The sequence below is a fragment of the Saccostrea echinata genome, unplaced genomic scaffold (assembly GCF_033153115.1).
Source record: "Saccostrea echinata isolate AGI-Se365-2 ecotype Australia unplaced genomic scaffold, CSIRO_AGI_Sech_v1 ptg000047l, whole genome shotgun sequence".
Classification (NCBI taxonomy): Eukaryota; Metazoa; Mollusca; class Bivalvia; order Ostreida; family Ostreidae; genus Saccostrea; species Saccostrea echinata.
This window is the reverse complement of record NW_026889796.1, coordinates 15713037-15785125: the sequence shown is the minus strand read 5'-3', so window position 1 is coordinate 15785125 and position 72089 is coordinate 15713037. Positions and strand designations below refer to the sequence as shown.

The 72089-nt window shown below is 33.1% G+C and overlaps 7 protein-coding genes across 7 annotated transcripts in view; all 7 read left to right on the top strand.

The window, feature by feature from the left end:
* The window catches only part of LOC133202539 (uncharacterized), a 13064-nt gene extending 6287 nt beyond the window's left edge, over positions 1–6777 (top strand). The window contains exons 6-12 of the mRNA XM_061338376.1: positions 77–170; positions 2834–2964; positions 3607–3709; positions 5379–5542; positions 5979–6096; positions 6337–6494; positions 6596–6777. Of these exons, the coding sequence (XP_061194360.1) occupies positions 77–170; positions 2834–2964; positions 3607–3709; positions 5379–5542; positions 5979–6096; positions 6337–6494; positions 6596–6777 (950 nt within the window). The remainder of the gene's footprint in view (positions 1–76; positions 171–2833; positions 2965–3606; positions 3710–5378; positions 5543–5978; positions 6097–6336; positions 6495–6595) is intronic.
* Positions 6778–9685: 2908 nt separating this feature from the next.
* On the top strand, positions 9686–10872 carry LOC133202417 (uncharacterized). The gene is made up of 3 exons (XM_061338234.1): positions 9686–10063; positions 10153–10186; positions 10307–10872. The coding sequence occupies exons 1-3, from the start codon at positions 9701–9703 to the stop codon at positions 10780–10782; spliced, it is 873 nt and encodes a 290-aa protein (XP_061194218.1). The 5' UTR covers positions 9686–9700; the 3' UTR covers positions 10783–10872.
* Positions 10873–11622: 750 nt separating this feature from the next.
* On the top strand, positions 11623–14548 carry LOC133202538 (uncharacterized). Its single transcript, XM_061338375.1, has 3 exons — positions 11623–11988; positions 12408–12513; positions 14029–14548. The coding sequence occupies exons 1-3, from the start codon at positions 11623–11625 to the stop codon at positions 14421–14423; spliced, it is 867 nt and encodes a 288-aa protein (XP_061194359.1). The 3' UTR covers positions 14424–14548.
* Positions 14549–24375: 9827 nt separating this feature from the next.
* LOC133202553 (uncharacterized) lies at positions 24376–27132 on the top strand. The gene is made up of 3 exons (XM_061338390.1): positions 24376–24922; positions 25052–25127; positions 26530–27132. The coding sequence occupies exons 1-3, from the start codon at positions 24551–24553 to the stop codon at positions 26910–26912; spliced, it is 831 nt and encodes a 276-aa protein (XP_061194374.1). The 5' UTR covers positions 24376–24550; the 3' UTR covers positions 26913–27132.
* Positions 27133–38426: 11294 nt separating this feature from the next.
* Positions 38427–39339, top strand: LOC133202386 (peptidoglycan-recognition protein SC2-like). The gene is made up of 3 exons (XM_061338201.1): positions 38427–38564; positions 38659–38847; positions 38961–39339. Exons 1-3 carry the CDS (start codon positions 38483–38485, stop codon positions 39287–39289), a joined length of 600 nt encoding a protein of 199 aa, XP_061194185.1. The 5' UTR covers positions 38427–38482; the 3' UTR covers positions 39290–39339.
* Positions 39340–41243: 1904 nt separating this feature from the next.
* On the top strand, positions 41244–42684 carry LOC133202537 (peptidoglycan-recognition protein SC2-like; the record flags this gene model as incomplete). Its single annotated transcript, XM_061338374.1, has 3 exons — positions 41244–41382; positions 41578–41778; positions 42323–42684. Coding segments are annotated over 3 exons (669 nt in total), but the record flags the coding sequence as incomplete, so codon positions are not given.
* A 1401-nt stretch (positions 42685–44085) lies between these two features.
* LOC133202536 (uncharacterized) lies at positions 44086–57811 on the top strand. The gene is made up of 26 exons (XM_061338373.1): positions 44086–44161; positions 44452–44625; positions 46467–46580; positions 46684–46764; positions 46932–46993; positions 47115–47168; positions 47314–47412; positions 47546–47611; positions 48460–48520; positions 48657–48775; positions 48922–49017; positions 49204–49314; positions 49638–49673; positions 51513–51541; positions 51721–51887; positions 54507–54620; positions 54704–54784; positions 54949–55010; positions 55149–55202; positions 55447–55545; positions 55672–55737; positions 55859–55919; positions 56062–56180; positions 56411–56506; positions 56931–57041; positions 57741–57811. Exons 2-26 carry the CDS (start codon positions 44460–44462, stop codon positions 57792–57794), a joined length of 2178 nt encoding a protein of 725 aa, XP_061194357.1. The 5' UTR covers positions 44086–44161; positions 44452–44459; the 3' UTR covers positions 57795–57811.
* Positions 57812–72089: the final 14278 nt, after the last annotated feature.

Sequence of the window (72089 nt, the reverse complement as noted above, 5' to 3'; positions counted from 1 at the left end):
TTTTTTTCTCTTTAACAGGATGCAATGTGACACTGAGTCAGTCCCGATGTTATATTTTTTTTTTTATCTTTAACAGGATGTAATGTGACACTTTATCAGTCCTGTTGGGATAAAATCGACTTTTCAAAAGTTAACCTTTACGATCCATCGTCCTTTCATGCTTTATGTGGGTGAGTTTAGTTCCTTTATTTTTTAACATGCTTTATAGTTTTATTTTCTTTGTGTATCTTTGCCCTTGGAAGTATTTTTGTGTAAACGGGATAAAGATGTCCATTTTTTGAGAGCCTGCAGCCCTCAACCAGTTGTTTTTCTCACACAATGCGAATTTGAAGCATATCTCCCACCTAAAACATTTTCCATAGGACAAAATCTACAGAATAGAATGGACAGTGCCATGTAATTTCGCATCTTGACTAATTTCTTCAAACCTTAAGATATGCTTTATTTCAAAGATAATTTTGGTTTAAGATCGGAAATTCCAAGACAGTGTTTCTAAAAAAATCATTCATGCAAAAAAAAGTTTCCTTTGTAAAGGAAAGTACATGTACCAAGGGGTATTAATTAGCAAAACTTTTACAAATAATCAGGTGATCTAATCTGCTGAGCAAGAATCAAATCATCGAAAGAAAGAAGTATTTTATCTAATTACTCAAAACTCAAAAATGCTGATTTTCTCCATATACAGTTGCAAAGCAGATGAAAATTCTCCGTGATAACTTATTAATTGAAAGTAATAATTAATTGAAACACGTCTGGCCAATGATAATGAAACATTTATCTAAGTTTGTCAAGATATTTAAACTTTTCGAAATTGATCGATATTATACGATTCTAGAATAATCAAAGATTTTTTTCCAATTTCATCATTTGAAGAAAATAGTTTGAATAATTGAAGTAATTTTTCTTTATAAATTACAATGCTAACTGTGACCTTGAAGACAGACAACATTTACGCGTTCTGTATGTCAATTTAGTAAAATTAAGAATATTTTCTACATAATCTGTAATTGTGCTGCCTTCGCAACCCTTATCAAACACTTTTTATTCTTAATAAAGTTTTCTGTTTTGCCATAGATATATTCTATTCTTTATAAGAATTAACAGCTTTTTACCTCAAGTGAGCTTTTCTAATCACATTTTGATCCGTCTGTCTGTGTGTCCGTCTGTCTATACACTTTTTCACATTTTCGACTTCTTTTCCAGAACCACCTGGCCAATTTCAACCAAACTTGCCGAAAGGTATTCTTGGATAAAGGGAATTCTAGGTTGTTCGAATGAAGAGCCACACCTTCTTTCAAGGGGAGATAATAACGAATAAGTAAACGATTATTGGCATTTAAACAAAAAAAAAAAAAAAAAAACTTCTTCTCAAGAACCTCAGAAAAGATGAAAAATTATGTGAAAACATCTTCAGGTAGTGTAAATTTAAGTTTGTTCAAATCATGACCCCAGGGGCTAGGGTGGGTCCACAATGGCGAAAAAAAGTCTTACATAGAAATATATAGGACAATCTTTCAAAATCTTATTCTCAAGATCAACAAAATCATGGTTGGTCATATCTATTTGGAAGCATCCTCAGGTAGTGAAGATTCAAATTTGTTCAAAACATGACCCCTGGGGACGGGGTGGGGCCACAGTGGGCGATCAAAGCTTTACATAGGAATACATAGGAAATATCTTATTCTCAAGATCAACAAAGGCATAATTAGTGATATTAATATAGATTCATCCTCAGGTAATGTAGATTGATTTTTTCAAATCGTGACTCACGGAAGTAGGGTGGGACCACAACAGGGGATCAAAATTATGAGGTAATATTTATGAAAAATCTTTTAATTTTTTTTTTCTCCCGAACAGCTAAGCCTTGATCAGTCATGACATAGAAGATAAAAGTTTTAGGAAAAGTCTTCTAGAACCATGAGTAGTCAAAGAAATAGGGAAGCATTCTCAATTAGTGAAGATTCAAGTTCGTTCAAATCATGCCTCCCAGGTTGGGACCGCTTATATATTTAATTTTTTCAATACTGATTTTCCTAGCGAAAGTGCTAAGGTGAGCGATGTAGTCCATGGGCCTCTAGTTTAACCCATTAGACAATTTCAGATAACTTATTACATTGTTAATAAATTTGAAACTGCACAATGCTAGAAACACGAAATGTTACATCACAGTCATATTTGAATACAATTTGTTTTGAAGCATTGAATTAGAATTTTTACATTCAGTGTAATTTTCTTTATGAAATCCATTTGAAATCCACGCCGTTTAAATCTCTATAACACGCGCGGAGACTTGTCATCGCGCGGTAGAATACACAGTAGGAACTATATGCATTTTCAATACTCTAAGAACACTAGAATGTATATTGTTTTGACTCAATTTATTAAAAATCAACTACCCTGTTAAATTAACCTAAAATTACAACAACTGTGCGTTTAAAATTAATTTGTCATCTTTTTTCCACACGATGTACATATGCGTTATTTAGCTTTCCAACGTCACAAACGGCTCATACATGTATGTCTATTAAGCACACCAGTTCTGAAAGGCGCTAAATTCTTATTAAAGACAAACAAAATAAATAATTATGAAGAGATAAAATTAGAGAATGTAAATATAAGCATTGATTTCTTATTTTTTAATGTCTTCGGTCCTGTAACACACCTGGCCGTGCCGACAAATTATCATACCGTGCTTACGCTCGGTATTCAATTTGTCAGCACGGCCAGGTGTGTTATAGGACCGAAGACATCCAAAAATAAGAATTCAATGCTTAAATAAAGATATGCATGCTGAGTTTTTTTTTAAATATATAACTTGGATTCTTGAATACAGCGACATTTTGGATAATACATTACCTTGCATCATTGACCAGACGGAACGCTGTCATTATCAGGAGGAGACTTTACTGCACAAAAATAAATGGAACTTCCAGATGATTGTTTACTCCTGTTACGGTTCTCCAGGTAAATACAATTTTTGACAAACAGAAATTGCAGTAACAGCGTAATGGAGCTCCTCTTATTCACCTCTACATTGATTTTTATCTCTAAATCTTAAAATACAGCAGGATCCTTCACGTTCGAAAATTATTGATAAAAGAGCTTTAGCCATAAAATTACCCTACCTATTTAAACATTAACTGATCAAGACCAAATGACCCATTTCAGCAACCAATAAAAGTAGAGACTAAGTGCTTTCGTATCCTATAAAAAGTTTCCTATGAGGGTTCAAATATTAAAAAGCAGGCTTTTCACAAAATTTGAGGATAACGACGCAATTCATGACGTCATAATAGATGGACTAGTGAGAAAATTAAGTCATTTTTAAAAATATATAATATTATGCAGTCACCAAGGGTCCAACTGAAATTAAATGTATTTTTAACTAAAACTGAGACGTTCTAATTTTTTTTTTTTTTTTTAGAAATACACTGCGCCAAAAAGGCTTTAAGTGAACCTGTTTCTTTTTACAACCCTTGGATTTTTTAGAAAAATTATAATACAGAAATTGATCAAAGGAAAAAGATAAAGATGCCCTTTTAATGGTATTTGGATTCTTGACATAGGAATTAAGCATAATATCTTTACTTTTATTTATTTTAATAGAATGCAATCTTGTGAAATTAAACGAATGCGCCCTTGATCACTACTCTGAGAATGTCTGGTTGATGTCTATACCCACACCAAAACAGGCTACAGCAATCTGCAGGTAAGTTTTAAGATTGAGTCAATTTGAATTCAGTGAGTACATTAACATGTAAAAAAAAAACATTAAAAAGAAGCTTTTTTCAACAAGAGTGAAATGCTGTGTCATGTGTAATTTAGCATATTAAATCAACATTTAAAAATGTTAAAAACATATCATTACTACACATTTAGATCGAAAAATGTGTGAATCACGAGATAAAGCAATCGGGCATTCAAAACTATTTTCTGAAGTTGATAATGTTGTCTTTTTATAGCATTGTAGGTATGGCATTCACTTCGTGATCGGGAGGCCCGGGTTTGAATTCTTCGCCGCGCCGCGTCAAACCTATGACGTAAACATACAGCGGTGGATCATAATATTATAAACAAAATGCGTCGTCGCGTTATTAGCAACATATGGATCCGGTATAAAAACAACGATTTCTAGATTATAAATGGATTGGTATAAATTAAACTTACCTAATATTTTGTTGCATACCCCTTTGATCTAATTATCTTGATCATTCGCTGTGGAAGTGATCTGTAAAGGTTCTATATGAAATATGTGGAGATAACGAACAGTATTCGACCTCAAAAGTCCATTAAACATTACAAAATAGGAGCAGAGCAAACACGGACCTCTAAGACATCAGAAGTGGGATCAGGTGCCATGGAGAAGTGAGCATTAATTTTCCAATGCCTTTTCCCCCTGGCCCATTCTACTCGTTTTTTAAGTTCACATATCGGATTCATATTTTTTTTTCTAACAAATCATCTGTGGTATATCGAAACAAGCATTTTTTCAAAGTTACTTCTGAAAAAGTATTTCTTCGAAACTGGTTGAATTTAGCAGTAACTTTCAGAGGTTCGACAGGATGTGCTCTTACTAACCTCAAAATTGATCGTTTGTCTTGCACACTAGTTTTTTTCTTTCTACCTGTTCCAAGCTTATTCTCCACCGAACCCCGTTCCTGATTTACACAGCATACATGTACACTTGTACATCGATTTAGTCCCAGGCTCTTTGCAATTTCTGATTGATTTATTCCACTCTGAAAACTATTTACCATCCTTTGTTTTAAGCTTGGTGATAAACTTTTTGTCTTCCCCATTCTCTGTCTTCATACAGAACAACGTACTTAATCGTGTCACAAAACATGATACGTCATATCTTATTATAATACCCAAAGAATGGTCTCGGCACAAGGAAAATACGTATAATATATGAAAGCCCTAGTACCGAAAGGCAACGTCATATATCAATTATGCACGAAAATCATCTGAAAAGATTGCGCTATTGTCCATAAAAACAGTTTTGCATGTGTGTATGTGTGTACTATCTATTTCATTAAAAAAGTGTTTATTTATAAAAAGGAATTTATTTTACACCGATTAGAGTCCACTTATATGTATGATCTGAATAGTTTTTCTTAATGTAACTCTCGCAATCTTTTCATATGTTTTTCGCGCAATTTTGATGGAGGATTAAATATTTGTAAGTTAAAGATATTGCAATTCGTGCTATCATACTTCGTAAATAGGATACCTACATGTACTAATTAAGTGCATGTACAGCTATAAATGTTAATGGAGACAAAGCGTACAGGATATCTATCTGGAATGTATTTAGTGTCAGTTTCTGAGAAACATTGCTGAAAAATAGTTTTTTATAAGGTATTTGTATGCTTCAGAAAACATAAACCATACATGCGCTGTGTGGCCCCATACCAAGAAGCTTGTCTGAAGCATAAAGCCAAACTTGGGACGATTGGCCATGTATCACTATCCGCCGTTGTCGACCGCATGGAAACACTTTACAATTATCTGTCTTTGACGTGCATTGAGAAATATACCGGTAAGTACACGGCATATAAATTTTCTATTTAAGAATACTCTGAACTGTAATTACGTATGAATAATTTGGAGTAAAGGGTAAGGTAAGGATATGCGAGTTAATGATATAATTATAGGAATCACTGCCGAATCAAACCCTATCCACAATATGCCTGTGCTATGTTGAACGTATGAACAAGCATTCTGAGTATATTACATTTATTAAGCAATACTAGTCACCTACCAGCGAGACTAGTCTGATTCTCCATAAAAATTTAAAAAAAAAGGTCGAAAGGCCGTCATTCTGTCAAAAATCATCGAAGCGGAAACAAATGTAAACTTGATCTGCAACTCATCACTTACCTACCAAAATTAGCTCAATATCTGCAAGCGTTTAGAAATGCTTATCTTGAAATCACTTATTATAATATTGAAAGTATAAATACACTCCTGTTTAGATATTCTGACATATGGCGAAGATTGTTTTGACACACAAGTGACCAGCTTTCAATTGTTTGTATGTGAGAATGATAGGATACCAGTGTTTGATTATGCTCCAGATCAACAGAGATGTCTGTACGTATTGTTTGCACTGAGGAATTTCGAATACCTATAAATGTTTTGTTTTATAGGGGTAAAAGTGTCTTTATTTTTTGTTATTGCAATTTATTCACCCAGAATTCTGTAATTTTATTGATAAGATATTTTAAAGTCTCTAGCTTGGACAGAGACATGGTGCTTATACAAATTTAAAACAAAACAACTGGAATTTAAACATAAAAAAATACACTTTAGCTATGAACTTTTACCTTTCAGATCAATTCAAAATCTAACATCTTGTATCAGAAACGCGCTTTCAGACACCCAGGCTTGTGTTGAGAAATCCATAGAAACAGCTCAAGATGTAGCAGTATCTTGGGATCAGTTCCTGTTGTCGTTACATCACGGGTTTACCTGCGATGGTTCTAAACCAGGTATTTCCGTATTTTTTTCCATAGCTTTGTCTTATATTAGATTTCTTACTTTGATTACATTGAAATATGCTCTTTTTACTTTTGTATTTTACATTCTTTAGTTCGACAAACGACAACAAATCCAACGATACCAGATGAACTTATCACTACGGAATACTTGACAAGGTTGCCAGACCAAGACAGTAGACGCGGTGTCAATCAATCAAATAATGTTTTACAGGGACACTGGATGCTCTGTGTTTTAGCATTGATCATATGTATGTGTAATGTGTTCAAAACCTAAATATTATAAACAGTTCTCAAAGATTAATTCACAAAGTGAAGCTCACTTCTATTCTGTCTATTCAATTGAAACGACTTATTACAAAAAACAAATTGCGACTAACAAAGTTGTAGACACTAACTTGAATATTGAGATTCAAAAATTGTATGTCGATGCTAAGCTTCAACTAACAATACAATAGAATAAAAGAACAATATATGATGGTATTTATTATTATTGCTTGTGTATTTACAGTTATAAATGCAGTATTGTAGGCAAACATTAATTTTTAAAGATATCAAAAGTAAGTTTTATTCGTTTTAAAAAAAAGTGTAAAAAAGCGTGAAAAGATAAAGGAAAGATATTAATTTAAAAACCATTTTCAGAAGTCGACACTTTTTACAGGTCTTATTTTTTAATGAAGAGAGGTACACTGTACTGTTACTGTTAACTTTGCCTAAAACGTTGGCTTTTCATTTCCTTCATGTCGATGCATCACTATATATGCAGTTGAAATTAAAGCCTCTCTTCTAGATAATCAATATTACGAAATAATGATACATGGAAAGCAATGAAATAATAATTCTAATGACCTACATGTAATTTGCCCCAAAGCAACGGCAATGATAATTTGAGTACAATTAAAATTGAATCCCCACTGTAACGGTAACCAGGTTATCTGCAGTAAATGCATATGGTGTTTTTGTCTCCCACTTTATTCGATATGCAAATGCATGCTCTTAGTAAGACCAATAACCCAGACAGGCTACTAACAAACTAGTTGATGTTAAAGGGATTTCAACCTCGTTTAAAGTCAGCCTTTCGAAAATTCTATGGTCGTAATAATGGCCTTGTTTGCAAATACAATCTATTATTGGGCCATATTTTGACTGACATGTTCCAATTTTATCCAAGTTTAGGCCATTATTTTTTATACTAAAGCATACGGATTATTCCGTCAACCTGATCAAAATATAGGGCTCACGGTGGGTGTGACCAGTCAACAGGGGATGTTATTCCTCCTAGGCACCTGATTTCCAAGGGGTATATGTTTTATGCCCTGATCATAAATTTGTACACTCTACTGTTTAAAACATTTTTGAGATCGATCACTTCACCTTTTCAAGTGATAAATACTTCATTTTTTTTTATGTAAACAATTCGTCTATGCATTATGCAAATGTTTCATGTACATAATACTTTATTTCAGTTTATACGCACTTTTTTTTTTTTTACATAATTATGTAACTTTTAACTCCAAATATCTGATTTACGACAATGTGATTGGTAGCTAAGAAAATAATATATACAAGACAAATGTAATAAAATAATACATATGGAAAATTATCGAATACAAGTACAATTTTACACAAAACAATTGTTGCCTGCGTGGCGGAGTGGTTAGAGTGTTCGCTCTAGAGTCGCGAAGTTAGGGGTTAATCCTTACGTCGCGGGTTCGAATCCCACTGTGGGACGTGGAGACCGGTCCTTCGGATGAGACCGTATAAACCGAGGTACAGTGTCGCAGTAGGTGCTGGCACGAAAAAGATCCCTCACTGCTCAATGGTCCCGAGTGCCGAGTATAGGTCAAAATTTGCAGCTCTCCAGCGGCAAGTGGTGGCGTCTCCATATGAGTGAAAAATTCTCGAGAGGGAGTTAAACAATAAAAACAAACAAACACAAAACAATTAGAAAAATATATAATACACATACAAAAAGTGCAATATAAATGAGGGAAAAAATGAAAACTGTACAATATAAATAAAAAAGATTGAATTTTGCAAGGTTTAACATACTTCTCCATTTCTTGTGTTGATATTTTTGATGAGAGAAAGTGCGAAAAGTTAACATAATTCTTTTAAAACAAAATTTGATTTATTAACAAGTTCGAAGGTGTCCTATGTTTTGATTGAAGTCTCTTCTTACGAAAAGCTGGAAATGGTATAATCAGTTAATTTCAGCTTTAAACCCCAATCCTGAAATTTGAATTCTTCTCTTCATTTTCTTTTTTGCTATGAAATATCCTTAATTTTTTCGTTTTTCAAAAGGTACATTTCATTTTGAATACAACTGCCACCAAGTAAAATGATAATTTTATTTTGTTAGACTATGAAGTTAAATAATGTCACATATATAAATTGACATCAGAAGGCGTAAAACATTAATTTAGCTCTTCACTTCAATGAGGGTCTTTAATAGGCTTTTATTTTACCTATTTTCAAATACTTGTTTTCTTACTTTTCCGTGAACAAAATTACAGAAATCCTCGTTTACAAGTTGCTCGTAAACTCTCTTTCACTACATATTCTTTGCAATAATTCTTCCAATTTTTTTACTTATTATTTTTATAATATAATATTTATAACTATGCACTCACCTGGTACTTTCCATTCTTAATAGAAGATTTGTTGCATATTTTGAATGTTTTGGGGGCATTAAAAAAGTTAGACTGGGCAGGACTGTCTTGTAATCAGAAAAGCATGCTTGAAAGATGCAAAGAAGTGAAATCAGTTTAACCTTGCACAAAATGGAAGCTTTTTCCTTTTTCAAATTCATGTATATATATATATATATATATATATATATATATATATATATATATATATATATATATATATATATATATATATATATATATATATGCTTTTTGTTTTGTTTTTTTTTAAAAACTTTTTGTTTTTAGTTTTGTTTTCTTCTTTCTTTCTTTCACTTATTTGTTTATAGAAACACAGTCGATATCAGTATTGATTAGCCGACTAAATATAACATTTATCTGCAAAGATTTAAAATGAAAGTTAAAGGGGAATTTCTTACAGATAGTCTAAAAATAGAACTGCATGGTTTTTTTTTTAAACTTCCCGAACGGATTCAAGGTGAAGGCTGACAGTTTGAGAAATATCAACAAATACAGTTGGATAGCTGAGTGCCTAGTCTCCATAGAAATATGTCGGTTAAATGTGGTGCATTTTTCCAGAAAGGAGATATTTTGAAAAAGGTGTTGGTTATCTCTTTCATTTTTAATTTTATTTTATTGTTTGTTTTTGTAACTCTACTCGCTTTGAGAAGTAACATACACCATAAAAGTCTAAAGGAAGGCAGTGATACTCATGCCGGGAGACTTGTTAACAACTTTTTGGAAATGGACACTGGAATTAAATTAACAGAAGACAGTGTATGTGTTTCATGTGATGAACTTGGAGACAGTGTAGAGGCCAAAGAGACACTTTATCAGTTTATTATGAAAACAAAATGTGGGGCAAGATTTTGCTGTTACAAAGACAAAGATCTGAAAGCGTTTATATCAAAGGTGAGTCCACATTACTCTATCATTGAAAAATTGCATATTTTATAGAAATAATACAAGAGTGTCTAATGTTCTTCAATTCTTTATTGTAGATTTTGGAACTCCCTGGACAACGTTCTACAACAGGTGTGCAACAATTTGCTTCAAATTGCAAAACATTGAATAATAACGTGCTCTTTCATGGTATTAATCAAAATCATAATCGATGTTGTAGCTAAATAACGGAAACATATTTGTGTGTTTCAGGTAACATGGCAAATTTGCAACAAAATTTCCACTGGTGGTCCAATCGTTCAAACGCAGCTCACTTGTTTCTGAATCACACAAGTTCCCCACCTCAGTGGACAGCTAGCAATATTCCAGGTTTCTCCTTTTCAAATTTACCGATCACGGAGAACCGGCTTCAGATTCAGAGAGAGGGCATTTACTATGTCTACGCAGCATTCTCTTTAAATCTCAGCAAGTGTGGACCAGGTATTCCTCAGATGTATCATAATATAACAAGTCAGCATCCCTTGCTGAAAAACACCGGACCAGAACTTCACTTCATGAACAAATATGGAGGATTTGCAAGATCTGGGAAAACTCGCCATACCAGTTTCTTGAGTGGAATCCTTCATTTAAGGCGAGGATTTGAAGTCGCAACTCAGATATCAACATCTTCATTTCTAGACCAAACAAAATATTCAAACTTTTTCGGATTGTTTGCATTAAATATTTAATTTTTTCAATGTTTGTGCAAGTTTTGCTTTTCTTGTGTATATACATGTTAAACATCTATTTATTGATTGATAATAAAAATGAAATAGAAATTTTGTCATTTGTGTAGATGAAAGCCTGTACTTTAATTCGCCTTTGAAATGAGTTCGTGTTGGTATTAACGCGGCTACTATTTGTTGCTCTCAACAGGGAAGAAAAAATAAATGTGCCACGTTCTTAGAAACTTTCTGGGAAATCCCATTTGATAATTTTACAACAGTAGTCCCCTTTTCAAAATAATGTTGAATAATTCTCATTCCCGCTTTAGGCAGAAATCACTTAAATACAATTTTACATCCCCTCTCTAAAAATATGATTTGATAAAACGGAAAATGGATTTCTCTTGATTATGAATTAATATTCTAGATCTGAGGAATTCTTGATAATGAAACTAAACAGCTAGACTTTTTGAGCTTCATTTTGTGTAACAATGAGAAATCTTCAAATTTATTTTAATAAATGTTGCTATGAACCCCCTTCAAATTATCAAGTGATGTAAGTGTAAGTTTAAATTCTTTCTAAAATTAATATTACTCAGTGTCAGTAGGCTGGTACAATGTTGTTCTTTTTTTTTTTTCTTTATCTGACTTAACGATGCACACTATATGTAACTTTCATGTATTTATTTTCAATATACGAATTAATTAACATATCAAGTAGTACAAAAGTTATAAAAACTGCAGAAAACACCATTTACTACGTCTTCGTTCACAGAACAAGTGCACTGGTTTTTTTTTAAAATCCTTGGCCTAGTTGTTATTTTTATTTCAGCTATGTAGGGCATGTTTATAAACAAATCAAAAATGGAAGTCAAAAGAACGTATAAGAATACTGAAGAATCTGAACATTGCGAAAATAAGGACTGTGTTACTTATTCTGTTGGAGAAGGCTTAAAACAAGGGTTATTTAATCAGTATGGAAATGCATACAGAATTAAACTTTTGATTTGCGTATTTTCGCTTTGTGTATTGGTAACGCAACTTTTGTGTATAGCTTACATTTTATGTGAGATTTTTAATGCAGAATCGATTGATGCTAGTAGACTGTCCACGTGCGATGAATGTAAGATTCTGACCAGGTGTGATGAGGAGGAAACAACAGAACATTCAACAAGGGGGGCGTGCTGTAGAGGATCCTCCATCTCTGCTTATACGCATCTTATTTCTTTGGTAGAAAATATCGCATAATTTCCATGCCTTTTGCTAGTTATCGATTTGCATGAATGAATTCTTTTTATACCATATTTGGCAGAAATTTTTTGCATATCCCAAAGTAAAGTAAGCCGTGCATGATGTCATTATTGACATAATGTTTTATTAAAGCATGTTAATTATGTACTTAAAAAACTTGGGAAATACGTGTTTGAATGTTTTAAAAAGAGGGAAAACTTTACTCTAAAGCAAGATTAATAATAGGAGATACTGCTGTATAGTTCTTCTTTCATATATGTATATTTCAAGTTATGTTATAAAGCACCTGTGTAACACCTGTTGACCAATGTTTATATTATAAAACTAATGTTATACTTCTGTGGCAATATATGTAATGTATACGCCAATAAAGATACTACTACTATGTTTAATTTTAGATCACTTCTCAAAAGCTGCTGTCGGGAAGCATAATTTCCAAATCTTCAAGTGGACTCGACAAAATATTAGCTTTCCAAGCATCCCCAAGTGCAGAATTAAAAGCAGGTAAAATAATGAAACTGAGAAGAAAATGCAGAATAGTATTATATAAATAGTGCACGTTTTTGAGGGTAACAGTTGAAATTGACACCCCAAGGAAAACCATTGTCAACCGACGCGTCAGCGGAGGTTGACAATGGTTTTCCGAGGGGTGTCGATTTCAACTGTTACCCTCAAAAAACGTGCACTATTTATTTTATTATACTGAATGTCTTATTGATTTCGGATGTCATAAAAAAAATTCGGAGATCGTCGTTAAGTTCACGCTTAAAAAGCTTTCAAACGGTTAGAAAGCTTTCAAACTCACCGCTTCTATTTTTCTCAATAAGAAAGCCTCGGAAAAGATTTACCAGCCTCTTTATTGTTTGTTTGCTACTCAAAAAGTCCTCGCAAGGATGTTTCGTCTGTCGTTTGTTGTTTTCAAGTAAGCTACATCGGACGCAAGCTTTTATTGACGTCGTTTACTTGGCTTCTTTCAAACGCACAACTGACGTTTTGAGAATTCTACGGTGAACCGTACGCGCATGATTTGAACGCATGTGACATTTTCGTAATGTTACCCGTTGTCAACTGTGTTGCTAACGCTGAGGGTAATATTACGGATTGTTAAATGCGTCTAAACCAATCAGATTTTAGTATTTAACATGAAAGTATAATAAATATATATATCCCTATATACCCGTTTTTCTGATGGAAAACAAACTTTAAGATTGTTAGATGCAAAATTTAAGAATAAACATCGATATTTGGATCATTCACAATGTGAATGTTTTGCCGAGCACATCATTTGAAGGTGAAGATAACGAACAGAGATTGGTTTCATAAATCCAATTAAACAGGGCAAACACATGGGCACCTGGAAACATTATTATACATGCACATAGTGTTCTTCATCAAATTTCAATTGAATGCTCTCATGCACTATTATTAGTCACTATTACTTAAACTTTGCCTTGCCCTTTCCCGACTGACTGGCTAAAAATTGCCCGACTCAAAAAATTTTCCCACATGCCTACTGACCCATCCCCCCCCCCCCCCCCCCGAGTTGTTCCCCAGAAATTTTACCAGGTCTTTCCCATTACCTCGGGACAACCCTCGTAGTCAGGAAATAAGTGTATAATGTTTGAATACGTAAAATGAAAGATCATTACATTTGTAGCCACCCTTGAAAACTGTGGCACTGCACTGGATTAAGGTTCTAGAAATTGGCGCATTTTACAATAATCATAGCATTTATAATAAATTATTTCAGCATGAAAACACCAGATTGCCTCCAAGCCTATAGATACGTTTTTGCCTCGTTACTTCGGAAGTTTAACCTTCCATGAAGTTTTTTTTCAGGATATTTTAGATAATTAATTACGTATATTTAAAATTTTCATGAAGCAGCTACACTGTAAGTATTTATCCAGTTGTTCATTTTTCTTCTTCTTTTTTGATGATATTCATCAAGAATCAACCCTCCGGATCAGCAAGACGCCCCAATATATACGTATATCATTAAAAATTGAATCTTTATAGATGGTCATTTAATATGGATGGAAGAAATGTCCGTTGCATTCACGCAGTTTACAACAGAATTGAGTCACAACAACACAGTTTTCATAGTACCCAGATCTGGCTGGTATAACGTCGAGAGTATTTTCCAGACGAAATCTGCAGTGGAGAATAGCCAGTCAAACTTTAGACATTCCTTAGTGCAACTAAAAAACAAATATAGCGGCAACATCTCAAGAGTTTTGTTACATAGTGACATACAATGGACTAAAGGGGAGATGGCATTTCAATCCACGCACCTGTCAGCACTATTTTGGTTGGACAGGGGAACCAAGGTGTACCCTTTGCTTTCGAATATAAATTTGTTGTACAATGCCAAGTCTTGTAACCGGTTTACTATGTATTTTATCCATGATTGACTTTCGAGCACATTTTGTTTTAACCAGTTTCGTACTGAATATGTTCTGTTATATACACAATGTTTTATATATTTGTTACTACTGTCGTTAAGTAATAAAGTCATATTTACAAAACAAGAATATTTACACAATCTATAAACTGGTAAAATAAAACCTCCATCTGTAATTGAACCCAAGCATTTAATGATTATATTACATGATGCCAAGCTTGCTTGCATTTAGATTAAATCAATTATTTTTAAAACAACATTGTTTTAATTTTTTAACTCTCGTTCAATGAAAAGAAAATGCAAGTATTTCCTACTGTAAAACACAATGTAAATGTAAATATTTACATGTTCACATCTTAATAGCAACTAATTCTATTTTTTTAAATTAATACATTTAGTTTTTAAATACAATATGATATTAAATATTGCTTATACGAAGTATTGTCTTTAATACACTTGATTCATATCGGAGTCTTATTTTGTAAGCTCATTCGTGTTTCCCCGCCGCCCCATGTCATTATATATTATTCCATGCAACCAAGTTGTCTGATAACAAATTATGCATCCTGATAAATTTTCCTTGAATTTCTGTAACATCTTCCGAAACTCTATTACGTAACATCCATGTTAGAATAACGAGTATATACTTAAACGCTATCAAATTGGTTTTCCCTGAAATATTGAAGACAAGCTATCCCACGTATAAGCAATAAGTGTAATGCTACACTTCTGTTTGCTCTAAAAATAAGAGAGCTGTTCTAGGAATGATGTCCGGAGAACAATACCACGAACATTATCACTGAAAGTATTAAGCAAAAATTTAAATAACAATGTTTTTTTTTTTCAAATTTGTTCAAATTGTTGCGACTTCTCTAACATTTAGGTTAGTACAAGGAAAAATGAGGGCATTGCCCTTTATAAAACTTTAATTCGAACGTATATACATGTATTGTAGTTTTGTTAGAAAATATAGGGGTTATTCTCTACCACACACACACACACACATTGTAAACAAACTGAAACACGACAAGTAAAATCGTTGAATTTGAATTAAATGTAAAGCCTGTTGACTCCGAAAGCAATTCTCAGAAGCTCTGAATCCCACCACACTTTGACTTAAAATCAATCTAAACAAGCTAATTCAGAAAATTTGTGTCCCCGCTTAAGGAAACTAGAGTGTCCCCAAAACCCACCTGCTTTATAGTTTCATTTAATATGTAAATAAATAAAAGAGTGGTCAGCTATTTATTTGCGGTTGGTAATATAGTTCATGCATTTGCCTGCATAGAAAAAAAATCCATGGATAGAAAGACTTTAATTGAATGGCAATTATCATATAAAATGTGACAATTAACCAAAAATATGATTCCAATCCCTCAAAGCGAAAATGAATAATGAAACTGAGATTATCAGAAATAATTGTTTTTCATTTTATTCATAGATGCATAATCCAACAATCCCCCATATTCGTGCCTAGAGAGAGATTTCAGTCTTTCTTTACTGCAACTTTATAATTTTTGTATTTATACCCATTCCGATGTAATTTCATATTATTTAAATTTCAGTTTTTGTGGTAGCTGTATTCTAGTAGTATATTATACAGTTTCAAAGGACAGTGTCCTGAGCCCATAAACATAAACATATATGCTAGTTATCGAAACTTGCCTCTCAAATGTCAAAAGACAAGTTGTAAATTAACGGTTCGAAGTATTTTTGCAAACTGTAAGGAGATGAAAGGTCAATTGGACAGTGACGCTGGTATTTTTAAATAATATATTATGACAAACAGTGCACATACTAAAAAGCAAATACTTACCTTTAAAATGTAAAATATAGGCTGTATATCGGCCCTATGAACTATTCTGAAAATAGGCCAAAGTTCAAAGGTCACAAGGTGGGTAACCCTGGTATTTTTACGAAAGTCATAGTACCAGGCTATATTTAATCCATACTACTGCTCTGCAGGCGACACAAAAAGAAGAGGGTGGAAGAACTGATAAAAATATGCAGAATGATGTAGAAAGAAAAAAAGGCCTGGAACCTTGACCTTTTCCCTTTTAGCCTTAAAGTCAATAGGGGTCTTTTTTAGGTTAAAAGAATTAAATATCTAAAGTTATCATCTGAAAACTATGTATTTAATATAAAAATTTCTGACCTTGTCTTTGACTTTTTGACCTCAAAATCAATAAGAGGTCGCAGACCATCACTGCGCTTCCATAATGTACCTCTTCCAGACCCAGATGAGGATGTGGCAACAGATACAGACTCCACTGTTATCAAAATCTGCGAAGGTATGGGTGTTACCATCACTCCTGATGACATAGACAGATCTCACCCCATTGGTCGTCCAAAACAAAATAAAATTCAGATCATTTGTAGATTTAAAAATTGGAAGGTCAAAAACAAAGTTTACAGCGCTAAAAAACAATTGAAAAACAATGCCAATAAAATTTTTGTGACAGAAGATTTGACCAAGTATAGACAATCCATTGTATCTAAAATTATACAAGCAAAAAACGCAAAAATCATCCACAGTTTCTGGACTTATGATGGGAGAATCTTCCTTAAGTTTGAACAATATGGAGACCGATTTGAAGTCACCTCACTGGAGGAACTTGACAATCTGATTAACGGTTAAATTGTACGGTAGACTAAAATTCACATTGCAGTTGTACAGCACTGATCATGACTGTCTAATATTCCTCAAAGCATAAAACAAGTTTTATTATATATTTATATGCCGTATATATGTTCATGTATTATTACGTAAATACAGCACTATTCACCCACTTGCTCTCCTTAAATTAAGTCAACAGGTTATTTCATGGTGATCAGTCGTCCCTTTGTACATATGCCAATTATGACTGATTCATAAGTGTTACCATTCTGGTATATACTTTATTTTTTGTCTTTTTCTTCACATTTTTTATTTTTGTTGTTTGCTTTTTTTTCATTTCCATGTGTTCACAGTTTTGTATGTCTATTCCAACCAACTTATGATTTTGCTCTCACAAAATATTACTTGCGGCGCAGCAACTTGTTTTTTAAGAAAATCAAATTCCTCTATTTAACCAATGATAGGTAATACTATTGAGCAATATCGAGCCGCTATTGGTAAATATTACTGCAATAGATGTACAACCAAAACAGTATTTTTCCCTCTCTTAAATGTCAAAAATCTATATCTGTATCTAACAAATCTTAGCAAAAAAAGCTTTAAACAACTACAAATATGCAGTATTTTTCAACAAAACATTTTACATCTACAATTTTGGTTTCAAATTCTTTTTTTCTTACATCTTTTGTCAGGAGACATTGAAATAAATCCAGGTTCTAAAAATGATCAAATACACACACTGGACGTCTTTCATTTAAATATAAGAAGTATACGTCACAAGATTGAAAATATAACAACATTAATCACGGATTTCGATATTTTATGTTTCACTGAAACACATTTGGACTCAAATGTATGTAACAACGATATCGTGATTGAAGGTTATGATACAATTTTTCGTAGAGATAGGAACTCTAATGGGGGAGGCATTATTATCTATGTTTCTTCATGTCTCCGTGCAATTCGTCGTAGTGACCTTGAACCCATATCAATTGAATGTGTTTGGATAGAAATAAGTGAACCTACCTGTAACCTTTTTCTTTGCTGCGTATATCGTCCACCCAACAGCGAAAAATCCTTCTGGGACAAATTTTTGTGGTCAATTGAAAAAGTATCGGATATTTCCAGCAAATTTATAATTGTAGGAGATTTAAATGTTGATTTTCTGGACAATTCTCGGATACTTCCTATTAAAGATATCATGCTGAATCATAACCTGACAAACACAATCCACGAAGCAACACGAATTACCAACACTTCGAACACACTTATTGACCCAGTTTTGATCAGCCCAGACCTTGTAGCACTCCACTCAGGCGTGATAGACACAGACAATACACTAACCGATCACAAAGCGACATACGTCTTCTTAAAATCAAGTATCATTAAAAGTCAATCTTATGTAAGGAAAATATGGGATTATAAAAATGCTAATATGGAAAAACTTAATACTTTAATCGAAACTACTGACTGGAAAAATCTTATCTGTAATGCTGAATCAATTGACGAAGCTACCGAAAAGTTTACAACCAAATATATAGATCTCGTAAGGGAATGTGTACCTGAAAAATCAGTTATTATAAGACCTAAAGACAAACCTTGGTTTGACTCATTATTAAGGAAAACCCATCGAGAAAAAAATAGATTAAGACGAAAAGCACAAAAAAGTAATAAACAGCTCGATTGGGATAATTTTAAGCGTATCAGAAACAAGTTTAACAACATGAAAAAACATGCTATTGAAAATTATCAAAATACTCTCGAGTTACAACTCGTTGATTCCAGTAAAAACAATCCTAAACTTTATTGGAAACTTCTTAAAGATACTTTTAAAACTAAATCAACTACAGATATTCCTCCTTTACAATACACATCTGCATCTGGTGATGTCAATTTTGCTTTTTCTGATGTAGATAAGATAACAGTACTTAACAATTATTTTGCTTCAGTTACCCCTGTTGATGATGATAAGTCTGATTTACCTAAAGAAATTACTAAGTGTGATAGTGTTTTTGACAATATTTCTATTTGTGAACAAGAAGTGTTTGATATTTTATCTATATTACCTGTTAACAAAGCCATTGGAGAAGACTGTATTAGTCATAAAATGTTAAAATCAACAAAACTTACTGTTGTCAAACCTCTATGTTTACTGTTTAATCGCTCATTGAAAGACTGTGTTTTTCCTCAAAAATGGAAATTAGCTAATGTTATTCCTCTCTTTAAAAAAGACGATCCAGCTGTTTTGTCAAACTATAGACCTATTTCATTGTTAAGTTGTGTTGGTAAAGTCATGGAACGTATTGTATTTAAACACTTGTATAACTACTTTCATTGTAATAATATTTTTTACATATACCAGGCTGGTTTCTTGCCTGGTCATTCTACGGTTTATCAATTGTTAGAAACATACGATAATATTGTTAGAAATATTGATGATGGTAAATCCAGTTGTATGATTTTTTGTGACTTATCTAAGGCCTTTGACCGTGTCTGGCACAAAGGGCTCTTGTTTAAGCTAAACATGTATGGCATAGAGAGTAATATGTACTTTTGGTTAAAAAGTTATTTAGAAAATAGAACACAAAGAGTTATTTACAAAAATTTGGTATCTCCTTCGGCTTCCTTATATGCCGGCGTTCCACAAGGATCTGTATTAGGTCCATTATTATTTTTAATTTATGTAAATGATGTATCTGACAAGATGTCAAGCTTTTGTAGATTATTCGCTGATGATAACAGTTTGCAGTACGCATCTAAATGTGTTAAATCTATAGAAAGTAATCTGAATAATGATCTTTTATCTCTTGAAGAGTGGTCAAACAAATGGTTACTAAAATTTAATCCATCCAAAACTAAGGTTGTATTTTTTAGCACAAGAAAAAACATAGAACCTCCCAAACTCCTATTCCAAGATAGCCAATTAGAATATGTTCAAACTCATAAACATTTAGGGGTAACTTTTTCATATAACTTAAGTTGGTCAACTCACATTGAAATCTTACTGTCTAATGCATACAAAAAAATTGGTCTATTAAAAAAACTTAAATTTAAAGTAAATCGAAAGACTCTTTCACTCATGTATACTTCATTTATCCGCCCTCAGCTCGAATACGCTTCAGTTGTATGGGGTGGTTGTCTAGCTATCGACTCTGAAAAATTAGAGAAATTGCAACTACACGCAGCACGGATTGTTACTGGCTTGACCTTAATTGCATCTAGAGACTCTTTGTACTTTGAAACAGGCTGGGAACCGCTCATTGATAGACGCAAGATTCAGAGATTGAATACCATGTATAAAATTGATAATAATTTAGTTCCTGATTATCTACGTGAAATTATACCTGAAATGCGATGTAATGCTTCCGCGTATACAACAAGAAACTCTCAAAATTATAATATACCCGTCTGTAGACTGCAAACATACAAATCATCATTTGTACCAACTGTAGTAAACGAGTGGAATTCTTTATCGCTAGACAACAGACTCTCGAGCTCCTTATCTGCTTTTAAAAGTAAAATCACACAAAAAATAACAATAGCCCCGCCTTATTTCAGTTTTGGAAAAAGACGCTACAATATACTGCACACTAGACTCCGACACAATTGTGTGCTAAACATTGATCTTTATAGGTGTAACATAATATCTAGTCCATTATGCTCTTGTGGTAAGGTAGAAGACACACATCATTATTTTTTCTCATGTCCTAATTACACTGAGGCCAGGAAAGATTTCTTCGATAAGTTTTTGAGATTTAATAAAGTTCATATTGTTGACACTCATACTTTACTCTGGGGGGATACCTCACTCAGTATTGCTGAAAATGAATATCTCTTCTCTATTGTTCAATCTTATATTCAGCATTCAGGCAGATTTAATTGATTTTTCTAAAAATGTGTATAGATAATAATTTAGCAGTATATGTTTCTATGTTGTGAGTTAATTTACTTTGTACATGCTGTTGGACACGTCTGATTGAATTTTTGTGATATAACATGTAGGGAGAGGGCGAATTAAGTTTTTAGAACTTGTGCCCAATCCCATTGTATATATTTATTGCAATAAAATATGTTCAAATCAAATCAAATCAGGCTTTTTGAAGTCATATTGACTAAAGGTATCAAATTTCATTGCATAACCTCGAAGAAAACGAGAGTTATCAAGAGGGAACCAATCTTATGCAAGATATGAACTTTTGACCATACCTTTTGACCTAAATATCAAAAGGGGTCATCATTAAGACATTTTGATCAATGTTATAAAATTTCATACAAAAAATTCAAAGTTGTATTCTGAAAACCATTTTTTGCATTGTAAGATTTCTGACCTTGACCGTTGACCCTTTGAACTTAAAATTCACAGTAGTCTTCTTTAAGAAACTATGGTTTATGATATAAAGCTTCATTGAAAAGTCTTTAAAAAACACTCAAGATTATCATCTGGAAATCATGTTTTGCAATATATGAATTTCTGGCCCTGATCTTTGACCTTTTGACCGCAAAATCAAAAGGCGTCATGTAAAGGCCATATGAAGTTGTGATATAAAATTTCATTGCAAAATCTCAAAGCCTTTTTAAGATTCGGAAACGAATCGAAAGCGTTATGAATATTAATTTCTGCACTTGACCTTTTCATCTCATGATCAATAGAGGCCTTTTTAGGCCATATGGATTTCATTGAAAGAAGCTAAGAGAAAACTGAAGTGATCATCTCGAAACTGTATGGAATTTCTGACCTTGACCTTTGACATTTTGACCTCATAATCAATAGGGGTTTTCTTTAGGCCATACAGAGTTGTGATATAAAATTTCTTTGCAATAGCTCAAAGGCTTTTAAGAATTTGTCCGGAAATGAAAGTTTTACATACTGACAGAATATATGAATTTCTGTCAGCGGGGACAAAAAACTGCGGCCTACTCACATGGCAGGGAAAAACAGAAAAAGAACGGTTACCGTGTTTAAATGCTGAATAAATAATTTATTTAGATAAGTGAAAAAAGAAATAAACATGTCACTATTTTAGCTTTGATTTTATGTTCTTTTAATTCGAGTTAAATTCACCTGAGATCGAAGTGCCAGGCAGTCCCTTTTGAAAGATCTTTAAGTTACATTAATAAAGTCAACTTTTAAAATAATCCATTATTATAATACATATGTTGTTCATTCTATATTAATCATTTCATTGAACTTTTAAGTTTTGAACTGAAATCATACAAAGAAGTGGTCAGTCATAAAGAGGATAATTTACTATTGAGTCCAGCTTTAAATTCGTAGCCAATGTCCTGTCGAATTTAACAGTTTTATTTATAAAAATCAGGAAGTAGTTATTAACAAAGAATTCCAAGTTCAAATATAGTGCTTGACTTTAAACATTGCTCCTTGAAACGTCATGATCCTTTTGATAAACCATTTTCTCTAATTTGATAGGTTAAAAATAAAGTTTGGAAATCCCTAGCTCATGATTTATTTTTCTTAAACATATCAAACAGTTAATGTAAAACCATCAGAGTGAATATGAATCGAGATTCCGAGCGGTTTGTTTACGACCAAGTTCCACCAAGATCTGAGGCCGATCACATCGGAGATGAAAACGCGCTTCAAATCACGCCTTTTAGGGCAGAAAGTCCAAGAACATGCCGACCCTTTTATGCCATTCTCCTGTCGATTTCACTCATTGCCAACATATTGTTAGTTTTTCGTGTATACCAGCACATGTGTTTGACCAATCTCAAAGACCAAGGCCATGCAAGAAAATTTGACAATGATTGTTCTATAATGCCACGAGCAGGGGATACCAATAAGATAAACGTATGTTTGCATCATCCAACTAAAAACGAAAGTGGAGTCTCAATTAAAACGGGGTTTAACTGTTACCAGGGTTACGAAAGTATGATTCTTCTACTTAAACTGGTAAGGAAACTAAAGTTACTACATAAAAATCAGTGGCTTTGTAATAATTCTTTGTTGTATAATCTTTTTAAGATGATTTTTATTTTTTCAACAGGCGCTAGATCAAAGGAAAAAGAAATTATCATCTTTTTACGGACAATATGAAATATCTTCGAAACAAGGTATGTCTTTACATTCTGCCATTATTTACTAGTATACATTTTGTATATTTAAATACTTTTACAGTTAATAAAAAGAAAAAAAGTAGTTCTATTATAAATGACTTCTTGCTGAATTTTACAGTTTTACAAAAATAATGTGAAGATCTCTGCACAAAGTATATTAGTATTCAAAATTTTTAATATTTTTAACATATATTTCAGACGTGAATAAAATCCAGATGAAGTCTACCTTAAAAAGAATTCCTATTGGTTCTAGAATTCCAGCATCTGCAAATAGAATACACGTATCAAAGAGTGGATTATATAATATATTTGGCAACATGTGTTTTTCTGCGAGAGAGATCAGAGAAAAAACTGAAAAAGTGAACATAAAATTAGAGAAAGTTAATATGGGTATAAAATATACAATACTTCATAAAAATATAACAGTACATTGGAATCCAAATGTTCATGTTAGTATAAATTTCATGAACAATATTTTGGTGCGAAATGAAACAGACTTATTTTTATTTGTGAGTCATCCAAATCGCATTTATAACTTGCCAGAATGTAATGTGATAGGCATTTACAAAACAACATAATATTACCCGTATTTTTTAAAATTTTTAGATTAAAAAGAGCTAGCGCTATGACTCTGTCTCAGTCTTTTTTTTTTCAATGCAAGGTCAGACTTACGACCGAGTAGGAAAACTGGAAAACTTGAAAGATGGTTCTTTTAATAAACACCAAAGAATAAATTAAATTAAATTTAAAAAAATCCATAGGCGTCGGAAGCAAATTGAAAGTGGGGGGGGGGGCTAATTGAAAGGGGGGGCTAAACCAGCGAAAAAAGCCCCAATTTTCAATGCCTATATTATGTCTATCTTTGCAAAAAAAGTGGGGGGAGGGGGAGCTAAGCCCCCCTAGCCCCCCCCGGTTCCGACGCCTATGACATCCCATTGATTGGTTTGAAAAATAAAAAGTGAGAAGAATTCTTCTTGGTTATGTATACAAAAGTAATGTTGTAACTTAAATGTATATTTCACATGTTTTTATTTTAAGAATGTATGGCGCGCACAAGAAATATTGAATCAATTTTTTTTTGTCTGTATATTCAAAAAAAAAAAAAAAAAAAAAAAAAAAAAAAAAAAATCATCGCTCTATGAAAGCGAAAGTTTATCTGGTTTGTTATTTCATCAAGCGCACAGGTGTACAGGTATATGACGTGTATGATATTTAATTAGAATTCACAGCTTATAATAATTAATTTCCAGTTGATTGAAACGGAGTTCAATCATTGGTCAATGTGACATAGAAGTTGCTCAAGTACACTAAATTTATGAACACCTCATGGTTGTTGTATGACCATTCAAAAATGAAAATAGGACGTGAATTTCCAACCACTGATCGAAACCGAAAGTAAGATTTTATCATCAATGTTCACCTGGCTTTAGAGTACCGGAGTTAAAATGGAGATAGAAGAGGGAGAAACTTCAAGCTGGCTAAAAAATAATTCAAAGCGAAATATTGCCCGTGATCGTTTGGGTTTTACAACAACTCGGTGTGTCTGTTTATTGGTATCCTGGATTACCACTGCAGTTTTAATAACGCTGATTATTCTGACTTTTATAATCAATGACAGTGTACTGAGGAAAAAAGACAAAGATTTAACATCTACAGTCGAATTTTCTAAATCACTTCCTATGGATAATTTTATATGTTTACCATGTAAAGACAATACACAGACAATGCCTATGAAATTTGATACTATCTTCAATTGCAATCTATCTTTATGCTGTGAATACCATACAATAGCATCGTTGATTTCGTTTACAAAATTGGTACGTATTTTATTTCATCATACTTTACAGAGATTTTAAAGTATGCTTATATTGTTGATTTTTTTTTTCTTAAAACCATTTCTGTCATTTTTTTTTTTTTTTTGAAATATCGAAATCGATTATTTATAGTTGGCAGGGCAGTCGAGAAGGATAGCAGCTTTATCTGGAAAAAATGAGTCTTTACACGAAAAAGATATTCCTTATGGTAAATACTTAATAAATATTCCTTATAGCAAATATTCTTTAATTATATGTTTTCAGTGGTATACATCAGGCAGTTATCTGAAGGAAATTTCTTTTACTTGAAGATTTGCATTATGATGAAAACTTCACTAGAAATAATTTTATTTGATCTGAGAAAGTGCGAAAGGGTTACATTTAAAACTATCTATTAAAGATCTATTGTTTAAAAATGCATATTCAATCACTTTCATGCTACAGGCGACAATCTATTAATTTGTATTAGTATCTTTATCAGTGCATAACAGTTCCAGCAATAGTCTGCTTCAAATACTTCGTACTATGGTTCATTTCTAAAGGAAATAGTAGTAGAACGAAGTATTTGAAGCAGATTATTGCTGGACTCTGCAGCATCGGAGGCTTAAACGAATATCACATTGCTATAAAAATCAACAACTTTATATTTTGTTGGATTTAAACCTTTCAGAGGTAAGAAACGAAAGTTTTATGGTGATAGGGAATTAAAAGGATGTCAAAAGCAAAAAGTTGAAGCGGACAGCTAATTCATATCAGCCCGTATCAATGGAAACAAGCGGTCGAAGTCCGGGCACGATTTCCCGAATGAAATTATGTGACACTAGTCTGAAATTCGTAGAGACACCAGACAAAAATTTTTAGTCTCTACGAATCTCGCTGAGATTAATATGACCCTTGACCAAAGGACTTCTAAATATTTTGTGTTATATAAGTGTATTTTAAAGGTATAGTTATAGTGGGTCTTTGCTTCATGTACATGTATTAATGAAGCGAAGACCCGCTCATACGGAAAAAAATTGTGTATTAGAATGAAAAATCGATCACTCTTGCTCTCTGTTGTTTGTATGCTATTTCGTAAACAAATAATTCAGTCTTTATGGAATTGTTGCGATTTGTGGAGATTTCACATTAATTATACGTTAATGTTCAAAGAAATATCAAAGAAAATTGTGCTATGATTAAAATTTAAATTTTCAATTTCTGATTTGTCGCACAATAGGCTTTTGCTCGCCTTGTTCGCCCATCTTCTTCGTTATAACAAATGAAATTCCTTTAAACGAATTATTAAATGTGTTATAACAAATTAAATTTGATTGAACGAATTCGGCAATTCGTTATATCAGATTCATAAATATTGTACTAGAGGCGCTAAATGTCAAATTCGATTATACGAATTTAATTCGATATACCAAATTTTTAAATTTGTTTAAACGAATTCAATTCGTTATAACGAATTAAAAAAAAAATGTTAATACGAATTGTTTTTTGTTTTAACAAATTCGACAGTTTATTATATCGAATTCAGTTGTACTTTTTGATAGGTCCTAAATTGGCTTCCGTACTTCATATGGTATTTTTGCCTTCAATCTTCTTTATAAATCTCTTTTCAGTTCCTCGTACAGAGAAAACACATGTAGAAGAATTCACTACAAATCTGACTCAGATTGCGGGGATGCCTTCAATTTCTTCACTGAACTTTACAGTTCAAGAGAATGCTATGTACAGTGTGTACCTACATCTTACATTTAAACCTGTTGTTCCCAAAATAAGCACAAATCAAATTACAATTAATATTTCTTTAAATGACGCTGATGATCTCATTTTTTCCAAGAAACTCGTTCTACGTGAGCCATTCCTGATTTCTGGATACGAGAACTTGGTTTTGTTTGAGAACATCCACTTATCTGAGGGATCATATGTTTTTCGTTTATCAGACACGATGATTGTACATAATTATGCAGCTTCTAGACTCTTGTCTGTACATCAAATCTAATTTGACAATGATAAAAATGTTTTAACATGGTTAACATGTGGTTTTAATTTGAGAAAAGAAGACTGACAATTTTGTTCTTGATGGCTGAACTCTGTAATGTCACATGCTGTACCATTATATTCAGTCACTTGATATTTTTTTTAATATCCCACACTTTTAATCCGACGTCTTGTATTGTTATTTAATCAAAAATATGCATGTGTATTTTGAACATGGAAGATCGAGTCAGAATTAATAATATAATTTAAAAAAATGATATTACAATTCCTACTTAAAAAGCAGTTTCCCCTTTATTTTATTATTTTAAGTAGAATATCGACGTAAAACAGCGACAAGAAAATCGAAAAATGGGTAACAAAGCCAAGTTTCAAATACGAACTTCGAGATTCGAAAATCGAATTTCGAGATTCAAGATCCAAATTAACCAATCAGTAAGCGATTCAACATTTGATTACTCCCCTTTGCTATCTTTTTACATTAAGAAATCGTTGAATATATTTACAACAAACAGGTCATTTGAATGATTAATAGTTACCCAGTAATGCAAGAAAGAATGGTATATGTATCAAAACGAAATAAAAATGAAATTTGGGTTACCTTGATAAAATTATTTCATAGATTATTTGATCTCATTAATTAAAAACAATAAGTGTATATAAAGAATATTAAAAAAAACCTTATCGTTCAATAAGAAGTTTATTACGGCGATAGATTATCTAATAACCCCATTGGTTTGGAAGAAAACTAAAATGATATAGCAACTTAACGTTTTTGTCCCGTCTGGTAACCCCCTCTTTTGATTTTTGGAGGGGGTGGGCTTTACAAGGAATTTTTATTTATTGTTTCCTACGGGCCTAAACAATGCGAATTCATTATCTTTATTAAGTATTTATGTTTCAACCACCTGCACTTAAAGGGCTGTCCCTTGGCTTCACAGACTTGGTCAATGGCCACTTTATAATACCTTGTCACGAACACTACCCACTTAATTTGAAACCCTCATTACCATGACTCGCTAGTCACTTGATATACATGTGTATTGCACGCTTATAATTCTCTTCATCAATACGACCCCTATTTTCACTTTCAAAGAATCCGACTAACAACATTTATAATAATCACATCTGCCCAACAGTGACTCTGTAAACAAACTAGATAATAAGATATAGTTACATGTATTCTTGATGATATAAATCTATTAAATTATTTAAGAAGTTATAATATAATCACCTTTTGCGTACCAAAAATTCAACATCTTCTTTAAAATTTCGTTCTGACATACCAGACCCGTAGCAACAGTTTCAAAAGTGTGTGTGTGTGTGTGTGGGGGGGGGGGGGGCAACTTTCCAAAATATCTGACAAGTGAAAAAAACCACATGACCAAAAATATATTCCAAAAAATTCTGACAAGCAAAAAGAAAAACTCACCAAATTAACTATCCAAATCCTGGAATTTGACAGTGCTCGATCTTACAGCAACAAATAGTGGAGGGGCCAACCAGCAATTAAAGGAAAATTTAATATAACAAAATACTATACTCAGAAAAAAAGGGGGGCAGCCCCCTTAGCAAAGGGGAATAATCGAATTTTAAACCGCCTTTTGAATGGTTAATTTAGATCTTGAATCTCAAATTTCGAATCTCGTATTTCGAATCTCGAATGAGCCTTCTGGGCTTTCGTAGGTAAAAGCAATAGAATTTGCAGTGGTGTGGTTTGGGACTGGATATAAGTGTTATTCAACTCCTAGAGTGTTTTTTGTCGCAGTACTAAAGGATCTGGGATAAAAACGCACAGCATGCTGATAAAAATCACATCCTATTACAAATCTATATATTTATAAATCCTATATTTATAAGGTACTGTAGAATCACTTATTTTCGTGGGGTCAAATTTTCGTGGTTTGAGGAAAAATAACTGGTTCTAGGGGATTTGATTTGATGGTTAAAGGAGGAACATTATTAATCCGTATGTAATTTTCACATTTCATGGGGAAATTTGAATTCGTGGGTCTCTTCATTCCACGAAAACAACGAAAATTAACCCCCCACGAAAATGTATGATTTAACAGTAATCAAAAGAACTAATGTTAAAAATTTATAAATGTGCAACATATTATTGATATGCATTTTACATATCATGGTTTGATACTACAGCTGTACTTATATGCTAAATATAGCCTAAATCTGAAAAAGAGATATATGTATTCCTTAATTTTTGTATATTTCGCTACATGTACAGATTCGACGTTTATGTATATGGACAGACCTGTCGAAGCCGACAAACTGCATTTGAATTAACTTTACCTCCATTTTTAAGGAGATCTGAGGTTTTAAAGTTTTTAGTTTACAGAATCGCTTTCACTTTGGCTAATTACATGTACACAAAAAAGGGAAAATGTTATTTATGCCAAGTATATGCCTGTCAGAAAAATGCATGAACATGAGAACACCACCATTTACAGAACTTAATTCAAAACAGGTCAACTGCAAACTGTGTCGTCAGGCAAGTTTCGCCTTTTTGTTGAAACATGAGACATTCGAGGTCTTTTGGAATAAACATTCATAAATGTTTACCAACAAGCTCCTGTGCTGTCTGTATCTCGACATATATACATCCTTTGTGACAAATTTCTTGTCATTTTCTATTAAGCCTGAAGCATATTTTTTTTACTTCCATCACATCGCTAATTCTCACTCATATGGAGACGCCACCAATTGCCGGTGGAGGGCTGCAAATTTAGACCTATTGCACTGAGGGCCATTGAGCAGTGAGGGATCTTTTTGTGCCATCAACTACTGCGACACGGGACCTTGGTTTATACTGTCTCTTCCGAAGGACCGGTCTTCATGTCCCGCAGTGGGATTCGAACTCTCGATCAAGGATCAACGGCTTACTCCGCGACTCTAGATCAAACGCTCTAACCACTGCGCCACGCGGGCGACTCGTACTGTTTAGATGTACTAGTACATTTTCGAAATCACCAGGCATTGTCTATTAATGCTTGCATAAAAATAAAAAAAAATATTCATCCAAAAATGAATTGTTGATGTGTTATTTCCCCACGGATCCTACAATTGGAACCCATTCATAAATAATTTAATTTTTAAGTTTTTTCCGAGGGAAATTCTGCTAACAGTTCGAGATAAAATGAATAGAAGAAAGAATTGAGAGAAAAGAAATGACTCAAACAAGACGCCCATGGGCCACATCGCTCATCTGAGCACATTGGCAAGGCAAAAGCACAAATCAGTTCAGTATTGAAAAGATTAAAGGGGGGGGGGGCTTGAATTTTAAACTTCCTGATGATGCTTCCATGTCAATATAACAAATGGCTTTGTTGTACTTGAGAAGTTTTTAAAAAAAATTTCCCATATATTCCTTTGTAAAAATTTGATCCCCCATTGTGGCTCCTCCCTATCCCAGGGGTCATCATTTGAACAAACTTGAATCTACACTACCTGAGGATGCTTCCATATCAAAATGACTAAACATGATTTTCAGTTCTTGAGAAGAAGACATTTTCCTATATGTTCCTATGTAAAATTTTCGATCCCCCATTATGCCCCATCCCTATCCCCAGGGGGTCATGATTTGAACATACTTGAATCTACACTACCTGAGGATACTTCCACATATATATGATCAATCAGGGCTTTGCTGTTCCTGAGAAGAAGATTTTTAAAGATTTTTCCTATATATTTCTACGTAAAACTTTGATCCTCCATTGTGGCCCCGCTCTACCCCTGGGGGGTCAAGACTTGAATAAATTTGAATCTACACTACCTGAGGATGCTTTCATATAAATATGACCAATTTGGGCTTTGCTGTTCTTGAGAAGAAGATTTTTAAAATTTTTTCCTATATATTTCTATGTAAAACTTTGATCCTCCATTGTGGCCCCGCCCTACCCCCGGGGGTCATGATTTGAACAAACTTGAATCTACACTACCTGAGGATGCTTCCATATAAATATGACTCATCATGGCTTTGCTGTTCTTGAGAAGAAGATTTTTAGAGGTTTTTCCTATATATTTCTATGTAAAACTTTGATCCTCCACTGTGGCCCCGCCCTACCCCCGGGGGTCATGATTTGAACTCACTTGAATCTACACTACCTGAGGATGCTTCCATATAAATATGACTCATCATGGCTTTGCTGTTCTTGAGAAGAAGATTTTTAAAGGTTTTTCCTATCTACACTACCTTAGGATGCTTCCACATGAGTTTCATCTTCCCTGGCTTTGTGGGTCTTGAGAAGAAGATTTTTAAAAGATGCTATTAATTTTTCTCTAATTCTTTATTATCTCCCCTTGAAAGAGGGCGTGGCCCTTCATTTGAACAAACTTGAATCCCCTTCACCCAAGGATACTTTGTGGCAAGTTTGGTTGAAATTGGCCCAGGGGGTTCTTGAGAAGAAGTCGAAAATGTGAAAAGTTAACAAACGGACGGACAGACAGACAGACGGACAGACAGACGGACAGACGGACTACAGACAAAATGTGATCAGAAAAGCTCACTTGAGCCTTCGGCTCAGGTGAGCTAAAAAAGTAATTCCCCGACACCAGCGGACCTGTGGCAGAGGCATAGTTCCATGAAAACTAGACTAATTCCCTAAAAGTAACTCTGAATTGTTACACTAAAGTAGGTGAAAATCAACGAAAAAACTAGCATATCCATGGATCCTTCCTGCAATATTTGTTATAAGTGTTGATTGATGAAAAGCAAAGCATCAAGAATAGAGACATGCTGTTTACAAAGAAAAAACTGAGTATTTATGTATATTTACTAGATGCTTTCTATGGAAACACCCCAGTCGATCTAAGTTGGTTACAAAGAAAGAAAATAACGGAGTGAAACAGTTGCTCACTGAAAAAAAAAAACTGATTGGAAGAAATATCCTGAATATACATGTGCTTTACCTGATGGATTCTTGACCATAATCATATTAATTTGACGTATTTACCTTCGTATATCTTCATCAATTTTCTTCTCTAGGGCTTTGTAAAATTTTAAATCTTATGATACGTCCCCATAATTGTAATTTACTAAAACTGGATTCCTAAACTACAAAAAAACCTTACAAACAAAAGATACATAGCGTATTCCGGTAAATGTTCTACGAAGCCTCTTTCTTTACTCCTCATTAAAATATTAACAGCAGTGAAGGAGAAACTTCAGGAGTACTGTACAAAAATATATTCGAGAAGTGGTGTAAATCAGATGTGGATACTTAAAGACTCCAAGGAACTTTTAAGAAAATCTGAAATCACAAAATTTTACCAATTTCAATAACATCAAAATGTACGACTTTTCATTATGATCACTTTATACAACCATTCCCCACGATTTATTGAAGTCCAGGCTTTTTGACGTCATAGACAGCTGCTTTTTCAATAAAAATGGAACTCGTAAATTTACTTACCTTGTCATTGGTCATTTGCAAAATTATTTTGTTAAAAAAACATTCTGATTGTACACACAAGTACGCCGAAGATGATATTAAAAAGATGCTTGAGTTTCTGATTGACAATATCTATGTAGTATTTGGAGACCTATTTTTGTATTCATATGAGGCAGAATTTATTCAGAAACTTCCACATGAAAAGACACGGTAGCTCAGTTTACTCACCTTGTCATTGGTCATTTGCAAAATTATTTTGTTAAAAAACATTCCGATTGTACACACAAGTACGCCGAAGATGATATTAAAAATATGCTTGAGTTTCTGATTGACAATATCTATGTAGTATTTGGAGACCTATTTTTGTATTCATATGAGGCAGAATTTATTCAGAAACTTCCACATGAAAAGACACGGTAGCTCAGTCGGTAGAGCGCTCGCTCCGTGATCGGGAGGTCGTGAGTTCGAATCTTCGCCGCGACAGACCTAAGTCGATAAAAAATAGGTAGCAACTGTTCCTTCGCCATGCGCTCGGCACTTTGGAGTGAAAATTGCGGGTCTTTCGGATGCGACCTTAAAAACCGAGGCCCCGTGTCACGGCAGGCGTTGGCACGATAAAGATCCCTCACTGCTCAATGGCCCTGAGTGCCGAGTAAAGGTCAAAATTTGAAGCCCTTCACCGGTATATGGTGACGTCTCTATGTGAGTGAAAAATTCTCGAATGGGACGTAAAACAATATACAATCAATCAATCAATCTACATGAAAAGAAGATGTCTCTTACTGTGGCCTTCAATTCAACATTTAGATATATCGACGACGTTTTGTCAATAAACAATATTCATTTTTATTCCTACGTTGATTCGATATGTTCTTTTGAAATCGAAATAAAAGATGTTAAAAAGGTTTGACACATCTGTTTCATATTGGGATATTTTACTAGAAAAAGACGTTAATTGTAACCTAACAACAAAACTTTATAATAAACCTGATGACTTTGATCAACTTTTCTATCTCAACTTCCCTTGTAGCAATTATCACCTGCATATGGAGTTTATGTCTCCCAGTTGATCCCATATGCAAAAGCATGCTCTGTGTTCGAACACTTTCTAAAACAAGGTAAACTATTGACAAATGTTATTGAAATAAAAATATCAACAGTCTGGTTTAAAGGCAACACCTTGCAAATTCTATGGTCGGTGCAAATACAGTCTGTCATTAAAGAGGTTCGTTCCTGAGCTTTTGAGCATTTTTTTTATTGACCTCTATTTCAAAAATTCTGCATAATATTTTAGTTCTTACAATAAATTTGGATTCAACAATGCCAATTAAGCTATATTCAATAAAAATCCCACGATTAAATTCCATAACAAAATCACTAAGTGAGGAACTACATTTTGTGGCGGAAGGTTTTTTAAGTAGAAAATGATAAATTTTTCTCTTTCAAAGTATTTACGGTACTGTTAGTTTGGATTCCTATTTTCCCATGCAGGTTGTACACAGAGTTATTTTGTGCAGTGAAATGTGTTATGCTGGTCCCATATTATTTATTAAATTAACTTTTTTAATTTTATCATTATATTGTGACAAGTATAGAAAATATATTGCGAAAGTCCAGAAAAATATAGTCTCAATTTAAGCTAAAAATTATCACTAATTTAGTAATATATATATATATATATATATATATATATATATATATATATATATATATATATATATATATATATATATATATATATATATATATATATATATATATATATATATTTATATATAAAATTACATCAAGACCCCCACTTTTAATTTCCTTTTCTGAATATATAAGAAAATTTCAACCATTCTGAATAAAAAAACAACAGCAAAATCTTAATACATTAAAATTATTTTATTGCTTGTTTAATTTTTAATGCCAGAATAATGACATTTTTGAGTGCAGATAGGTCAAATAATTGACTATGCAAAGGTGATTTGAAACTTTTTCGTTGTCACAAATTTTAATCTGTCTCTTCAAAAAAAAAAAAAAAAAAAAAAAAAAAAAAAAAAAAAAAGACTGGATTTGGTCCCATGGTTTATTTTGATAAAAAACATTGGAGGGAAAACTTCGACAAATTGATTTATTTGTTAGACGTAATTGCAGTGCAAAAGGGTCATACCAAATGCTCCGTATGGCCAAAAGAAGCGCACTGATCCCTCACTTTTTGTTTTGATTTTTAATTGAGCTATATGTGTGTAGATTCTAAAAATATACTTCATAAAAAAACCTCTTAATACTTTTGATAGCAGGATTCAACCTCCTTAAGTGCAATGTTGTCTGTCCTTTTTCGTACAAATTGTTAGGCCATTTTTTCACACTAATGTTTCCCTTTGTCCGATCATGACAAGGAGCACACGACGAGTGACTGGTCGACAGGATGTTTACTCCTCCATGGCACCTGATCTACTTCTGATGTTTTTAGATGTTGTATGGTGTTTGATGTGCTCCAAATTTGTATTGATTCAAGAGACTTTTGAGCTTTTTTTCTTCATATTTCACTTAAAGAAACATTTTAATTATACCGGTAATCAAACCTTTCTATCTAGTGTAACTATATAAATTGAAATTTCTTGAATTTATTGTTCTGGGGCTATATCTGGGTGCAAAATTTTACGTTTTGGGGAGATATAGAAACAACTGTTTTAAAATCTTCTTCAGAGTGTAACAGAGTCGTGTTTTTCTACACACACATCTTATTTCTTGAGTAAAAATTAAATCCATAGACTTTGGTAATTATTGATTGGATAACGAAAAATCAAGCGTCGTATGTAGTAATATCTGCCCCTGTAAATGCACTTTCATTTTGACGTTGTACAAAGGTACGGATTTGATCACATGTGTTTCTATAGACGCAGCACTGTCAAAATATCAGGTGTCGTGATGATATAAATTGTTAACTTTAAATGCTGATACATGTATAGGTCTACATATGTAAATAAAGTGGATTCTTCCTTAGTTTTCGTTTACTATTGGCAGTCGTTTTTTCATACAGTAAGTATAAATTCATTGCTTATGGATAAGAATAGACTTCATGTTACTTTTAACCCAAAAAAAAAAAAAAAAAATTCATGTATTCAGAGAAGGTTCTTAAAGAATTTACGTATAAATCGTTGAAACAAATCTTTGTACTAAGAATCGAGGCAGGTAAATATTTGTTTATCCCAATCTTGCTTGTAATGGCTTGTCACGTGGTTGTAAAGTATCTGTCGTCTGTTTTGTATCTGTTAATACTCGGAAGGTTTTAGCTAAATTCATTTATTGTATTGTCACTTTCATTTTCGAAGATAATATTTTGCAAAATTTGTCTGTTTAATTCCATATTTATACATTCTTTCAAACCATCAGGCATGACTTAAAAATGTCAGTCAATGCATTCCAAAAAACAATACAAAGACACACGTACTAGACACACTCCTGCAATCTTCTTGTTCACATGACCTTGAGTTACTCAGCAGCGGACAATGATCGGAGCAATATTACATTCTTATTAGTCAAAGTGTCACGAAATGTTTTAGTTACTACACATATTATTCTATCACTATATATTTCATGTAAATTAGTCGAATCTGATTTGCCGAGGAACGTTTGAAAAAAATATCGTGTTGCCCTCTGAGACAGAAACCACACCCTCCAGGGTTGATACTATCTAGCAACATTGTATTTTATAAATGTCAAGCATCCTGGCATTCAATAATAAATTTTCAATTTTTTGGACAATATGCAAAAGATTATTTGAAAAAAAATTTGAAAACTGTATGCCATTAAAAAAAATGGACATTTTTTGAAAATGACCCATATATAAACTTTAGTCATTCGAGTAATTTCTTGACAATTTATGATCTTTAGAAAAAAAAAATTCAATATATTTTTTTCAATAGAAACATATTTAATTCACAATCATATGTTTTGAACAAGATATTTCAAACTCAGCTTTAACTGATAGAAAGAAAACAATACATATCCAAAATGTAATACATGCACCGGATACACCCATAGGAAGTAATCATAACCCCCAAGTATAGCGTGTGGCCACACAGGGGATCAAAGTTATATCTAGCAATATAAAGGGGAAATTTTTAAAAATCCTATCAAGAACAGCAAAGCGTGATTGGTCATATAAATATGGAAACATTCTCAGGTAGTGTTCATATCAAACAGAGGGTAGGGTGGGACAACATTAGGCAATCAAAGTTTAACAATGGAAAATATTATAGGGAAAAAATTTCAAATTTTCTTCTCAGAACAGCCACGATAAGTCTTATAAATATGGAAGCAACCTCAGGTAGTGTAGATTCAAATCTATTAAAATCATGACCCCCGGGGATAGGGCGGGGCCACAATAGCAGATCAAAATTTTATATAGTTTTACATAGGAATATATAGGAAAAAATCATTAAAAACCCTTTCTTTTCAAGAACAGTAAAGCTATGGTTAGTCATATTTAAATGGAAATATCCATAGGTATATTGTAGATTCAAGTAAGTTCAAATCATGGCCCCTGATGGTAGGATGGGACCACTATAGGCGATCGAATTTTACAAAAGAATATATACATAAAAAACTTTAAAATTCATCCTCTTATGAACAGAAAAGTCATGATTAGTTAAATTGATATGCAAGCATCTACAGGTAGTCAGATTCAAGTTTGTTCAGAGCAAGGCCCTTGGGAACAGGTTGAAGATACATCAGGGGATGAGTTTTACAGTGGAGTTTTCATGTACAGGACGAAATTTTTTCAAGAGTGGCAAGATCACACTAAATCAAATTAATTAGCAAAACATACCTAAGTTGTGTGGAATAAATTAGATTAAATTTAACACTGGGTTAGGGTTGGGCCGAAATCCGAAATCCAAGTTTTTACACAATGCATGCGTTTTTTAAAAAATGAACAAATTAAAAAAAATCTGCTGATGAAAAACAGAAGGGCAAAAGTGACTCATGTGAGTGTTGTGGCCCATGGGCCTCATGTATTAACTGCCGGACACAATCGTAAATTAGTATTATTTTTTGTTGCTGTATGGTATAATTATAAATATTAATTATTCGGAGGCAATCTCCCTCCCCAGCCCGATCCTAGTGACTTGGATTTCTATATTTCGCTACATTTTTTTGCGAACAATATCTTCTGCAAGTATGTTTATATATAAATGTGTGATTGAAAGATTGGCACACGAGGAGATAAAATTTACAATTATATGCATGTGTCAGTCTTGAGAAAGTCCACGTGTGATATATTAGACTTGTAATAGATTCTTCCAACGATGACCTCCGTTTACATCTTGAATATTCTTATATTCCTAGGTTCGTTTTCTTTCTTAAGAGGTAAGTTTTGAAATCCAATCAAGCATTTTACTAGATATTCTTGTACATGTAACAAATTTGAATGAAATGAGATATTGAAGTATTGTTACGAACTATATTTAATATCTGCATGTATAGAGGATATTCAATGTTTTGTAGTTAGATATGGAATTTATTTCACGAGTGGGACACGATTTTCTGATATTTCAAAACATCCTGTCTCATGAATAAAATAAATTAAATATCCAAGTACAATATATTGAATTTTCTGTTTATTACATTTTCTTTGATTTTCCCTTTGCCTTTGACTTTTCGTAGCACAGGCTTTGACGTCATTGTTGAGCCGTTGAGATGTTCATAGCTTAAGCGAGTGAGATTGAAAACATTGTAAACATGGACTTCAACAATATATTTGGAATAACTTTGGCAGTTTTAATCTCTGTCAGGATGGTTTATTTACTCTCTCTTTCATAACATTTTTCTCAACACTCTTCGTGAAGAGAAGGAAAATATGATATTCTGATATTCTGATATACCTTCACACTGTAACAAAATATCACTCTGATATTCTCTCACACAGTGACAAAATTTCACTTTTATTCAATAAATAAATTACAGTATTTCACCGTTGAAAATGTAATAAATGTGGTAAACAGAGCTAGCGTACACATGCTAGTGACCAAAAATTTTTTTTTAGAGTTACATAATTATTAAGCTCCTAAATTTTCTCTTTACGATTAGTCAATTTCAATCAAATGAACTTTGTTCTGATTGTTCTACAGGAAGTGACGAACCTTGTCAGAGGCTGGCAGGCACGTGCCAGGACGACCATATGTCATGTGAGGGAACCTACATAACTGGACATTGTTCAGGGGGAACTCATCGGAGATGTTGTATGTCTCCAAGAGCTACAGGTTTGTTCTTCCTTCATTTCACTGATCTGACACATTGACATTGACACATTAATCCACATTACATGAGCCTATAACTTTTTTCCTGTGTGTGCAGACATAGGAGATGGTGTGCAAATTTATTCACGTGAAAGCTGGGGAGCTAGAGAACCAAAACACTTCCAGGACTTTCCTAAACCAGCCAGCCTCTTTTTCATCCACCATACTGCTGGCCACTCCTGTCATGACTTCGATTCTTGTGTTACTGCCTTAAAAGGAATACAGAATTTTCACATGGACACCAGAGGTATTCACAACTTTTTAATATCATCAATACGTTTTATAGAAAACAAAGCAATATGTCCAATCCATGTATTGCAAATGCTGATATTTTTCATCTGGTTTAATTTCTGTCCGCAGGTTGGGATGACATTGGATACAGTTTCTTAGTCGGGCAGGACGGCCATATTTACGAAGGGCGTGGTTGGGATCACGTTGGTGCGCACACATTGCATTATAATACGCGTGGCTACGCAGCTTCCTTCATGGGCAACTACATGACACATCCACCAAATGACGCGTCTCTAAATGCAGCAAAAAAGCTAATTGAATACGGAGTAAGCAAGGGATACATTTCGCCTACATATAAACTGTACGGACACCGTGATGTTGGGAGCACAGCTTGTCCTGGCGATGCTCTTTATCCAATCATTCAAACTTGGCCACATTATAGTCACATTAAGCCATGAGATAGGCTGACAGGCATAAGTTAAATTTCTGAATTAAAATTTTATTCATACATTGTGTTTCATTTATCTTTAATCACCATAAATGCATGTAAAGATTTGTATGGGGTACTTCGTAAGCAGTTGCTTTCAACTATCATGGCAAAAATGAGAATACTATTTACGTTGTATCTGCATAATGTATAATCAACATATGTGTAAATGTATGAAGATATACATACGAAAGCATTTGAAACGCCTATAAACCCTCCTCTATCTCTGTGAATGAAATGTGATTTTCGAATTTCTGCGGGAAAGTTGTACATTATATAAGTATAATACCCCCCCCCCCCCCATTTTTATTCGTTTCATGTAAATTTTTATAATGAAAAAAAAAGAAAAGAATATACCCTGTTGCAAATATCCTGTAATCAGGGCTTAATAATTGGAAAACCTTATAATTATTATATTCATTCTATAATAGAGAAACGTTAAGCGCATTCTTGGTGCAACGATAGTTTTCGCTCAGCGAATGCATACAAGTGAAGATCAAATTTCTTTAAACACACAAGGCCACACATGGGGGTGCATTTGTGTTTTTCAAACATATTGCACATAATTCAAATCATATATATTTAGTGATACTGCTGAACTTTCTTTAAGCGTTGTTATTTTATGTGCTTAGAAAATATGACTTTCACTTTGATAAGAGTCAATATGCTGTTGTTTAAGAGAAAGCCAAGGCCTTAAGTAGATCTTAGGCATAAACTAAAATGTGAAGACAACGGAAAGAAATCATGCTCAATAGTCCAATTAAGCAATTACTAATTGTGAACAGAGCAAACACGGACCTCTGAAAACATCAGAGGTGGGATCAGGAGCCATGGAGGAGTAAGCATACCCTATGAAACCGGTGACATCAGCCGTGTGCCCCTTGTTATGATCGGATAAACGAAAAAAGACAATCAGTATGAAAATAATGGCCAAACATTTTGTATGAAAGACGTCAGTCAATATACGACCTAACAACAGACTGTACAATGTATTTGCAAAAGATCATTGTATCGACCATAAGATTTGCGAAATGTTTATTTATTGTTTGATACCCTCATATCATCATCTTATTTTTCAGTGGCCTACCTCTTTTGAGAAATTGGTCTTACGTAGAACATGCTCTTGCATATCGAATCAACTGGGAGACATAAACCCCAAATGGAAGTGAAAATGGTGTATTGCTACATAAATAAGGGAAGTTGACGTTAGGAAACGTTTCTCACGTTTATCATAAACTATAGTTATTTGTTTTCCATCACTGTTTTTTCTTTAGTAAAATGTAACTGTTTTACTTGAATAAGAAATGGATATCAAAATGTTAGTTTTGAAAAATGAATCAGTTTAATAGTTTGATTTTGATACTAATGGGTAGAACCTTAGCTCAGATGCATTTCCCAACAAAACGTGAGTCACTCATATTATGTATGCAGTGGTAACCTCATGAGGATAGAAAACACAAATTTGATAGAAAATTGTATATATTACGTCTCGACAAACTGAAATATTGTTGAAGCATCAAAAATCCATCTCGAATTTTTTTGGTTTTTCAACATTTGGTAGCAATTTATTACGTCGTGTCACAAGATAAGCGATTAAAGCAGCAGTGAGTACATCAATATATACAATACTGCAAATATCTTGATACAAGTCTTATCTAAAATATCGTGATTATAAGTATACTTGTATGTTCAATGTAACACATTTCTTGTCTACTTTCGAGTTTGTGGACGCAACAGGACAACAATGCTGATTGTTTTAATTTGCACCATATCACTGATATTTCCAGCTTTGGGTTGTATAAATTTAATATATATTGTACACACATTCTTTTCTTCATGTTATCAAATTAGGACAAACAATTTTGAAGTTTATCAAGAATTAATTTTTTCTTGGTCCTGTTGCTTGAAATTATTCATTTTTTTAAAATTCCACAGGAAGTGACGCACCTTGTCACAATATCGGGGGTGCTTGCCAGGATGATCACATTCATTGTTCCGGAAGTTACCATACCGGGTTGTGTTCCGGTGGTACTCATCGAAGATGCTGTTCCCATGCTTCCGCAGGCATGCAGTTGATAATTATTTAGTTTGTAGCAAAATTAATATTTTTTGAAGAATCCCTCGATGTTGACTTTGTTGTCTCTGCTCTTATCAAGTACTACATGGTTAATTAGTTCTGAAGTTCCGTATATAATAAGTTAATTACCAAAGTTAATTGGTTACAAGTAAGTTTTATTTTATTTTTTTTATTTTGTTTAGGTACCAACAGTGGGATGTGTTCTAACGTCAAAGTTTACTCGCGTGCCAGCTGGGGAGCCAGAGCCCCAAAACACGTGACTACAATGCACACTCCTGCCAGTCTCTTCTTCGTGCACCACACTGAAGGAAATTTCTGTCATGACTTCGCTTCCTGTGCAACACAGATGCGCGGTATCCAGAACTATCACATGGACTCAAGAGGTAAATTAATCTTACTGATTGATATCGTAATCATATCTACTTTTATGCATAAATATCAAATATCTATTTTTATTTTTACTTCATGCAACTTTAAAATGTTGCCATAAACTAGATGGAGTATTGAGAAAAGTTAAAATTATACGACTTGTTTTTATTACTATATTCACACTATCTGAGTTTAAGCAAAACAATGCAGATATTTAGTGCAAATTATAAAAATAAAGAAAAGACTGTTTTGTCTTTGAAATGAACAGGTATGAGAGAACTGCTCGACAGGTACATTGTAAAACAAGATTTGTTTGATTTATTGTTTTTACACCGTGCGAACACATCGGGAGCAGTATTTTTTTTTGGCAATATCACTACAACTGATCTTGTAATTACCCACTTGAATGTACATTAGCTCATTCGATGGATATTTTGAAAAAAAAGTTCTGCACCTTTGTAGTTATTTTCCTTACCTTCCACACATTCCAGAAAAGGAATTTCAAACTTTAAAAAGTTTACTACCAAGATTTATATTACGCAAATCTATTCATTACAGGTTGGTCAGACATCGGCTACAGTTTCCTTGTGGGTGAAGACGGTGCTGTGTATGAAGGACGTGGGTGGCATCACGTAGGAGCACACACACAGGGTTATAACAGCCGAGGGTTCGCCGCCTCCGTTATGGGAAGTTTTATGCACCGAAAACCAAACACTGCTGCACTTAATGCAATTAAAAATCTGATTCAGTGCGGGATTGATCACGGTTACATCACTTCCGGTTATAGTCTTTACGGACATCGTGATGTCGGATCCACCGATTGTCCTGGAGATGCTCTTTACAATGAAATCAGAACCTGGCCACATTACAGCACCCACAAACCTTAAACTTACCAGTCTCTTAAACCTACCCAACTGATTCGGATAATTATATTTGAACAATCATTGTTATCGTTCGTAATAAAAAAAGAATAGTATTTAATATTTTCGGCTTTTTGTTTTGTTATCCCAGATTTGTTACCATGCCTCAAGACAAATGGACGTCGGGCAACACACTTTGGGAATAATTGTGGAAGAATTGATGTTTAAATCTCAGAAATTGCATGGTGATAAAATAAAAACTTGATAATCAATTATTTCAGCAGTTCTTTTTGAAAAAGAATATAATATGCATTTTTCATTTAAACTTTAAATGTGTTGCCATCGGCTTTTTGGAGTTTTTATGATGGAATTCACATACTCCTGCATGCTTTGGTGTTTGTAAGTTTGTTAAAAAATTGTAAAAGACACTTAAACGCGTTAATCTCAGTATTGTAACAACGACATTCTGATAGATCCTGAATCTAGCTTTGCAACTGCCATCACAACAACAAGTACACTATAAAAAACAGATTGCAGACATGAAAGAAAATTTTCTCAGGGGGAATAAATCGCCATCACGGGGGAACGTTTCCAAAAAAATAAATAAATAAATAAATAAATAAATAAAAAAAAAAAAAAAAAAAAAACATCTGTATGTACTTCTTATCTACGTTTTTAAGGGAATAATTGCTACATTTGTTGTTTAAAGCGACACCGTGACGGAAAAACGGAAAAATTGACAAATTAAAGTAGAATTTTTTTTTAATGAAAGTATTAGGTTTCAGAAAAATACAGGTTTCAGAACCTAAAAAATCTACTTTTATGGAGAAAAATATAAGTAAAAATAATTTTAGTTTGCCCCAACATGAAAATATATTGCTTCTCTTTTTCCTCTTTAAGCTACGCATGCGCAGAAAAGTTGAAGAAGTTACCATGGTGTCAATTCCATAGATATAAATGACAGATGAAAGAGAATTTTGATATAATCTTCAAAAAGAAAAAATGATCAAAACTTATTCCTCAATTTTGATTGCTCCAATTCAATGTTGTTTGCAAGTTTCACGCTAAAAATAAAAGACACATGACCTTGACATTGACGATAACAACAACGCCATAGATACAACTTTCCTTTTTCCGGCACTTAATTTTTGCAGTCTTTTCTTGCTTTTACCGTGCAGTTTAGTTCTCAAAACTTCGCCTTATTCATATTTCTCATGAATCTATAGTTTTATGATACAATTGTATTAAAAGAAACACATGATATTGACTCACTGATGTAACTTTAACAAAAAGTGCATTGGTTTCCACTAAAAATGAAATACAGTGTACATGATTAAACTGATTGCACATGATTTTCAACTTTTGATTGAAAATAATGTCAAAAGAACTATGAATGAAAAATAAATTTTCGACCACCTTTTTAACACTAAATGTATTTCATCCCTCAAACTGTTGCCGAGATACATTATCAACGAGGCGTGTTTGCTCCGTCGTAGTCGACAACTGGGTCAAAAGGCTAGACAACAATTAAGTGTATGTATCATATTGCTTTATTTATGCGCCCGAATTATTCTCATTTCCTTCATATGCATAATATGCACTTTCTTTTTGTATGAAATAATTTATTTTTTTAAATTCAATTCTCGCTTATCCTAAAATGGATAAATGATCTTAGCGTACTAGTTCACACACAGCTGATAAATAAACTTTGAATATAAGGCGAGTAGTCAGGGACATAAGTATACATTGTCACACACTTTCAGCGCAATAAAATACTAAAGTCAATTCTTGAGATTATCTCTGAGATGTTTTTCTTTGTATATTTAGAAACTAATATGGCTACCAGAAGTGAAACCATAGTTCCGGAGAAGGAACTTCACAGCTTCGTAGTCCGTTGCATGGAAGCTGTTGGTGCAAACTCGGAACACGCAAGTGTGTTGGCGGATCTTATTGTGGCGGCAGATACAAGGGGGCACTATAGTCACGGACTAAATAGATTAGGTATATTGTATTGTCATTTAAAGCTCTTAAATGAAATATGAAGGTAACGAACAGTATTCAAGCTCGAAAGTCCATTGGAACAAAAACAAATTGGGAGCGGAACAAAAACGGACCTCTAAAAACATCAGCGGTGGGATCAGGTGCCATGGAGGATTAAGCATTCCCTGTCGATCGGTCATACCCAACGTGTGCTCCTCGTCATGATCCGGCAAAAGGAAAAACAGCAGATAATTCAGTGTAATGGCCTAACAATCTGTATTAAAAACCTCAGTCAACATTCGACTTAAGGATAGATTATATTTGCGAACGAGGTCATTGCATCATTGCCAGATATATTTTTGGTAGATAACATTGCACATGAATGTTACGTATTCGTGTTGCATTAATGAAAGCAATGAAAAACGTTTACTATCAGACCATCACACAATTTTCAGTACTAGACTCTTTTTTCTGTTTGCTAGATGTGAAAGCTCATCTTTTATATGATTTTAACATCATAGAAATTTTAAGTTGTAAAATGTTATGTAGTATAGGCAATAACCCTTCTCGTTGTTTATGAAAAGTGATTGTAGTTTAACCCACGGTATCAAAGACAGCACTTTTTGCATTTTTTTCTGCAACTACCCCTTGCATTGACCTAATAAAGGTAACCTTATAAACCAAAGTTTTATTCGTTCAATGCCCGAATAAAGCCTCGTGCATGCATTCCGACGTTCTAAAAGCATTGTGACGTCATGTGTATTGCAGTGTTTACGCCATGGCGTCTTAGTTTCAGCTGCAGAGATGTGTCTAAATCGGTTTGAAAATAGCTCGTTTTGGAGTTCTGATGTAAAAATATGTTGCAGGATAAACAAAATACATGGATATTATCTTGAAATATAAGCGATATTTGGACTCGGGTCGAAAACGTGATGGAGGGATCGGCAAGCCTCGCCCTCTAATCACGTTTTCTTACCCTCGCCCAAATATCGCTTATATTTCAAGACAGTAACGCGAAGCGGTTTATAAAAAAGTGTAAACTGTTCCAACCCACTTTATACCGTATAAATTGGATAGCTATTAATTTCATTCCTAATGATTTAATTTTCATTCATTTAGTGTAAGAAAAAAAGATGATTGCCCTTAAAAAATGACTTTAAATTGTACAAAATTTAAATGTTACGTCAGGCGGATCGATACGTTTTTGACGCAAATCATTGTGACGTAGGCAACCCATTTTATACGATATAAAGTAAATTTTTTATCTAATCAAATACCGCGTTTTAATTAAATTATATATATATATATATATATATATATATATATATATATATATATATATATATATATATATCTCAAAACACATTCAAACTAGGTTCCATCGTTTTTCCCAAAACTTTCTGCCTTGACGGAAACCTTCGAATTCAAATAGTTTATTGACACGGTAGCAAATTCAAAGTCTACGGATATTCAACATTGCAGAAATGGCCGCCACTCTGGATAGGGACTCTTCATTATGTATTTCATGATTTTTAGTTGATTGCTGTAAATAACGTAATCATGTAGTTCACGTTGAGAATCAATGAATACGTCACAATTAAAAAAAATCTCTGGAAATAATCGCGCGCTTGACAGCAATGGCCGAAATATTAATTCCGTAGATTTTGAAAAATCTGCCGTACTTGTTTATTTCAAGTTATATGTATCCAGTCAGGCTTGAACTAGTTTGGAAATGAAGAAACTCCTATGTTTAGTGAAATTGACTTTGAAAAGAAATCAAAATTTATTTGTTCTTGTTTGAAATGTGGTGAAAGGGCTAGCGCTTATCTGCGTAGTGATACTCTGCATCTTGTTTTATGTAGATATGTATGTAAACTCTATTGAAACAAACACGACGTCCCATGGTAAAGGAATAGAACCCCAGATTGTAAAGGAGACAGTAGCCACAGCTTTAGTAGAGGGAAACAACATTCTCGGTAGGAGTTAAAATGTCATGAAATAATCAAAATTCAATAATTTGTCCTAATCATTACATTAATATGTACTTTATCATTGTCACTCAATGTTTGACTACTGTAGGTCCAGCGGTCGGAAAGTTTGCTATAGACTTAGCTATAAAGAAGGCCAAAGATGCAGGCATAGGTTTTGTGACAGTCAAAGGTATTTTAATCTAAATAAAGTTTTGATGACGCTTATTGCAATTACAATACCATTTTTTCAAAGACAACAAAAGTGATCATGATGAGCTACACATTGCGGGTTTGCTTGCATTTTTTGCCTGACTTTTAAAAGATGTTTATATGCACACAAGCCTTACTTTTTTGTAGGTTCAAATCATTTTGGAATAGCTGGATGGTATGGCATGAGAGCGATGGAACAGGGATTAATCGTAAAATTATTTGGATTTCCGTACATCATTTAAGCATTTAACTATGACCAGTACATAAAAATGAGCAGTACATAAAAATAAAGCCATTAAAATTTTATTTTTCTGTACATTTGTTTTTTAGGGAATGGCTTTCACAAATACATCACCACTGTTAGTACCCACAAGAGCAAAAAAGGTGACTGAATCCTTTTAGTATTAGAAATTTTAAAATAGCATGTAGATAATTGACCAAATTATTTTTTTCTCTCTTCAAATGTAGGGGTTTCTTAGATTTAATATTTGCTGCGTAAGTCCATAGATATCATTTCTGTCATTTGAAGGTGACCCTCGGGACAAACCCAATATGTGTGGCTGCCCCTGCTAAAGATGGCGATAACTTTGTACTAGATATGGCAACCACGAGCGTAGCGTTAGGAAAGGTAAAGAAAGCGAAAGTCATTTCATTTTTATTACGTTGTAATAATTACACTGCACGTTTAGGATTAGATTCTTGATTTACAAAACCCTTTTTTAAATAATTACATTTATATTTTTGTTTGAAACGATATTCAGATAGAATTACAAGAAAGAAAGGGCGAATCTATGCCGAATGGCTGGGCTATCGATAAAGAAGGAAAGGTAAGAATCTAAACCGAATGTCAGGACTATCGATAAAGAAGGAAAGGTAAGAACCGATGCCGAATGGCTGGACTATCGATAAAGAAGGTTGGTTGGTTGTTTGTTGTTTAACGTCCTATTCGAGAATTTTTCATTCATATAGAGACGTCACCGTATACCGGTGAAGGTCTTCAAATTTAGACCTATACTCAGCACTCAGGGCCATTGATCAGTGAAGGTTCGTTATTGTCTACCGTGACACTTGACCTCGGTTTTTAAGGTCACACCGGAAGACCCGTGACTTTCACGGGCCTCGCAATTACGAAGCGAGTGCCCTACCACTAGGCTACCATGACCTGTCTATAAATAAGGAAAGGGAGGAATATATGCTAAATGACTGGTCCATCAATAAAGAAGGAAAGCTAAGAATCTATGCCGTATAGTTAGGCTATCGATAAAAAAAGAAAAGGTAAGAATCTATGCCGAATGGTTGAGCTATCGATAAAGAAGAAAAGGTAAGAATCAATGCCGAACGGCTGAACTATCGATAAAGAAGGTATTAAAGGTAAGAATCTATACCGAATGGCTGGGCTATCGATAAAGAAGGAAAGGTAAGAACCGATGCCGAGTGGCGTGGCTATCGATAAAGAAGGAAAGGTAAGAATCAATGCCGAATGGTTGAGCTATCGATAAAGAAGAAAAGGTAATAATCAATGCCGAACGGCTGGGCTATTGGTAAAGAAGGAAAGGTAAGAAGGGATGCCGAATGGAAAGGTACGAATCTAATGAATGCGGTTACGTGTAATTTATGAGAAATTGTTTTCCTTATAACGCCCTCCAAATTTAATGAAGTTTGTGGTGATTTTCAGGAAACAAATGACCCCTCAGCTTATGCAGGTCTTCTTCCACTTGGGGGATCTGAGGAGAGCAGTATGTGAAATTTACAGCAGTGCTTTTATATAAACAATTTTAAGTGCATCAGTTTTTTTTAAGTAAACCAAACTTTTCTTACATTCTTTTTTCCCCCCAATTCTCCCGTTTTGTAAGTTAGAAAAATATGTTTTAGGTGGTTATAAGGGCTATGGATTGGCCATGATGGTGGAGGTATTGTGCGGAATTCTAAGTGGAGCAAATTTCGGACCCAATCTTCGTACATGGAAAGATTTTGAGAAAGTTGCAAACCTTGTAAGACATTCGATATTTTTGCAATGCTCAAGTTAAAGGATTTAAATGAACAGTGAGAAGAAAATTCAGATTTCTGAAAATTCTATAATATTTTATAATTAGAACTTGTGGTACAGCTTTCTTAATATTTCCATCTAAATTTAAAGGGTCAGTGCTTTATTGCAATTAATCCTAGTGCATTTGCCGAGGGATTCACCGAAAGAATGAGCGAATTAATGGAATATTGCAGACATCTTGAACCGGTAAGACATTTAATACCATAATTTTTTTTTTTTGGTTAAAATAGTTTTTTTTAAGTATGTAAGGTTTATTCTCAATTTTATTGATTCCTTTGTATGTATTCTAATAAAAACATTTAAGAACTATTGAAAAATGAATAGTCTTTAATATCAAGAATATATTTTACATTATTTTCTTTTCATTTTTAGGCAGAAAGTGGACTTCCGGTAATGGTGGCTGGTGACCCTGAAAGATTTCATATTGACCTTTGTAAACAACATGGAGGAATACCATATCATCAGAATCAAATAACCTATGCGGTAGGTTCGGGGATTTGTATTTATACATTGTTAAATGTTTTTATTTTTCTGTGTCATTCAAACAATGAGCTTATGAAAGATATGTTCAGAATTTTGTAAAATTTAAGCGTATTGACTATCACCGTTTCCACGTATATGTGATTTTGAACAAATGCATTATCGGGAGGATATGATTGATTACATCTAGTTGATACATGTATATGACTGGAAAGTTAAAACAATGCATTTTTTTCTTATTAATATGAACCTTTAAACACGTCGATCATATTTGTAATGAATCTGTTGGTGTCTTCAAATCATTTCGGCCTATCTGTATTTTTCAGAGTGATTTAGCCAAAAGACTCAATGTAAAGCCCATGGTGACCAAAGACCAAATCCACCATTGACATGTATGCTAATTATACAAATATCTTTTATTTTTTATGATTACTTTCTAAAAATGTATTCTTAATGCTCATATACCTTTATAATAAAAGAAGTTTTCACCAATTCTCTTTTTTTTGTAACCATATAGTCATGTAGATGTACATTGAAAGGGCAAATGTTCTAATGTTAATACTTTCATCAGTCTGTGAAACAGATTCATAGTACGTGTTTCAAACAAGAGGCCCATGGGCCACATCGCTCACCTGAGTAACTTTGGCCATGCTGTTCTTTACCAGATTTCCCCCTTGTAATACTTATTGTGGCCCCGCCCTACCCCCGAGGGTCATGATTTTAACAATTTAAAATCTACAATATCCCAGGATGCTTCCACATAAGTTTCAGTTTTTCTGGCCCAGTTGTTCTTGAGAAGAAGATTTTTAAAGATTTTTCTTATATATATCAATGTAAAACTTAGATTCCCTATTGTGGCCCCGCCCTACCCCCGGGGGTCATGATTTTAACAATTTAGCATCTACACTACCCCAGGATGCTTCCACATAAGTTTCAGCTTTTCTGGCCTAGTGGTTCTTGAGAAGAAAATTTTTAAAGATTTTTCCAATATATTTCAATGTAAAACTTGGATTCCCTATTGTGGCCCCGCCCTACCCCCGGGGGTCATGATTTTAACAATTTAAAATCTTCTCTATCCCAGGATGCTTCCACTTAAGTTTCAGCTTTTTTGGCCCAGTGGTTCTTGAGAAGAAGATTTTTTAAAGGACTCCACCCTATTTTTGTATTTTCATGATTATCTCCTCTTGTAAGGGGACTTTGCCCTTTATTTTGACAAATTAAGCTCCCCTTCACCCAAGGATACTTTGTACCAAGTTTGGTTAAAATTGGCCCAGTGGTTCTTGAGAAGAAGTTGAAAATGTGTAAAGTTTACAGACGGACGGACGGACGGTCAACTGGTGATCAGGTGAGCTAAAAACTATCAAGGGTCCCTGTGTGATTCGATTGAGAACCTGGAAAGAATTGGCAAGTTTAATAAATAAAAAATTTACGTGTGAACTGTCCCTTTTTCGCATAGAAATGGTTTTCCAAATGTAAGAGACTTTTTAAAAGTTGGTGTATGAAAGAAAATAAGAGAAAAATCTAAAATCTCAGTTCCGGGGTTTAAGGTCCAGAAAAAAAAAAAACAACAGAAATTAGCCCCTGTGCTGTGTGTAAGAATTCGTTTTCTTCTTAGGACATTTGGAATGGTTTATACTGATTTGAAGATCATTTCGTTTCGCGATAAAAAAAAAAGGGGGGGGGGGGGGTCATGGCGTATAAAGAATCCCGACTTCCTGGTTTTCATAGGTAACTTCACATACATGTTCGTCTTAAATTGTAATTGTCAGTTTTCATAATTTGCACACACTATAAAGAAGAATGAATCAAAATGAAATGCAAATTATCTACTAGTATATCATGATAAAAGTAGCTATTTTCAATAAAATACGGCATGAAAACCATCTGTACTTGTATACATAGTATGTATATGTATGGTCATAATCATTCCTCTCAACGGAAAAATTTAACCTCGAGAGACACTTTACTCTGTATGCACTATCACAACAAAGATAGGTAAGTTCTTAACGTTCACTTACCCCCAGAAAAACAATTTGAAATTTGAAATTATTTGAAATAACCACATGAGATATATCGGTGTTCACTTGAATTTGTATTTAGGTTCTTTTTAACACACTTATCGACTCATATTTTTTTTTACTTATGAAGTGACCTTACTAGCTGTTTATCATGTGTCCTGTTTCTGACCCATATCATTACAGATGGTGGTCCGTGTGTTCCATAAGACAATGTTTTTAATTTATGCAGTCACGATGAATAATCCACTTCTCCAATTGAGTCAATTTTGTCTACATTAGAATATAAACTTTTAGAAATATACGTGAGGAATTATTCAGTATGGTTCAAAAGCTTATGTGCACTGATTTAAAATAAATTAAATACAGATCTGCATAATCGAACTTTTTACAGAATGGCTACAGCAGAAAAATATGTCGTTCCTGAAAAAGACGTTCACGATTTCATAATTCGTTGCTTGGAAGCCATTGGAACAAACATAAATCACGCACGAGCATTAGCGGATGCGCTGACATGCGCAGACACAAGGGGTATCTACAGTCATGGGCTCAGCAGAATCGGTAAGAAATTTACAGTTGATTAAGAAATTAATTTGATCTAGTCTGACATACAGGACATGAATTCTAATAAAAAAATTGGAATAGAAATCATACAGAATTGTTTCATAATTTTATTAGAACGTCAGGTAATTTGCATTCAAAGCAACAAATAGTAGCATCACTCTACAATGACAAGCTAATTCAGAGAAGAACAAGGTACGGTTTCAATACAAATCTTGCTCTGTGTTTTTCTTAAAAATAAAAGTGATGTAAAAAATTAAAACTCCTTTTTTCTGAATCATTGAAATTCCATGTAGAAAGATCATACAAATCATTTTTCTCACATGACCTTCTTAATGCTAATTGTGACGTCATAAAGTTGTGCATTTTCCCGTATTTTCTTAAAAAGATGCAGAAGTCACTCATTTTCAATGGAATTTTCTTTCAGATAATATTGTCCACAGGCATCGCCCACAAAGATTTTGAGATATGTGATTTTTCAAAGAATTTTACACAACATATCCGAAAATCAAAGTGGGCGACGGCTGTGGACAATATTTTCTTAAGGAAAATAACCCTTGAAATGGGGCATTTTGAGACTTTTTCTGTTTTAAATAGAGAAACGCATCAAATTAATTACGTCATTTTTCGAGAATGGTACTCCTTCATTCCATATTCTTTCCTGATTTATTGCAGTCATATACTCAACTAATTCTTAAGCCAGTTTCAAAACTTTTTTGAAAACATTAAATTTTTAGGGCACAATAAAGTTAAAACCGTACCTTCTTCTTTGTGTCCCCCGCTTAGGGAAATAAGAAGAGCATGCGCAGTTCGGGGGGGGGGGTCGGACCCCCCCCCCCCCCTGGATTTGTAGATTTATTAAATGTATACGTGTACACTGAAGCAAATAAAAAATGCCAATATGGACATAAAGTTTTGATTGCTTATTCTTTAATATGTGGATAGAAGATTCCTTTTGTATAGAATATATATCAGACTGTAATAATCATTTTACGAGTTTCTACAAGCCAGACGTCATAACTTTTTTCATTTCACATGCTGAATACTATCATTTAGTTAATAAAAAAAAATTAAAAAAAAAAAGGATCGTCAGGGATTTGAACCCGGCACCTCTCACATGCCAAGCGAGAGACATACCCCTAGACCACGGAGGCACTTGATTGAGTCGTTAATTAAATGTAAACATTAGGTCACATATAATGTTTATATTCAAGTTCGATATTGTCAATATTTTACACAATACATGGTGTCTAATTTAGCTTTTACTAAACAGTTCTAATAGATGTAATAAGAATATAAAGTCCGCCGACAACCTGTATTATACGTAATAACTCTCCACATGCCACTGTGCTAAAATAGTGCCAGGCGACTTTTAATACAATAAATAATAAAAAAAAACAAAAAAAAAAAAAAACGGGGTGGGACACTTTGAGGGGGGCGAGGCAGGCCTTAGGGAGTTATGGTATAAAATTTCATTGCAAAAGCTCAAAAGGTTCTTGATATATCGCCCGGAAACGAAAGTGTTACACAAAGACGGAATGTATGAATTTACGACCTTGAACTTTAACCTTTTGACCTCAAAATCAATAGGGTTCTTCCTTAGGCCACAGGGGCTTGTTATGTAAAATTTCATTGCAAAAGCTCAAAGGATTCTCGAGATATCGCGCGGAAACGGAAGTGTTAAAACAGACAGAATTTATGAATTTATGACCTTGACCTTTTGACTTCAAAATCAATAGGGTTCTTCTTTAGGTCATAGGGAGTCGCCATGCAAAATTCCATTGCGAAAGCTCAAAGGGTTCTCGAGATATTGCGCGGAAACGAAAGTGTTACAGACAGACAGAAATATATACAGACGGACGGACGGACGGACGGACGGAAAGACAGACAGACCCAAATTAAAATCCCCCACCTTCAGTGAAAGCGGGGGACAAGCATTTTCAGTGAAAGCGGGGGACAAAAAGTGCATAGCAAAATAAATTGTCAAGTCACATTTATTCGTTCTATAGAAGTGAACGTTTCTGATCGAAGATGTTTTATGTGTCGGCTGTCTCTTAACTGGATTGGGTCTTACATGTAGTCAGAAAACTTTACTTATTTGAACTGGTCTTTTTGGCCATAAAACAAAGTTGAGATCACAACCATATACTTGAATTTTATTTATTTATTTTTTGAATTTCAAGCATTATGGGGATTCTTTGAAAATCTTATATTAAGGGAAAAGGTCTTTTTCTTGCATGTATCTTAATTGTAAGAATCCTCCTTTCGTGAAGAGTCATAAACCCCATAGGCATAGTGGCCATAGGTCCATAACGGGTACAAAATTTAACATATTAAAATGAATGGATTTTCTTTGAGTGAAAGACAACAATTACACGTACACGTAATTAATATCCAAAACCAGAGAGCTATACATCAACTTTGTGGAAACCATAGAGTTTTAAGAAAAGTACATATTCCCCAATAAGTCTTTCATTTTCCTACAAATCTATTTGTAAGAAAAGAAATTTTCTTATATGTGCATTGTGGTCCTTGGGAATGCTTGCTAATGAATTTACTTGCAATTCATAGTATCATGAACATCCATGTATATTCAGTCAGTTTTTCTCCGAATTTCAGGTTTATACGTGAAATGCCTACGAAATAAAGCGATATCTGATGGTCAGGGTGTGGAACCTACCATTGTCAAAGAAAATGTCTCCACGGCTCTTGTAGACGGCAACAACATTCTTGGTAAGAGAAGTTCAAACAGAATCGAACTTTTAGTGTGATACTTAAAAATTACTTATGGTCCATCATTAACATTATATATCTAGGGCCAGCCATTGGGAAGTTTGCATTGGAATTAGCAATGAAAAAAGCGAAACGGTCAGGAATTGGAATGGTTAGTGTTAGAGGTAGGGAAGAAAAGAATTTTTTTGACAAAAAATACTCACCAACTTCAGTGTCAATGAAGGGACACATGACCTTCTAAAATTCTATCAGTCTGATTCTACAATATTTGGTTTATTTGTACAAGTTCATCTCTATATGGAATACTGGATAATCTTTTTGTGTGCAGGATCGTCTCATTTTGGTATCGCTGGATGGTATGGACTTCAAGCAATCGAACAAGGGATGATAGTGAGTGTTACAACACAGCAATGCTAGCATGAATCAAAGCTAAAACTCTTTTTATTTGAAATTTATGCTTTTTTATGGCACAAAAAGACAGAACTTATTTCCATTTCTTTTTTTTTTCTTTTTTTTTTCTTTGCACAGGGCATGGCTTTCACAAACACATATCCAATGCTGGTCTCAACAAGGTCAAAAGAGGTACTTTAGCGATAATGAATCGGGGGCAAAATGTTTTTTTTTTCTTTGATAAAAATTTTATACATTACACCTGATTTCTGGCAATCTTGAAAAAGAAAAAGGACGATCCACAAGGCAAAACTAAACTTAATTTTGAGTATTATTATTCCAAGATCTGAGAAAAATAAAAGATCTTTTTAGTCCCCCTTTGTGTCAATAAATGCATTGTTATGTTCAGACTTTGATGTATCATATTTTTTTTCAGATGGTTGTAGGTACGAATCCGATATCACTCGGTGCCCCAGCAAACAATGGAGATAACTTTGTTTTAGATATGGCAACAACAGCTACTGCACTGGGGAAGGTGAATTTCAACATTGGAGAAGCTTTTGTTAAAATGTAAACTTAATGAAAATGCTTTAGAAATAACGCAGTATTGCATTATAGTTCACACTATGTGACTTTTTTTTTTTAAAAATGTGAACTACAGGTTGAACTTAAAGGAAAATTAGGGCAGCCATTACCGAGTGGCTGGGCAATAGACAAAGACGGAAAGGTAAGTCTTTTTGACACGACGCTATTATAACCAAAACTCTTGATTTCAAAATGCATACTGCTTATGAATACATATGAATCATCAAATCATGCCTAATATTAAAATTTGCATTATACATTAGGAAACTAGGGACCCGAAGGCATTCCAGGGCTTGTTACCGCTAGGTGGAGCTGAAGAAAGTGGTAAATATAAGAAATACATGTGGATTAAAGGAATTTTGTACACCTCATCCAATTCAAAACAATTTGACATCCATAGTATAATCCATTACGGTCCATTGTAATCATTTTTTGTTTCCTCAATTTTTTGTTGATTCCATTGAAGGTGGTTACAAAGGCTATGGTCTATCTATGATGGTTGAAGTATTGTGTGGTATATTAAGTGGTTCAGCATTTGGTCTCAACACTGGAAACTGGAAGAAAGGAGAGGGTGCAGTTAATTATGTGAGTCCTACTGCAAATATGCACTTAAAAATATAATGTGATATATTATTCACTATACATATGGGTCTGCACTGATTAAATGATATTTGTGGCATTTTTTGAACTTTGATTTCTACGTTGTTAGGTCAGGAATTTGTAAAATTATTTTGTATACACTATATTTGTATTTTGACCGTCATATCACATAAAAAAAACCATATAGATAGAACTACTATTCCTTCTTCTTGAAGGGACAATGCTTTATAGCCATTGATCCATGCAGTTTTGCTGATGGTTTCACAGACAGAATGACTCAGCTGATTGACCAATGTAGGAGTGTAGAACCTGTAAGTTCTTTTGCTGACCTTCTTTGATCAAATAATACAAACACGTAACTGCAATACCTTTCTCCGTGATCATGAAACACGAAAAAACATCAAATTTTGCATATTGTACTGAAATAGTGGTCAGACACTCAGAAATAAAAGAAAAAATTATGGCCAGAGTGTTTTAATATCAAATGCAAAGGAATGCAAATTAAATCAAATTTCAGTTTACACCTGTGTTAATGAGCATCTTTCAGAATATTGATTACATCACTAAGTCTGTATCATGATCATAGGGTCAGGTCTTGTACAAGCTTATAAAATGTAGACTAAAATTTAATTTCAAAACCAAATGGGGATAAAACGTGTCCCGAAAACGAGTAAGGTTGTCAAAAATATTCATCTGAAGAGAAAAATTTAACTTACTATCAATGGTTACTTACAGCTTGATCCTGACTGCCCAGTCCTGATTCCTGGAGACCCGGAGAGACAACACTCCCAGCGCTGTAAGGAACTCGGCGGAATCCCATACACACGGGAATCATTCACTAATGCGGTAATTAACTCCACTGATAAAATATCTTTTGGAAAATTTATTTTCTCTACTCCAGGACTATATAAAATGAATTATGTTTTTAAAGTAATTATACTTTAATTTTCTTATGTCAGACAATTTAGATTTTTTTTTTTTAGATATGCAATTCAACTAAATTCATACATGTATTTGCATGTATTTTTCAGTGGTCATAGTTAATTTAGAGTAGGGATTTATGCTGTGTTGATAGCATTAAAGTCATACACCTATCTATTTTCTTCAATATACTCATCTCTTAAAAAGAATGTACGATAAAAAAAAACAGAAAAAAAAAACCAACAAAAAAACCGAGATATTTTTATTCGTTATCATAAAGTTTTCTTTTTCTATATCTGCGCCAATATACATACACTAGTCATAAAACATATTTTACATTTTATTATTTTTTTTTCTTAAATAAAATTTGTTTGAAAAAATTGAAAATTTGCGCTTAAAGACAAGTGAGATCTATGTAAGTAATATAGCCGCACGTCAGAGGATGCAATATATTGTAATACGATCAGTAACAGTGAGGTTACAGTTTGAGCTACATGTAGTGATAGACATTGTTTCTTTGTAATATTGTTATACTATAAAAAAAATGCAAAAACCAGACATTCCTCACAAAGGCTGTCAATATATCAAGGGTAATAATATTTTATTCATAATCTTTCGTTTCAGAATGAAATCGCTAAGCAACTTGGTGTTGAACCATTAAAAGCAAGGACTGGCTAATTATGATCATTATTAGTAACTTAATTACCTTCTATTCGTTTTTGTTACCTGCCAAAAAAAAAAAAAAAAAAAAAAAAAAAAAAAAAAAAAAAAAAGATTAATTCTGTTGTATTTTGTTTTCTTACTATAATCAATATTGTTTCCAATTTGATTCTGAGTTGTCTTTCTTACTCAGACACTTTATCACTTTATCAACCAATGATTAACACTGGCCATTGGAACTGTATTCAAACCCGACCATCACCTGTTAAAATTTACGGAATGAATTTAACAATGCATGTCAAAAAGGTCGATGTATATTTTATGCAAACAGAACATACATGAAGAGCACAAAATCCTGCAATTGTTGCAAATTAACAAATGCTAGAAATTCAATATTTGTATGTAAGTACGTTTTTCAACTTAAAAAAAAACCATTGGCACAATATCTATATTTTTCTTCGGAAAAATGAAAAATCGATGAAATATGGAGATCGATAAGGAACAGTATTCAAGCTCAAAGTCCATTCAAACAATACAAATCGGGAGCAGAGCAAACACGGACCTCTAAAACATCAGAGATGGGATCAGGTGCTATGGAGGAGAGAGCAACCCCTGCCGACAGGTCACACCCGCCGTGTGCTCCTTGTCATGATTGGGAAAAACGGAAAAATCCGTAGATAATTCGGTGTGTAAATAATAGTCGAACAATTAGTATGAAAAACGTCTGTCAGCATTTAACTTAATGAAAAGTATTTGCTGAGGTCATTGTATCGACCATAGAATTTGCGAAATGGTGACTTTAAACGAGAATATTCTTGTTTCATCAACTTCTTTCTAAATAGCTTGCCTCAAGTTGTTTTAGAAATTGTTCGTACGTAGAGCATGCTCTTGCGTATCGAATTAACTGAGAGACATAAACCCCATATACAGGTGATAAGGGTATATTGCTTCATAAGTAAGGGAAAACGACGATTGAAAAGTTGAAGTCATCACGTTTATCATAAAGCTTGGTTGTTTAGGTTACCATTAAATCATTTTCTAGTAAAATATCTAAATATGAAACAGATGTGTCAGACACTGTTGTATCTTTCATTTCAAGTTCACTGGGATTTATCGAGTCGACATATGAATGGAAGTAACTATTGTTAATACGTCGTTGATATATCTAAATGTCGAGTTGAAGGCAACAGCAAGTGTTTCCTTCTTCTCATGTGCAAGATTTTGAATATATTCTGCTTCATATGAATACAAAACTAGGTGTGGTAATAACGGGGCAATTGGTACCCATGGTCTCCAAAAACTACGTAGATTTTGTCAATCAGAAACTTTGATCGAAGGCTTGTAAAAGAACGATTTATAATTGTAACGTTATTTTTAAACGTATTGCAGAAAGCCAAACAATACTACGGGTACATGTACATCTAAGCATAGAAAATGAGAAAAAGGATAATAAAGTCCGACTGCAATAATTTCATTTTCTTGCATACACGTACGAGGTTCATTATAACCGTACATTATATGCAGAAAGCAAATACCATTCTACAGATACATGTAAGCATTCATTTCTTACCAAATTAAATGTAATTAGAAAACTCGCAGTCATCCATATGTCCTTTACAAAAATTTTGATATTTCTTATATGCAAAGTTTGTACATATGACAGATTTTTTGGACAAAATGAAATATGTCAGAAAGGACACATATACATAACATCTATCTCGTCATGGTGTATTTGTTTACGTTACTTTACCATCCGGATAAACTTTTCTGTGTAAAATATCCTTCTCAAAAACTATAATTATAAATTCTTGTAAAATGTATCCAGAAAAGGATAAGTTTGTGGAATACTGTTTTACCATTGATATAGTGCAGGGAATGACTTTAACAGTTCATAAGTGACCCCCTCTGAAAAAGTTAGCAAACTATCAAGTTCAATAGATCATTAACACAAAGACCAATTAAAAACTAATCTTTGCTTTATTTGTTTTATTTCCCGGTACACAATTCATTAAAATTGAGCCAAAAAATTATGAAAATTTTTCGAAATTATTTATCTTCTTTCCTCAGATATTTTTTCATTATACATAATGAAACTGAGTTATCTTTCTTACTTAGACTTACCAATGTGGTGAATATTCCCATGTGAAATATTACCCTATTGTGGTTCCACTCTCCAAACCCAGAGGCCACAAAATTTGTTAACAATTTTCTTAATACACTTGTATTATGTATATATACACAATACAATTGTATTAAGAAAATCGTAAACATTTTTTTTTTGTAAACGTTAATTAATATATTGTAACACTTGAGAAACAATCTTTTAGGCCTATACGTACGAGGCAAAACATGACAACATTATGCGTATATAAATCGTGTTACAAAGGAAAACAAATTATTTTTGCATTTATGTATACTTTCTATGCAGTCTAGCTTCTTACTGTCTTAGAAGTGATGATAGTACGAAATGATTTCCTTAACAAGCTACATCAAACATAACCTTGAAAGTATTTTCTCTTTTATAGTAAAACTTGACGAGTGTAATTTGTACATAGCATTTTTTTTAAACGAAGAATAAGACATGGGATCTCTAGCAATCTAATTGCCTGAATATGCGAGAATTATTATATAGTAGCAAAATTTAAAAAAAAAAATACTAAAGATATAGCATACATCATCAAGAAACTTTTTACGCTTTTATTAAGTCTGCTGTTTAGTTGATATCAAATTTTTTTTATGACAGAAATTGTATTTCTTTAAAACTTACCTAAAATACCAGTGTATATTTGCATGATATAAAATTAGAAGTGATCTGTGATTTCTTGCACAAGCATTTTACACTGTGTATTATATAATAATTTAAGAAAATAGAAGATCTAAAAAACTGTAATATTTTAAAAATAAAAGTATAAAAAGCAACTTTCTCCGAAGGCCTGGATACCTATCGTTTTTTGTCCTAAAATATATTTGTTAATCAAATTTCAATTAGAAAATACAAAGCTGGTGCTATTATTCGCCTTTCCTGAAAATATATTTGAGATTTGGCAATTTTCCCGATATAATATGATTAACTATAATGATGAACTTTGAAGAAATACCATGGGTAAATACACATTTCTTTATGAATTCAGAGAATTTTTATTAGTAATTTCGATTACTCCAATGCTGATTTTAAGAACATGAGGATCAGACTACCTTAATGCATGTAAATATATCAATTACTTCTTTTCTTCGATGTAAAAGTTTCTGTGAATTAGAAATATCTTTTTTGAAAGCCTTAAAGTCGGTGTCATTTACACTTACTCGCATCGAGAAATAGTTTTTGAAGAATTTTGAGTACAGTACTTTATTTCATTTTAAACTACATTGTAAAAGAGTTTGAATTTTGTTACTAAACAAAGAGAAAATCCTAATTTTTTTATCTATGAAACAAAAGTTTAAATCATTGAATTCTTAAGTACAGATGATCTCAACTCGCAACAGTATTCTTAACAGAGTATTAAAGAACATGTAAATAGCTAAACATGGTTACCAATTTTGAAGGAGGCAATAAATTGTGGCATACATTTAATTTGTATCCTTTGGTTTCTGTTTTCATTGGTAATATTCATACATGTAACTGTTGAAAAGCTATGATATCAAGAAATGCATTAATTAAAAACTCCACTTGCAATTTTATTATTATTATTATTATTTTATATATATATATATATATATATATATATATATATATATATATATATATATATATATATATATATATATATATATATATATATATATATATATATATATATATATATGTTGAATATTTATTGTTATGGTTTTTCCAAGCAAGGCTCACTAAGGATTCTTACCAAAAACTATAATATGTTCTTCCCACTGTTTAATCATATGATATGTCTGTAAACTTGCCAGCAATGTTCCATGTCTATTTTCTTTCCTTTTCCTTTTGTAACTAAATAAAACATGAGTTGTCAATCATAAGAATATTTTGAATGTAAATTCTCAAAATCATGAAAAAATATAACATGTTATTGGCATGCATCAGTCAATGCAATAAAGTCGGATGCTTACAACAATAAAACGCTCATCTTTCAATACTTAACCATTTCATTCACAAAATTTCTTTTCCTTGATTGATTCTGTTAAGAAAAGCGTAATCATTGAAAAATTTGCTGGAACAAATCTATTGGGATCATTTAATTTTGAAAAATAAATAAGATTTATCGTGTGATTATCTCATATATTTCGCAGTTTGCAGATGCGCTCGTCTCATTCTGCTTGCAGGTGGCGCTTTATCAGGCAATGCAGGTTTCAAAGGTAATTCCTTGCAACTTCTGATGAAGATATATTTCTTTTGATGCCGAGTTATTCTTCGTAAAGTGAATGATAGGACTCCCCTTAAAAAATCATCGAGTTTCATCCATTTGTCGATAAGCTGCTAAACTATCGGCAATGCACACACCAGCGAGATTTAAAATGTAATAAAAAGATAACCAAAGTGAAAACAAACGCTTCCAGGATTGTAACAAAGTGGCTGATTTATAATATTTTCAACCATATTGTTTGCTGTTTACAATTATCGAACTCCTAAATGCATCCCTCATTGTGATGCTTTAAAGATTTTAATAGTTGGCGGAAAGGAAATATACAGTCGATAAAATATCTTATACGGCTATTAAAAACGATAAATTCTCGTAAAATTGTTAATATCTTTCTGGATTCGAAATCAATAGACGCGTACATTGCTATACCCTGAGATTATTATTATTTCCCTCTGGTCTTCGTCTGCATCGCCGGACTATAAAATATCGCATCCTCTGAAATGTGCCAATAATTTCTAGTGAATATTTTTATTGTGGTAAAATATGGACTGAAAGAACAACAAAGTATTTGGCAACTGTAAATTGGTTAAGTACAGATCACTTTCCACTTTCTTTTTTACAGATATGATCGAAGCACGAAAACTTAGTTTTACTATTTATACTACTTGGAAAATGTACAAGAATAAGAGACGGTAGAACTACTAGTACCAGTTTTCCTTCACACTGATTTTTGTTTATGAATTTACAATGTGGATGTAATTTTGAAAATCCTAATTTGACAAATTGTAAATTCGCAACATTGTTCCTTGAAAGCATCCTTTTTTCTTCTCATTTTTCACTTTCATCCATGGGCAAAGTTCGCTCAGTCTCAATCACGGAATTGACCTCCAAATTTTGATTCCAATTAAAACGTGATTTGTGAATCGTTTTCTTCCAAAATTGAAAAAAAAAACACCCGTACATCTCTTCAAAAGTATATTTTTCTGATATTTTCAATTGTTTCTGATTCCATCTGGAAAAAAAAAAGAGCTGCAAGTGCGATTTTCATTTATATAAAGAATTTTAAATTAACATTTTTATTGACACTCAATTGTCTTCAGATTGTTTCTTTACCCACTTTAATGGTATCATGATTCATAATACAACATGAGATGCTCTGTCTCGCAATAAAACATACGAAAGCTGTCTTCATGTCTTAATTAATTTTAACGACTTTTCTTACATTCTTAACCATCTTGGCGACCAGTCTACCAAGCTGATACATTCCGTCTAATTTGTTGACTGTCGCTATCTCTGTGCCCTGTGGTAAACCATACTTATTAAAACAAAACGGTTTTATTGAAATGATTCTTGTAATGCTCGTTTCAAGCAACTCGAGAAAGCGATTAGCGAGGACAAATCGTACGCACCGTCACTTTTATTAAAACTATAGTCGTTGCTGAAGATAATTGTAGCCCTAATGGAAAAAGGGACGTCGGCACTGTGGACTAATTATATCGATCGTGGAAGACTCCTAACAAGGGGTTCGTCTGTATGATGACAAACGCTTTTGCAATCTTGTTCAGGCAAAAAGAACACAGACCGCAAAACGCTCCTCCATTATGTTAAAAATTAAAGAAGATAACATATCGAGCACTTTTGGTAACTAATTCCTATTAGAAAACCATCACTAAAAGTGCCAATTATTCTGTCAGAAATTTTATCGTTTTTGAAGAGAAAAGGGTTATAATCAGTTTTGTATCATAGCTTTTTCTCGAAGAGGAAGTCTTTTAATGTTGCGAGCATTTTTTAATGGCGTTGATCGTTATCATGAAAATTATATTGAACATCGTACGATCGGCCAATTTCTTCTTCAATAAAATATAAAACTATCACCGATTTATGATGTCTATGATGCGATAACAGGTGCCCGAAATACCAAATATTCTAATGTACAAAGGTTAGAGATTTCGCTTCTTTCTCATCAACATAAATCTTTCAGATTTTAAAAATATTTTATATGCGAACTATTAAACTGTTTGGGGTATATAAATGATCACAATGGACTTACGTTATCGTAAGACATGATAATGCTAATACCTGGCTTAAAATTCGTGATAAATTCGGTGCTTCGTATCGCTTTATTGACATACAGGGCTTATAATGACAACTCAAACGTTCACACGGGACCTTCCAGCACGTCTTTTTTGTCATGTCAAAGTAACATGCAGCATATTGCATAATGTACTTTCAATCGTTAATGTATCGGTTTAAAATCAATATTTTATTTCATATTTACAAAAACACCATCTTCAGTTCTTGTTTCTGGGGCAGAGTCGTAACGAACTTCCAAAAATCAAAATAAGCTTCGCATTTATCCACTTAAAATGCATAATATCGTACTTGAAGGCCGGAATATTTTTTATATACAGCTGAATAAACTTCAATTTTTGTCAATAAAACTTACAGTGGTTTTCTATATTTCACTTGTATACGTGTCACTTTTCGCACAAATCGTGATAGATTTACATTTAAATCGTCCTATCTTGATGACAGTTTAGCAATTTTATTATGATAATTCCTCCGATGTAGAAAGGGGAGATTCTCCTCCTCTGGTTTCGTTGACCAGGCCGACACGAATCTAATGACTGAAAATTGCTTTGATAGCCACAAACGTGGTTTAGACGAGGTATTTGCTCGGCATTAGTTTTCTGCTATCATCTCGTCCTTATTGATTCCAGCTTAAAATTCGACATCTTGATCAATTCCCATTATCAAGCGAATTTCTAGATCACCTCTTGTGGTCTTGGAAATTAAAAGACATTTAGCAATTTTCGGCATTATAGCTCTGACCTAGGATTTACCCAAACCCATTTTTTCCAATTACAGGTGAGCTTCATGCCTCCCGCTTTGCGTTTTCAAAGTCTCGCCTTACACCTGATTGGGATTCTAAGAGTTTAATTTTCTTATAAACCTGATAACATATAAAGATGACAAATTAATACACCAAACCCGCGCTATTTGTAGGGGGAATATAACTAGCTTAAAGCTATGATGATTAAGTAAAATTTACCTTAAAAGTAAATTGAATCTTTAAACACTTGGTTGACAACTGTGTCATTCTTGGGAAAGTTTAGAAATATTTTCTTCCACGTTCTAGATATAAGAATTTGTTTTAAAATAAATTAAATGTAAAGAATTACATGTAAAACGTGAATTAATTTTACAATTTAAGAGTGATTATCAATTTAAGTATGAATTAATTCACAAGAATTATTAATATTTTAAGATTTCTTCTAACCTAAACATTTACATGTATATAATATTTTCCATCCTTTTTTTAAAAATTAATCATATTTTTTCAGTCATTGGCAAAAAATGGCCATGAATTATTACACTGTGTTCGCAACAGTCAAAAATGTTCATCTATTTATTTTTTGTCTTTCTGTAAATCATTAAATTTGAGTTAAAATCTGGAAAAGTAATCAATTTCTAATACAATAACTAGATTACATCAAATATTATCTTCCATATTTGTTTTACCACGTTTAGAGAGAGGCTAGGGGAATTATATTGCGTTCCGATTCCGGAGAAGATTGATCAAGTCTTGCCATTCCAAGAAATATTATCTAAGTCCAGCCATGTAAAATGAAACAATATTGTATGGAGGCAAAAAGATGCTTAGCTGTAGAACATTTGCAATTATAGAAGATATTTACGGCAAATTTATTGCTTATCCTGCTATTAGACTATGAAAGCCACTTTACAAAACAATTAGCTCGATATTGTCAGTGAATAAACGATATTCTTTGTTCTTGTGCAAATAGCATTATCTCGTGTTTCGGAGACGTTTATGAAGAAGCGTTTTAAATTACTTATCATGTTTATTCATAGAAAGGATGATATGTCCTTAATTTTTCCTCGGGGTCCAATTAGGGATCAGAAGCAAAGGATCCTCATTAAAAAGAACATTATATTTAGATAAGGGATTTGTCTCGTCAGCTCAAGGAAAATTGCATCGTGCATGCATAGTCCGACTCTTTCCCGTACTTGATATTGTTTTGCGGGCTGAGGAGCAGAGTTGACATACAGCCTTTCATTACAGCTAATTAGTGTTCGTGGGAACAATAGCATGATAAATGTTTTCTATATGACAACAATTTCAATGTTCACTGAAGTACAATCAAACGCAAAAAGGATGCAGATGCTTCCGAAACAAGCTTTATTCATCGTAAGTTAAAAGTCCGCTAGCTTCGCTCCATCAATTCTCCATATCTCAAACATCTTTATTTTTTCCTTAAAAGATTTAAATCTGTAATTAGTGCTTAATAGAGGCATTTAGCGATGATGCAGTGAATGGAAGCTCAATGTTCTCACGACAGTGTCGGGATCTTAAACAAGGTTACGTGCAGTCAGTTGGGATTTTCCAAAAAGCTTTCTGTACTTTGATTAATCATTGATCTGGTGATCCGGATAAGCAAGAAAAGAAAAATTCAATTTCAATCATTTGGTTATCGAACTGGAAATTAAAACATTGCACGATATAGTGTAGACTCGATAATTTGTTATTTCATGCGTGAAATATATTTTTTTTAAAAAATATTTTGTTATTGATAAATTTTATTCGTTGTGAAAATGCCCCCTGGGCCTAGAAGGAACATTTCTCATATTTAAAAAAAGTCACATGTTTGCTAAACACAAGAGTACCAAAGTACCATAGGCCACTTTGACCCGAGTCATCTTTCTTTGACTGAATATGAAGTACATTGGAATTCAATGTCTATATATTTTCCTTTATTTGCTTCTTAATTGTACACACACGAACGTACTCCTCTTATCACATTAAATACATGATGCAGATACTTGTATGATTTCGTTTTCCGATTATAACTATAGTAATTGTCTATGGCTTATTATTCGAAATTCCATTACCTCTCATAATTCATTGCGGATTTTCAAAATACGTATTAATTTTACCATTCTTGAACGAATTGGTTCATAGAAGTATCTCTTAAATTAGACAAAACGCTATTCACTTTTTAACATTATCAAAATAATTGGTTTCCTACTCACAAATCACAAGTATTTCAGATGCTGTATATTTAAGTAGAACTTTTAATATTTCGTGCTTGCCACTTGATATTTATATTGCTGCTTTGGCGACTCTTTCAGTCCTTTAACGTGCACTATAAAAAAAGAGCTGCATATTTGTACTAATTTCCACATGAACCATCTAGCGGCAGGATTAACATGTAAACACATATTCAACAAATCCGAATATTCATGATTTATTTCACTTCAGTAAAAAAAAAAAAAAAAAAAAAAAGGAATAAAGAAATTACCTCCCGCCCCCTTTACATGACGTGTATCTCAACAAAATTTAACCTGCAAAACAGAAGCAATCCACAAACATGGGTTTCGAGGTCATAGATTTGGATATTACTATTTTGTTATTGTCACTTTCAATATGAAGGTCTGACGACACGTTCCTCAAATAACTGTTTTGTTTCTCTTCGTAATATATCTGAAAATATTCATAATTAACATTATCTTATGATTTCTGAACTGTTTTCAGAATGTCTCGGAAAATAAATATAACAACAATAATGACAATTCAAGTTATTTTAAATATGATTATATAGGAAACACCACCCTCTGGTATCTTGCACAAATGCCTGGTAAGGTACCTCAATTTTTTGTGAGGAAACTTGTTAAATTAGCAATACTTCAACTACAAATTTTGGGGGAAAATTATATATTATTGAGGAACGTGTCGTCTGACCTTAAATCCTATATATATATGCAAATGTTCTTCTTATAGTCATATGTGACTGCTGTTTAATTTAGTTTTTTGTGCATAAGAAACTCCAACTCTTTACAATTACTAGAAATTAAAATCCTTTGTTCCATTGCTTAAAAACATATGCTGACATAAGATGAGGTCGAAATATATATATATACCGAAGGTTTAGCCTCAGGAAGTCAAAATATGAAATCTTATATTTTTGAATTACTAGTATAGTCAACTGTGGGAAGGCAATGTTTGTGGTTTCCAGAGAAACTAACGGGGATTTAGTTTTACCTCATTCAAGGCAATCTACATTTACTTTTTATAACCTTTGTGACTTTTAATGATTTTCCGTTTATTTACCGTTTCATGAAAACAGGATTTTTTTTTCAGTCGGTGATGCAATGGATCCGTTTTACGGCTAGGGAGGGATTCTTCTTATTTATTGTATCTAAAATTTGTTGAAATTTTCGTCCATATCATTAAGTGACGGTATCGAATTAAATATGACACTCTTATTTTAGCAGCAAAGTCAGATCAAGTCATTATCTTTTTGCTTGACATGAAGAGAACAAAATATTAACTGTTGCCAATCATGTGATGCCTACATGTACTTCTATTTTCTATTTTAAAAATTATATGCTTTTCTTCTTCCGTACGTAGAAAGATTATGACACACAAAATCTACTAAATAATTCAACCAAATTGATATAAATAACTCAAGTAAAATAAAAATTGGTTAACCCGAATTTCCTCTAATTTTCCTACAATTTTTAGGAATATTATACTTTTATTGACAGGGTTCGAGGGCAACATGCGTTTTTTTTTCGGACCCATGAACCAAACTGACTGAGGCCGGTCGAACGCCAACAGTTTAGTTCGAGAGGTCGATAAAACGCATTTTGCCCGAGAACACAGTCAATAAATGTTTTCTTATACCTTTTATTTATTTATTTTTGACATACGTGTATCTTTCTTGGCTTCCAAGAGGTAAATTTCTTTATTTAACCCGCACTGCGGTTAAACTCGGTCAATTCCGTCACTGTCAAACACAAACGAATGCAAATAAGATTTAGCTGATCCCACCCACAGTATGACGTAAGCGGTCCGAAATCCCATCGATAGGTCCAATATCTCATCCTTGCTCAAACATCGATTTTTTTAGACCGCTCATTAAAACATTGGAAATATTAGACTTTTTAAAATTTAGATTTATATATATGTAGGAAAACATTTTAAAGGTATTTTTTTTTCTATGCTTCATATTTTGATTTTTATTATTTTCACGTATGTTGGACTACTCATACAAATCTAGAAAATGATATAAAAACAAAAGATATTGAAAGTTAATTTATTGATTTTTTACTCAAATCTATATATAGATAGGGTGCTTTCAAATGCTAACAACATTGTAGTTTGTTTAGAAATGCATACTTATTTAATATATTCTAAACTAGAGTCTTTAATCATTAATTTCATTTACTTCAGAAAATCCTTTAAGCCTTTTATTGTTTCAGACTGTGAACTAAATTCAGTAATTTGTAGTAGATATGAAAAGCAGAGTGATATATTCCTACGCCATTGTTCCGCCAAAAATATAGTCCATGCTAGATTTTAAACTCAGTTTCCCATTTCTAAATCAAATTGTACATTTAATTTGTGAGAAGGAAAGAAAAATATGATCTTTTAATTCCAAAACTTCTCAATGTAAAAGACGTTTAAGCAAATATGATTTGAAAATCTGAATTAGCCACAAACCAGACAAGAATTCCTCCTTAAGACTCTCTTGCATAAAACGCTATCCTATTATTGTTTCCTTAAAAAAAGACCTTATACCTTATGATGGGGTCTTGGAATAACCTTTGAACATGCCATTTAACAGCGAGAAGTACATGTTTTATATATATCCTCTGTCCCCCTTTTAACGACAATATCCAGGCCTTAAAATCTACTGAAAGAATTGAGATGGAAATTACCCAGTGCTTATCAACATATTCTTCCGCTTACGTATAGTTCTTTCAGAACATTAACACTTTGGATTTAATTTCGATGTCATGTTACACTGAATTTTTAACTGAGCAATGATCTCATTAGAAATGATACATTACTCATGTTCCTAATGTTATTGAAAAAAGAAATTGTTAAGAATTTATTTCCATATTCTTATAGAATAAGCTTACATTTTATAGTACCTAGGATTTACCTACCATTGTTTATTTCTAAAAAGACATGTCGATGCATTCTGGGTTATACCAAACATAGTTAAATTTCACTGATTCCGGGGGTCTGAATCAGTCGGGGGTCTGAAGACAATATTTTCCTGTCTCCCAGACACTTAACTGTCGGGGAAATTTGAGATGTTCGCTCTTCGTATCCGTCAGCTATCAGATCACGCCATCAAGACGAGAAGATAAAACGTTTAATGAAAGAAGTTTCCGCATCTCCTTATTATACAAAATCACTGTAAGTACATCCAGGATTGATCATTAAATAAATTGAGTATTGTGTCTAAGACCATTGAGAGTAATTGCGGAGGATTTTGGATGTGTTAAATGATTTTCTGCTAGTTAAAACATCTGCCTGTGGACTTATCTCGTTTTCTTTTCCGAATATCGTTCTGAAACTATTCTCTCCATTAGAGGCACGGAAAAGCGATAAACCCTGCTCGTAACTGTTGGACGAGAATAACATATTCAAACTACATCAAATATACTGTATTTGCCAATGTTTTGGAAATTATGCGTGACCGGAGTTATTCTATTGCAACCATTATCATTTCATTAGTGGGCAAGTCCAAGTGCACTCGTATATAATCTTATTTTAGAACAAAAATACAAAACTCAGCAATTAAAAAAAATGTATCATATCATTACAAATAAATGTACGTAATCAAATTGTAAACACATACAATGATGATAAAATCATGGACTTAATTTAACATCTTAACAAAAACGAATCTTTGGATGGGATGCAAAAAATCTGGTATGTGGATCGTAAAAACAAATACGCTGGACCTAGAACAAATGTTTTAGTTCAAGGTATATTTGGCGCAACATACTGCTTCCTTGTTTCAGGAAGTTGATGATGCAAATTCATCAGTTTTTAAAAGGAAAGACACAAGCAGAATATTGCTACAATTATAAAATATTTACATTAAATTTCCAAACATTTTTCTTTTTCAAATTCGAAAAAAGTTCTCATGAACTACCGTGGAATGAGTAAGAATATTTCCATTGTGACTTAACTGAAGTAAAAAAATAGCGCAAACTTTTCTTTTCAAAAATGATCGTTGAATGACAAAAATATGTGGCAGGTCATCACAAAAATAATGTGAATATAAGATATGAATTTAATTTTTGAGAATTCATGAGGTACATGAACTACAACACTTCACGCCTGCATACTAGTATTTATCATGAAGCGCTAACAATATGCCGGCGTGAAGCGTCGTAGTTCATGTCTACATGAATTCTCAAAAATCAAATTCATTTCTTAAATAGATCATTCTGAGTTGTTAAATCATTGAATATGTACCAATGGTAAATGTACAATAAAGTGAAGGCAGATGCAGTACAAAGATGGTTGTAACTAGCTTTAGACTCGCTAACGTATGGAGTGAGCGAATCAGAGGAATTTGTAAAGAAAAATTATCTGAAAGGTAAAATAAAAATATATATCACTAAAGCATAGTCTGGCATGTGATATTCAGCTGTAATATATATTCAGAATAACTTGTGTAGTTCGTTGATTATTTAAAGATAAACATGCGATTACTGTGCAAAAATGAATATGGTTACTATTAGAAATCTGTTCTGACCATGTGTTTTCTGTTATCTATAGTACAAAATTAATGACTGTCACACCTGATCCGTACAAATACTGTCAATTTAGGTTTTAGATGATAACGAATACGTGTTCATACACACTTATCTAATAGCATATAATTTGAAAGAGAGTTCTAGAGAGAGGGAGAGAGAGAGAAAGATAAAGAGAGAGAGAGAGAGAGAGTAATTGTAGAACTGTGCCAATAATATTTTAAAAAACTATAAACATATTAAAACAAAGCATATGCCTAATACATTTTCAAATATATACTTATCTAATAGCATATAATTTGAAAGAGAGTTCTAGAGAGAGGGAGAGAGAGAGAAAGATAAAGAGAGAGAGAGTAACTGGAGAAGTGTGCCAATAATATCATTTTAAAAAAACTAATAAACA

Coding starts and splice junctions, on each gene's coding strand:
- LOC133202417 (XM_061338234.1), top strand. CDS start 9,701: ATGTCGGTTAAATGTGGTGCATTTTTCCAGAAAGGAGATATTTTGAAA. Junction 10,064..10,152: donor TGAAAGCGTTTATATCAAAG/GTGAGTCCACAT, acceptor TCTTTATTGTAG/ATTTTGGAACTCCCTGGACA. Junction 10,187..10,306: donor TGGACAACGTTCTACAACAG/GTGTGCAACAAT, acceptor TGTGTGTTTCAG/GTAACATGGCAAATTTGCAA.
- LOC133202538 (XM_061338375.1), top strand. CDS start 11,623: ATGGAAGTCAAAAGAACGTATAAGAATACTGAAGAATCTGAACATTGC. Junction 11,989..12,407: donor ATACGCATCTTATTTCTTTG/GTAGAAAATATC, acceptor GTTTAATTTTAG/ATCACTTCTCAAAAGCTGCT. Junction 12,514..14,028: donor AAGTGCAGAATTAAAAGCAG/GTAAAATAATGA, acceptor GAATCTTTATAG/ATGGTCATTTAATATGGATG.
- LOC133202553 (XM_061338390.1), top strand. CDS start 24,551: ATGGAGATAGAAGAGGGAGAAACTTCAAGCTGGCTAAAAAATAATTCA. Junction 24,923..25,051: donor TGATTTCGTTTACAAAATTG/GTACGTATTTTA, acceptor GATTATTTATAG/TTGGCAGGGCAGTCGAGAAG. Junction 25,128..26,529: donor CGAAAAAGATATTCCTTATG/GTAAATACTTAA, acceptor ATCTCTTTTCAG/TTCCTCGTACAGAGAAAACA.
- LOC133202386 (XM_061338201.1), top strand. CDS start 38,483: ATGTCATGTGAGGGAACCTACATAACTGGACATTGTTCAGGGGGAACT. Junction 38,565..38,658: donor TATGTCTCCAAGAGCTACAG/GTTTGTTCTTCC, acceptor CTGTGTGTGCAG/ACATAGGAGATGGTGTGCAA. Junction 38,848..38,960: donor TTTTCACATGGACACCAGAG/GTATTCACAACT, acceptor TTCTGTCCGCAG/GTTGGGATGACATTGGATAC.
- LOC133202536 (XM_061338373.1), top strand. CDS start 44,460: ATGGCTACCAGAAGTGAAACCATAGTTCCGGAGAAGGAACTTCACAGC. Junction 44,626..46,466: donor TCACGGACTAAATAGATTAG/GTATATTGTATT, acceptor TGTTTTATGTAG/ATATGTATGTAAACTCTATT. Junction 57,042..57,740: donor GGGAATCATTCACTAATGCG/GTAATTAACTCC, acceptor CTTTCGTTTCAG/AATGAAATCGCTAAGCAACT.